The sequence below is a fragment of the Accipiter gentilis genome, chromosome 31 (assembly GCF_929443795.1).
Source record: "Accipiter gentilis chromosome 31, bAccGen1.1, whole genome shotgun sequence".
In the NCBI taxonomy this organism is placed as follows: Eukaryota; Metazoa; Chordata; class Aves; order Accipitriformes; family Accipitridae; genus Astur; species Astur gentilis.
Genome location: NC_064910.1, coordinates 11916466 through 11988554, shown reverse-complemented (window position 1 = coordinate 11988554; position 72089 = coordinate 11916466). Strand labels below are relative to the sequence as shown.

General features: G+C 40.3%; 1 protein-coding gene across 1 annotated transcript; it reads left to right on the top strand.

The window, feature by feature from the left end:
* The first annotated feature begins 24112 nt into the window (after positions 1 to 24112).
* CRLF2 (cytokine receptor like factor 2) lies at positions 24113 to 39549 on the top strand. Its single transcript, XM_049834355.1, has 8 exons — positions 24113 to 24227; positions 30992 to 31103; positions 31871 to 32043; positions 33217 to 33356; positions 34084 to 34246; positions 36814 to 36928; positions 37958 to 38042; positions 38924 to 39549. Exons 1-8 carry the CDS (start codon positions 24113 to 24115, stop codon positions 39194 to 39196), a joined length of 1176 nt encoding a protein of 391 aa, XP_049690312.1. The 3' UTR covers positions 39197 to 39549.
* The last annotated feature ends 32540 nt before the right edge of the window (positions 39550 to 72089 follow it).

Here is a 72089-nt window from a genome sequence, read left to right as displayed (position 1 = left end):
CCTGAGTATATGGAATTTCTTTATTCCATTGAAACACTGGGAAGTGCACACAACCCTGGCTGTTCAGCACAGCAAGGTAGAGACTGATTTCAGAATCTGGTGTCATCCATAGAAGGAGGGAGAGGTAGACGCCACCTGAGTATCACATCAGGATGAAGGTATATTTTCCTTGGCTCAAAAAGCCAATATAATGGTGCAAGCAGGACCTATTTCATAACAAATTTGAAGCTCCTGAAAGAAACATTATTTCAATATTACAAAAATCACATAGGACACAAGATTAAAAGGTATTAGTTTTTGTTGGCTGGCTGGGGTTGGTTGTCTCGGGTTTTGTTTTGTTTCTGTTTTGTTTCATTTTTTTGCCAAAGCCAGATGATACTTGATATAAAGCAGCAATTTGATCTGTTGGATCATAACACAAACATCCTGTCAAGACAAACTGATGGTCTATCTATTTTTTTCCTATGTAGTGTGTGGCTGTGCTTTTTATCTATTCATTTATTGGTTTCAAGAATGCTTGGAATTAATAAAAAGGTAATAAAGAGCAAACCAGAAAATATAATAATGACATTCTAAAAATTCAGGGTGTATCAGTGGCTCATCAGTGCAGGTATGGTTGTCCAACCTAAAAAGAATACAAAAATCTAGAAAGTGAAAGACAACAGCAGTGAAAGGTATGAACTAGCTTGCACCTGAGAAGGAACGAGGTGGTGGAGGGTCCTTCAGCCTGGAACAGGGGTAGTTAAGGGAAAGGATGGTTATACTGGCTATAAACTAAACAAATCAGATACATCTCTTCCAACAACATGCATTGTTAAGCTGTGAAAATCTTTGCCAAGTAGTGCTGTGGATGCTGATGGTCAACATGGGTTCAAAAGGGGATTAAAAAAAATCTCTTGATTCATGAGGAACTGTCTAGCACAGCTCTGTGACTCAGGAGGCCCCTGTGCTAGACAGACGGACAGGGAGAGGCTGCATGCTACACTTGGCCCCTTCCTACCTCCTTCCCTTGGCCCATCACGGTCTGCCACCTGGAGGAGTGGTTGGGTTGGCAGTGCCAGGTGCCCTCCCCACCCACCTTAGGACCTCATCCTTGGCGCGGAGTCCTCCGGATGGGCTACAGAGATGCCGAGGGGCTGCCCTGTCTGCCTGGGGAGGAGTGGGCTTTTGGGAGGCCAAGCCATGCTCTCCCTGGGAGGGAATACAGAGGAGGTTTAGAGCTGAGCTCCTGCTCTTCTTTCTTGTGCACCTCTTGCCAAGAGGAAGAAAATAAATATTCTTTGAAGTGTAGATAAGCACATCAACTTTGATAGGGGTATGAGCAGGTGTGGCCCATATCTTCTTCCTGGAATCTGTTCACTAAAAGGCTATAGGAAGTTCCGAAAAATGGTGAACAAGGTTAGAATATAGCTTAGCACAGTAACAATGTCCTACAGAACAGCCACCACATTTTGGGCTGGGGCACATGACCCTTCTGAGGGCTCTTTTTAAGGGCCATACTGGCAGGACTATTACCGCTGGATTGTGGGTGCAGGCACAGCACCAGCTACGGCAGTTCCCATCTCTGCATGAGGACACGTGCCATGCAGAAGTGTGTCATCTACAACTGGTGGGCACGTTTCATGTTTTGACTCCTTCCTCCATCTTCCTGCTCCCACCTTGGAAAGAAAAATGTTTGTCCAAAAATGCTGCCTGAACATGGATGTGGAGCAGAGAGAATCCATTTGTTCAAAACTTTAAACTTGCTCAGTGTGTTCTGCTATCTCTGCTTTGCTGCTTGATAAAGGAGATAATGAAATTGGAGATAAGAAAAAAAAGAAAAAAGGCCTATCTTGATCTTTTTTGTTTTTTCCCTGTAAGTACTGTGTATTAGGTGTCACTAAATTTTGTTCCTCTTGCTTAATGTGGCATTGACTTCAGCAGAAATTACGAATCGCTTTTGTTATTTGTCCAGTTTATAATCCCTACTAATCTGAATTTATTCATCCCTAATTTAAGTTTGTATTTCAACACAGAACTGGGACAGAGGGTGAGCCTCACCGACAATTTATTTCCCTAGGGGAGAGGGATGACAGAGACGGGCTGCAGCAGCTGCCAGCCCACAGCTTTCCTTACAGCATAAGGTGGGCTTCTTCCTTCAGTGAAAAAGCAAGGAAAAATCTTGTCTTTCCTAGTTCCATGGTTGATTGATAGATGGGGAGAAAGACTGAAAACTTCCACTTTGCAGGCTTGCTCTGAAGGCAGCAATTTACACCAGGGGAAAGCAAGATAAAACCGAGACATTCCATTATAACATTGTTTTCCACTCATGCAGAAAAGTGGTGAAGCAATGCATGCATTACAAGGCACTGAGCATTCAGGCTAACCCTTACTTAGCTGTGAGTGAAAGTGTCCCAGTTTGGTCCTCTTGTCACATAAGTGAACCAAGCAAGCTTCTGCTCTGAAAGCTACTCAGTTAAAACAACATAAATGGGTGTATATGGGAGAGGGGCAGTGCAAAGGAGGAGGAGTGGAGGTGGGAAGCCTGTATTTATTACTTCCCAATCACCTAAAGAAAGAATTTGCTCCCTTTAGAAGTGCTTTCCATCTGCAATGCAAATTGATAGAGATGTGACGTACCAACTTCTTGTGAGTCTATGATCCCAGGAAGCCCTTTTTACTTAGACTCTCCAAGATTAGTTTTATGACGATTCCATATCACTGAAGCAACTTCTATTGTAAGCATGCAACTGAGATTGGGCAAGGGGTTGGCTCAAACGTTATTTCACTGTGGTTATCCATGGATTGCTGAAATTCTCTGTAGCTGAATGGACTTCAGGAAAGAAAAGCATGGAACATAGCTACCTAGCTATGAAATGTCAATGTAGTATAAAAACTACTTTGTTTACATTCATGTGCACAGTGGCTCTGTCATACCCAAACACCACGTCACAGGAGGAAATTGTCAGGGAAGCAGATACAACTTTTCAGCATGATTTTCCATACCAGTACCACATTTTAAACTGAAATAAAGAGAAAAGGTCATCTTGAAAAGTTGTTCTTTAACAAAAGCAGAACCCTCCTTTCCAGCCCCCAAACAATATGATCTTTCCATAAGCCCTCCCAGCCTCTACTTGCCCTTTCCAGATTGCCTTCTAAAAAATACTAAGGAAAAAAAGACCCTAAATACACGTTCTTCCCCTTTAGATCTAACTTGATAAAAACTGCCACCCTCCATTCCCCATATGCCTGCTGGTCATGGCCATCACAAAGTTAATACTGTTACCAGAAATGAGCTCAACTTAACTCAAAACATGTGTTTGCCTGTACAACAGCATTTGAGAAAACTTTGCTTATATTTCCCCATCTTCAACTTTTTTATTGTTTGTTTTCTTGAAAACAACATTTGAAATTCAATTACATGTACTGCAATTCTGCAAAGGGCCCCTGCTTCCTTTTTAAAAGAACTCATGGAGAAAACAAAATGGGGGATGTCAAGAAAAAAAACCAAGATGCTGCTGGTGCAAGAGACTGTCTGTAGAGGCTGGCTTTCCCCTTCTTCCTTTAAGCAGACTTACCTATTTAACAATATTATCTTGTGCATACCTCACTTCCAGTTAGTCTTGTACTGAAGGGTCTTCTCAGCCGTCAGTAGTAACTGCAGCTGGATCACATCGTAACAAAGCAAGAAGATGTCCTGGCTGAAGAGTGCCACCCCAGCCCCAAAATGATTGATATTTGTGGAAAGATAAACAAAAATCCAAACTCTACCTAGACACAGTAACCTAAGATATCACACTGCTTTGACCACACAGTCCGCTTTTAGAGTATTTTTGTGTGATTGCTCTTCTAGATACAGGGCATCTTCAGTGTAATTAGTTGTTAAAAGGCACAAGAACATTTTGTTGTTATTAGCTCAGATAGCAAAAGATGAACAACATGAACCACATTCCCTGATGCAAAATCCTCTTCCATAAGGGCAGAGGGTTACCAGATCTCCAGAGTCTAGAACCACATCTCTGTCCCCTTTACTGTAGGATCATCTGCAGAGTATATAAATAAGTCTTTTAACTCTCTCCTCCACATATGAGCAGCTGTCCCTTCAAGACCTGCTTTAAAGCTTCAGTACTATTGGGGGCACAAATAACATAACAGTAACAGAACAACTACCTTCCGAAATTTGAGTTTCTGATACAATTTTCCAGAAATATAGGTAGATTGGGGCCCGAGGGAGCAGAAACATCTTTAGATAGTTGTATGATGGGCATCCATTTGGTCAGTGCAAGGGAACATAATTAAATATCCACTTATCTCCCTGCTTTCTTTGCCACAACGAAGTCTTCCACAGTTGCAAAGAGCCCAGGCTCTCCCCAGGCCATCATGTCCCATTCTGATATAGTGGACTACAGTAATGGCAGGAAGGATAGAAAGCTCTCAGGAAGCGTCCAGCACTGTCTGTTGAGTATTGAGACAGCATTAATTTTAGGGAGACCCCAAAATTTCAGATGGATGAACATGACATGGGAGCTCTTAGTAAGGCGTGGTGGGTAGATGTGAGGAGTTTCCACTATACTAGAAATTCACCTCCAGTCAACATGGGAAAGAAAACAAAGAAATGAAATCTTATTATATAAAGTACATGGAAAAAAAAGAAAAAAAAGAAGAAATAATTAAAACAATAAGCATAAAAAGCAAATACTGAATTCCAGTGTAGACTTTTTTTTTTTTTTTTTAAAAAAGTAGTATTCCTATCACTTTTTATGACAATGGAAAGAAAAAATATGTATAAGAAAAAAATTGTGCTGTTGAATTTTCATCACATTTTTTGTCTTCTGAAAAAGCTGAATTTTGCTATCATGGGCTGAAACAAACAAGCAAATAGTTCAGGTTACAGTTGGTTGGGTTTTTTTGTTCCAAACTCTGGCCAGAAGACTGAATGAGTGAATTTAACTTTCATATACAATTTTATGTTCATAATCTTTTACATATATGGGTTTACTTGAGAATAGATGAAAGAAGTTGTAACGTACCACAATACTGACATGAATCAACACAATTCTGCATCAAAAGGTAGTATGTAAAAGAGAAGTCTGGGTTTTGTGAAACCTCAAGACACTGAAAAAAGTAAGTTTCACTAAGCATTGCAATTTTTGCTACTTTCTCTATTACTTGAGATAGTACTTTTTAACAATTGAGAACTAATTAAAATATATGACCATAAATAAATACACAGCACCAAGTAGAACTCTTCATCAAGCAAGAGACAGATGTTTATGTGCAATACTTGCGTATTTTTATGAAGGCAGCACTGATGGGTAAACATAGATACCTGAACTTCTCCAACCAAATGGCAAAATGAAAAACTATATACTGTATATATACACTTACCAGAATGGCACTTTACAAGTGTTCAGAAGATCTACCTGAAATCAGATCTTTCATATTTAAAACAGTTCTGTCTTTGTGAAAGCACACCAACACAAAATATTGTCAAAAAAGAAAAAAACCACACTTTTATATTTCATTTGTCATTTTTTCTACATGAAAAGTAAGAAAAATGGCAGTTACCCATGGAAAAAAATAATTTCTGTCATATTCCCATTTTTAACAGGAGCATTTTAATATTAGAAAAGTTTTGTTAGGTCTATGCAGGAATATGCAGTGACACAAGGTTTGTCAGGAAAAACATTGTCTTTTATGAAAGCAACTCACAGACCTGGAAAAAGCTGTTAAGCACACAAACCGTTTACAAGTCTGAAGTGGATGCAGCAATACTAAGGCTGAACAGAGGCTGCAAACAATTGCTATGGGCTTAATGCAAGTATGTTCATCAGAAAGTAGTAGTGAAAAGAAATGTACCGCAGGAGGAACTGATAAGGTCTTAGACCTTGTCATAGAGGGAACTGATGTCAAAAATGAACTTGAATGAATAAAACAGATTGACCGTTGAAGAAACTCAAAATACATGACTACTCTTTTCTGAAACCATAGTAAACCAGGCTGACTCGTTGTTTCCTTTAATTTGCATACAGATGAAATTAGGATTTAGCCTAATCAGACCCCATGTGTTTTCCTTGGGGGACAGGGGAGGGAGAGGATGGGAAAGAAGAGAGGAAGGTGAAGCTGGTGGGGGGAGGTGTTTTGTTTTTCTTTGTTTTGTTTTGTTTTTAAAAAGAGAACTAGATTGCTTCCACATCTTTGGGAGCCCACCAGCATTCCAAATATAATTATGCAACATGAATCTCAAGTGCTGATATGCTGGAGTATATGCTGTCAACACCTGGGGCAGAAAGGAGGACAGTTTGGGCAATATACTTCAGGCCTCCTCTGCTGAGCTTTCTGTGGGGGCTAAAGAATTGATCCCAAATCCTTCCACTTTGTTAGATATTCTAGAGAGTTAGTTTTTGCCAACATAGTCTCTTGGTTTTACAAACATGAAAAATATAAGCTTCTAATAGCTCAAATAATTCAGCTATAATCAGGACCTCCAGGCAATTTCCTAAATACGTGACTTATCCTACGACTTGCACACAAGTGAAAGGAATGATACATCCTCAATAGGAAAAAACAATTTGTGAGACTGGGTCTGGAAGAGATATCTTGCTAGTTCTGTGGTCTTCATTGGGGAGTTCTTTAAAGAGAACTAAATTATTGATTTTTATCACTTTAAATAGTTATAAATGTTTATAAAATATCTAGTTTATAATTTGAAACAGTTATAAAATAATTCTTTTATAAAATATGATAATAAATAGGCTATAAATTTATCAAATAGGTTGGTCTGGATCTTCTCTTTATATTGATATCCTTCTTTAAGAATTATCAATACCTAATTAGCATTGGGACTACAGACAAAGCCACCACCAGGAACAATTAAATACAGTCTTTTGCTTTTCAGGTTGAAAAAATGCATATTATGGCTTCATTTGCAGCAAATACTATGACAGAATTGAAGTTTTACATGTGCCTGCCATTTTGAGACTTAGAAATCACTGGTGAGTCCATCCAGATGAGCCAGTGGTCAAAGCATTCTGAAAGACTCTGGATGATCTGGGAGTTATCACCACTGTCCGGGTGATGTTGTGGCATAAAAATGCAGCCTGGCAATCTAAGGCTGCCAAGCATCCAAAGGTGGAAATCGTCAGGCATTGCTCTGGCTAAAATTTCAGTTTCAGTTGGCTCTTCCTTCCTTCTCTGCCCTACAGTACGTGGGACTACTTAATCTGCCAGTGGGGCAACCAAAGATCAGTAGAAGATGAGGAACTTTCCACAGGTAACTCTGCTTCCACAAGATTTGCACACAAAACTTGAGGAGTGCCACAGTAATCAAAATGACCATTCATATGCTTAGCTAGGCACGTGTCTGACTTTATTGAGCTTATTTAATTTTCTAAATCACTTTGGGGCATAAGCTGGTATAAATGCAAGAAATTCATATAATGAAACTAGAATTTGATGCCTAGGAAAAATGCCAAGATTCATAACCATTCCCCCAGCTAAATTCTACTTTGCCTGATTTTCTGAATTAAGTGGTGGTAATTATGTGCCTAATATGCATTCCTAGTTAACATGCTTGTCTCTATAAATTCAGTAATTGCTTATTCAAACAAGGCAACAGGCATGTAACACATAATTGGCATGCACAATTACCTCATTTGCATCAGCAGTCACTATAATTTCATGTCACACTTATTATGCATGAAATCATGAGTGTATTTTAGAAGACATTTGAAACCCAAAAGCAAAACAGAGACACAAGTTTCTAAATCAAGAATCTTTTCCTCTCACCTTTAAAAATATTTTACTTCTATGGTGCTATTTTTCATTGTTGTGCATTTGTTCGTGTGTATTTATTTATTTTTGCTTTCCTTAGCTCACTGTCCCGTAATCAGGTCTGTAGAAGATTGTGAACAACTAGTCCCAGGAGAGGGATAGGGCTCCTGTGTCCGCCTGTGTCATCTAAATGGTGCTTACGTTCTTCCATGTATGTTCAAAGAAGCCTAACATTTTCAATAAGCAAAGGCTGACGTGTTTTCATCCAGGCATGGCTACCTTCTGAAAAGGAAAGTTTTCTCTAAATGTAGTTGATATTATTGATGACTATGTAATTGTCCCTCCCAATTATTGACATTCTTATTGCTATTTTTTTTATTAAAACCCATTTGAATATGTTATTGCAATTATGATTTAATTTTTCATTTAATGAAATTGGAACTTTGGAGAAATTACCATTTTCACCTCTGTTTACAGTTAGTGATTTAAATACTTTAATAATTTCAAGAGATAGGTTTAAATAATGGTTTTCATATGAATTTTGTTTGCTACTTGAATAAATATATTAATTTTTTTAAAAAAAAACCACAACCCCCTTATTGATGGAGCAAGTTAAAGGAAGCTATGCTCCATTTTTAATTGTGGAACATAATACAGGGGGAAAGCAGAGCAGAAGAGTAATTTAACAAGGTGAAACGCAGGTAACTGTAGCCTTAGTAGTGTCTCTAGGATGGAAGAGCTGGAGCTGATTCAGCTTTTTCAATGCCTGTGCCTGGCTGTGTCACGCTTCTCAGCTCAGCTCTGCATGAACTTAAACGTTCATTTTTTAAATTTAGCTGATTTTCAACTTTGTCAGTTAGTCATGCATTCAAAGCCATTTTATTTCCCTGTATTCCCCGGAGTATCCCCACTTGAGATCCATGAAGCTGCTACTCATTAGTCCAACATCTTATCTTAACTAGTGACAGCAGAGCATTAACTTAAGTAGATGCTATTTTCTCTTAAGAAGTCCGTGCAGGACTTTATCCCCACCCCGTTCATCCCCGTCCTCGCACTGGAAGGTGCGTGTCCTCCCACGGAGGGGGCTGTTGGGAGCCTGAGTGTGGAGCTGGAGCTCTCGCCCTCCCAGAGCGGCTCCTGGCCCCACGCTGGATGGGGTCCCCGGGAGCACTGGGAGCGGAGACTGGTGCCAGCCGACAGCGATGCCGCCCTGGGACCCCCCCGAGAGGCTGGGGCTGACGCAGTCAGTAAGTCAGGACACTCGCCAGCTAGTGCTTAACGTCGGGTTAAACCGAAGGCAAAAATGTCAGATTTGGGTTCAATCTGTGGTGTAGTGTATGGAGTCGATCAGCTGAAGGCACCTCTGCGTAGACAGAAACCCCACCTGCTATGCAAGTTCTCTCATTTTCTGTGTGTGTATGATTTATGTGTAGTAAAACAACCCCAACGAGCGGGAGTGAACAAGGAAAGCAGGCTGACTCCTAGGTTAGTCTTCCAGGACGGCAGAGGGTATTGATTATGCAATATTTTGAGGGGTCCACTGAAGCCGCTTTTAAAATCTGATTTCATTGGATCTAGAAATATGAACAATAAGTGTCTGACTCATCCCAGGGTAAAATAATAAAATATATATGAGGGTATATATGTTCATATGCATGTATAGCAGTAATTTGTTATGGAATATGAATATGCATGTATTTATTTATCTATTTATATAGAACCTATCCCTACAGATGCATGCGTGCACACATGCACGTGCATGCACATACACACAGACATATGCTCAAGAGCGTAAAACCACCAGGAAAGCATCAAAGGTCTTTGCAGTTAGGGTGATACATAATGCACCTTCTTTCCTGCTCGTCTGTGACAGAGCTGCAGAGCGCAATACGGAAGCTGCCCACTACTGGGTAGCAGCTTTGGCGTATTTTATTTCCCACAGTGATTCATGTTTAGAGAGTGATTTGTTCTGTCACCAGCTGACTTTCGTACTGCTCTGTGCTGCAGGTGCTCAGCACTAAACAGGTGATTGCTGACAAAAATGGAGCTTCCTAGTGCCATACACAGGAGGTCAGGATGGATTACAGTGCTGAAAGTGTAAACTGCGGTGTCTTCCAGTTTATTATGACAGCAAGTTCTAGCCTAGGTTTTAGGAAGCTGGCTAACAATCTCAGCATGAGCGATCCTATCACCTCAAAGAGAAAAGCCAATTAACAGCGGAATATGTATTTACCAACATGGGACTCACATCTTCATTGTATGATCTTCAGGGCTATGCATGGCCGGAGGAGTCAGATGCAGCTGCACACTCATACTGAACGGCTGTTGTCCCAGTCTGGAGAGAGCTGTAAATTCCTGCATTTCATCCCATTAAATGGTCTTTAGTGCTTGATTTTCCTCTGTGTTAAGTAAGTTCCAAAGTGAGTAATGGAGCACTGTGAGCTGGGACACCAGCTAAATGGGGAGAAAACAAGAAAATATATCTACTTCGCAGATAAAAAAGATGGAAAGAATAATATCAATAGCATTACAGGGTTACGTCACAAATGTGAATAATGTAGAAAGATATGACTTAAAAGGAGGAGCAGTGAGAAAACTTTCAGATATAAAGGCACGTTCTTCTTGCTGCTCTAAGTGCTATTATGGAGCACTTTTGCATAATTTTTAATGAATTTTATCTAGTTTTACTAACCGCATCCATTATTCTTTTGAGCAAAAACATTTTGACTGAAAAATTCAACACTATATATCTGTCACTTTAGTGTCTGGGAAATTGAAGTTCCTGTTCTTTGATTTCAAGTTCAAAAGCCAGAGTTCTTCATTTTATATGCTTTATGCATTTAGAGAATAAGCATTGTTGTCATGGTGTAACCCCAGCCAGCAGCTCAGCCCCACGCAGCCACTCACTCACTTCCCCCCACCCAGTGGGAGAGAATTGGAAGGAAAAAGGTAAAACTCGTGGGTTGAGATAAGAACAGTTTAATAGAACAGAAAGGAAGAAACTAATAATGATAATAATAACAATAGTAAAGTTACAGTAATAATAATAAAAGAATTGGAGTATACAAAACAAGTGATGCACAATGCAATTGCTCACCACTCGCAGACCAATGCCCAGTTAGTTCCCGAGCAGCGACACCCCCCGCCCCCAGGCCAGCTCCCCCCAGTTTCTATACTGGGCATGACATCACACGGTCTGGAATACCCCTTTGGCCAGTTTGGCTCAGCTGTCCTGGCCGTGTCCCCTCCCAAATACTTGTGCCCCTCCAGCCTTCTCGCTGGCTGGGCAGGAGAAGCTGAAAAATCCTTGACTTAGTATAGACATTACCAGGCAACAAATGAAAACATCATGTTGTGTTATCACCATTCTTCTCATACTGAATCCAAAACATATCACTATACAGCTACCAGAAAGAAAATTAACTCTATCCCAGCTGAAACCAGGACAATTGTTTATCCCAGTTGATTCTCACTTGGCTCCATTTGGGCATCCAAGTACTCTGATAATATAATCTGACTCAGAGTCCAGAATATATTATTTTAGTATTAAAAGCGGTGCAGTGGGTTTTAGGGCTGCTGATCATGTGCATGCTCTGTCTCCTTATATACGAGTCAAATGAAGCACTGGTCACAATGCTGACCCATAACCAGAAGAAGCTGCTGATATGGAAGGGAGTGAATCATGGAGCAATTTCACCGTGCAGGACAAAAAGGCCAGCAGTGCTCTCTGTCTGCTGCTAACACCCTGGCAATTTCATTTCTGGTGAGCCGTGTCAACAACATCAGATGGAAAAAGCAGAAGAAAGCTTAAATCCTCACATCCTGCCTTTATTTTCATGTGTTTAGGTCACCTGGCACCCATCTTTGCTCATGCTTATTACTGCAGTGAGACAGGTACATGTGGAAGAGCAAATCTAAAAACTCAAGGAACAGGTTTGGCAGCGACACAGACCAAACCCAGATGATACCATCGGCTTGTCCTTCATCTTGTGCTGACTGCAAGAAACAAGTAACTTTATTCTGTGCGTTTGCAGTGGAAAAACTGCCTTGTCCCTGATACAATGTGGAAAGATGTGTGCCCAGTTTGGGATCCCTTTAAGCATCCCGTTTTTTACATATAGGGGACTGTGAGAGACTGAAAGAGTTAATGTCTCAGACATTGTGGTGGGGCAAGTTCTGCTTAAGGACTAACTCTGCCCAGCAAGGAACCCATGCTGAAAAGGAGCCGATCAGCACCCATTGGCAACAGGAGGGGGAGCGTGTGCTGGAGGGTGCACAGCTCCCGGGTCTGAGGTGCTGAGCAGGGCAGCTCACCATGCAGGGAAGGGGAAGTTACTCCCCAAATGACCCCAAACCCAAAGGCTCGCAAACCACTTATGACACCTAATTAGCCTAATGAGTTGCCTGAAGGAGGGGCAAGGATGATAAAAGGACACAAACTGAACCCCTGGGTGCGCAAGTCCACCAGAACCGGACCCCACGGCTGACTGAACCAACGCTGGACCCAGGACCAGTGAAATCTTACTCTTCTCTCTCCTTTTCCCTTTTCCATAATCCCTACACTTCTTCCCTTTAGACACAAACCGTTGACCAAGTCTGGGACTAAGAGCGGATCCAGCTGCCCCTGGGATCCTCTCGGAGAAGGAGTCTAGAAAGCAAGGGGGTCTGCTCTGAACCTCGGGACTCAACGGGAGGGCTCTCCTTATTGTCTTCCCTGAACTGATCCCCAGATAAGCAAGGCCTGTAGTATATGTTTGGTGATGCACGGCTAGCACATGTTACGCAGTTTCCTGACATGGTTTCATGCCAATTTTTGTTGTGAGCATACCAGTTTTTGTGGTAGGCATGCCAATTCTTGTTCTGAGTGAATAAAAGGTGAGTTTTGTGAGCTAAAGGATCCCTGGTCTCATTTCACCTTGATCCGGACCTGGGAATCAGCAAGTCTGAGCCACGTCCTGAGAAATCGGGACATGACAGGGACACAATTTCTTGGGGAAGTTATAAAAAGTGGTCATTTTACGTGTTTCTTTTGTGAACATTAGCAAGTCTTACTCTTGATATTTTAGTTAGTTTGGATCAAACCTGGCTGGCCTGTGAACCAAATTTTCAGTTCTCATTTATTAAAATCCCTCTGAGACCCATCAGAGTCCAAACCTGCTTCCATTTAGCTTGCCAAATGCTGGAGGCTTGCCCGGCTCTTGCTCCTCATTGGAAGACATGATTTCTCTTGATCCCTGCAATGACAGCTCTCACACCAGCCTGCTCCTACAGAAGACCCTCTGCTCCCCCTCGGACCGCCTCAAGCAACGCTTCAGAGAGCTGGGCGCTTGCTAGGGTGCCTCGTCTGCTCGTTTTGAGAATCACAGCAGGCTTTCGTGAAAAGTACTTGCTGTTAGTCAGATCGAAATCACCCTTCATTAAATGCAGGTTAGGTTAAAGTGGAAATATGTCTGTTCTGGAGGGTACATTCAAAATAGCTGATGCTTATAAAAGAATTGGGACAAGAAGTAAAGAAAATAAAAGATACGATCTTCCTAGAGCAAGCACAAAACTTAAAGGCCTTGTTTCGCTCTCTTTTTAGGTGACATACTGTAGGTGCCTTCGTGGCCTGTGAGATCAGGGATCTCTGCTCCCTGATTGCTGCTCATTGCAGATAACAATCTTCAGAGCAAACCCTTTCCTGATAAAACTCATTAACTTTTACAGCTAATCTATAGCTCTTCTTAGTGTCCTCCAAAGTTTTAGTATGGTTCAATTCCCCTTCCCAAAGCTTACACTCTAGCAAAACCTCCTAGTCTTCCAAATCCTGGAAAATTAAGGACTGTTGCTAACTGTAGCAAATGTTACTTGTGCAGTGCGGGTGTTATTTGCACAAAAGGATCTGTTTGTATTTCCTTGATTCAATGAGGGGTACAAATCCACCACTGCGACCGAGGTGTATTTTTCTCCTGGTAGCAACATCATCATAAGGAGATTCTGTTCCCTGCATGTTTCCCCTTCACGGTCCCCTGCTCTTGTATTCTGATTCCTGCACTGCCCTGTAACTGACCTAAATTCTTTGTTGATTTTAATCTTAATTTAAATTAACTCAATACTTAACTTCAAGATCAAGGGAACACTGTTCAAAATATCTTTGATGTTAATCAGATTTTGTGCAAGAGTTAAAATCAAGAGCACTAAAATATATTCAGACGATGATTGCAGTCTGCAATATTTTTAGGACAGTGTCAACAACAATGGTGGAATGTGGGAGTTTTCAGGAGTAACAAGTTCAGTTGGTTCATGAGAGATTTAATCTATTATGAAAATTAGAATGAAGTGTTCAGTGCATCACAAGTCCCCAGGACTCAATTCCAAGTACCAGCTTTGCAGATCTTTCTGTGATTGAGTTTAGGCATGGTAAAGGTGAAAAATGCTGATTCTCTCTCAAACTCCTTGTGGAAAAAGAAATGTAGTGATTTGAGAAAGAAAATAAAAATTCTCAAAAAGAAAGTACCAACACAGATCAGTTCCACTTCTGAAAATAAAATCCTATGTTCCTGGAAGTCCTTGCTCAGTAGTTGCAGAAGAATGAAATTGTTGGTATGCTGTAATTTCTGGACAGTTTATTCTTGTGAAGAGTTAATCTTACCTAAAGAAACAATAAAAGCCAATGCAATAAACTGCCTGACGCACGAAATGAGTGTGGTACCTGCATCTTTCAGAACAAGTACCTGAGACAAGGATTAAAATGCTTTCCAAAGATAAGAATCTGCAGTCATCTCAGTACATCCTGAGATTACTGACTACTCAGTCTAGTATTATTTCACACTGATCAGTTGATTTTTTTTTTTTTTAAATATGTTTGGTTCCAGATACCACAAAAGTTTGCTGTTAACAGTTGAGCACAGACAGTAAGTGTGGCAAGCATTTAGCCTGTTTCAACACACCCTCCACTGGCAACCTGCTGAAACACCAACAGCATTTCATAACAGCGATGGGCGAAATCTGGTGGGGTTCTTTTTTTCAAGGTAAGACAGTGCATGTTGTAACCAGAGCCCAATTTCTTGAACTGCTAGCTGGAAGGTTATAAGCACTGGTTTTGCTACTGCTGTAGCTTGCACCACTGCAGCCATAGAAGGTGCAGCAGGAAGGGTCTGTCACTTGGCCTTTTCTAATGAAAAGCCCAAGCAACTGTATGCAACAAAACAGGTCATTAACCTAATTTGACTCACAATGTCAAATGTGGCACTCGGCAGCAGAAAAATCCAACAACTGCATGTTGTCATAATGCATGAAAACAACTGCATTCATAACAAGTTAAAAGTAGTATGGAAAAAGTAATTCTTAATGTTCTTATCTTACTTTCAGTATCTTCTATACAATTGCACATACAGATACTTCTCCGGAAGAGCTCTTAAACTGAATCTTTATCTCCTCCCCATCGATATCAGCAGCAATGGAGGGAGGAGGGGGAGGGAAGCCAGCTGGAAATTCCAGGGTGCGTTTCATGGAGTTTCCCTACCACTTGGGACTCACCATTATGCACAGGAACCTGCAACACCTTACGAGAACACCAGCATGAAATCAGAACTTGCCCGACGCACATCTCGTCCCTGTCTTCTTAGTGCCCTAGCAATGACCTGCATATTGCAGGCAAAATTCTCTTAGCTGTCAACCTGCTTTCTTAGCAGGCTCCTCTCTTCCACAGAACCTCTGGGGTTGAGTATCCATTCTCTACAAACATAGATGCAAATCAAGACCAAATCTTATCCTTTCCCTCCCTTACTCTCGCTAACGTCTTAACTTCCATTGAAGTTGAGTTTCACACGAGCTCGCTAAATGAGAACTGAATGCCATTACAGGCTCCAGAAGCTGAAACAGTGACAGTGATAGTTATGAATCTCTGCAATAAATAGGTCAATGCACAGTTTCCTCGAGTGTGGGACATAAAAATTTATTTTCAGACAAATGCTGTTTCTCTCATGACTTGAAACGCAGGCCGAGATTTCAGTAGGGCAGCCCCAGCTGGTGAGTAACTTACAGGAGTGGCTATGATCCAGCCATGAAATGGTTATTTAACCCCCAGGTCTTCTCCATTCAGCCTGTGATTTCTACGAGGTGTTTCACCGCTTTACCTTGCACATTTTGTGGGATGTATCCCAAAGTAGTTCAACCTCTGAAAGATGAAATAATGCCCCGGTGTATTCCTGGCATGGTCTCCTGCCCACTGCACGCAGCCAGCGAGGACTGAGGGAGAAAGGAGACGTGCAGGATGAAATAGCTGTTCTGTGGGAGAAGGAAAGATTGTATTGGCGTTTGTATTGGCTCCATTACTTGCTTTTTCTTTTTAGCACTGGAAACACCGGAGGTTAGTTTGAGGATGCTTATTTTCTCCTCTGTTGTTCGGTTGGGTTGTTTTTTAAATGTGGGGAAGGTACATAGAGAGCAGGATATACTCACTTCAGTAAAACATGTTTTCTTTTGGGTTGCAAATGAATATTTAGGTTTCCTCTTCTCCCATGTAATCTGCCATCATTTCCTACCTATTATTGCTTATGTATTCCTTAACAAATCAGACCTTTGTCCCATATATATGTGTTCACCGTCAGTTCAGTTTGCATTTCTCTCAGCTTCTCCACCATTTTAGGAAACAGGAATAAAGCTCCTTTCCTGCAATGCAAGATTTTTCCAGGATGACAGGAGCTCTGCCTTTTACCAGGAAAGAGCAAGGGAACCTGTGTTGGATGTTTTCCAAAGGAACGTGCTAGACGATTGGAAATTTCAAAAATAGGTCAAAATATTAAATGGTGGGAGATGGAAGAAGCAGACTTCTTCAAAGAAGAGTAACTGAAAGTCACAGACTTTATTTTTAGCCTCTAATCTTTCCTAGTGTTACAGGACCCTAATGCTATAATTATTTAATTACATAGTCTTATTAATTGTATTATTATTAACGTATATTAGTAGAATCTTAAGGATCTTAACCTTACATAATCTTAAGGATTATGTAATCAAAAGATTATCACAAATGCACTTGCACACAACAACTCTTCCATCTTCTATAAATTGCTTTATAGACTATATGGTAAAATTCACTTTGCCATCTTTTCAGTTTAGATGTGGGACTAGGGCAGTATTTTGACTTGCACTTGAAGGACCCCACACATGATGTCAACATAAGTAGATGGGAAAAGAGAAAGAGAACAGAAGTGTAAGTGACTGCCAGGTTTCCATTTGATGTAAAATACTCTAAAAATTGAGAATGTCCCAAAAAGAGAAATGGGCTCAGTTGCGTCCTTGAATTTATAATCCTATCATTCTCTTCCCCAGAAAATAAAAGCATAATACTAAGAACAAAAATGTAGAACTTATTACAAGAGTTTTTAATGACACACATGGCAAAGATGAAATTTAACAAAGTGATATGGTAAAAAATTAAACATGCACTATTGACTGGAAAAATGAAAAAACTTTCTAAATGAAACAGGTAACACCTTCTAGTATGTGAATTGTTGTATAATACACATTAAAAATGTTTTCTTTTGCTTATAATGTCTTAGTACTTTAGAAATTGAACAGTTAATTCTTAATTTTTATGTTATATAGGATGTTTGTTTGGTTTTTTTTTTAAAGATGCTTAACTTCAGCCAAAATACTTCTTTCTTTTTTTTTTTTTTTTTTTTTGAGGTTCAGACTTGACATTGTGAAACATTTATTTACTGAGAGGGTGGTCGAACACTGGAACAGGTTTCCTAGAGACGTGGTTGATGCTCCAAGCCTGTCAGTGTTTAAGAGGCATTTGGATAATGAACTTAATAATATGTTTTAACTTTTGGTCAGCCCTGACTGTGGTCAGGCAGTTGGACTAGATGACTGTTGGAAGTCCCTTCCAACTGACATCTATTCTATTCTATTCTATTTTCTATTCTATTCTATTCTATTCATTTCGATTCTATTCTAGGTTTTTAAAGACTAAGTTTTTTTTAATTTGCTGACATTGAAATATTTCTGCTGCTACGTTTCTTTGCAATGGCCAAGCATACTTATTCTTTTAGGTAAGGTCTTGAAATTTATGTGGGATCCGTTAATGTCAGTAACAGACTATCAAAGTGAAGAACTTCCAATATGTAGACAAATGCCCTGCACAGCATGTGACTATCCTTATCAGGACACCCTCTTCTTTATTTCTGTAGCACCCATATTCATTTAGCATATACCTTCCATATTCTTTAGCACATCAAGCAGGGTCCTACACATAAAAGACTCCTTCATGATCCAGGTGTGATCCATTCAAAAAGCAGCTTCTTTCTGCTGTCTGGACTCATGTCTCTGTGGTTAAGTTGTATGCAGTATACAAACAAAAGGAGTTGAATAAAGGGTTTAGCTTATACACCACTCTATTCTGACTTTGGGATACTTCACCTTGCACCTCTAATAGTGACCTTCTGAAATAATTTTCTGTGAGACAGCTGTACCTACTGATGCAGTATATATGGAATCTGGTTTAATGTTATCCTTCCCTTGGCATAGGTATTGTCACTGGTGGCAGTTGAGTACCAGGCAGGTATAGGACAGTGCTGAATGAGAAAGGCACTGGTACAAACGACTGCAGATCAGGCTTTTACACACTGCTCTCTGCAGCATTTTTGGTGAGTTCACAGTTTTGAATGCTTGCTTATTATGGCTACTACTAGCTGACAGGCAATGCTTGAGAATGAATGAAAGCTTGAAGTTTCCAATAAGTTCAGAAAATAAGTATTGTTGGGCAGATTGTAATGATATCATGCAAGCAACTGTAAAGCAGCAGGAAACTTTCAGTCCTCTTTAGTGATAAAACTCTGTAGTGCGATCATGTATGGGATCTGTAATTAAGCTTACTTGCATTTTAAAGCTAGAAAAGCAATGTTCTTGCACACATACACAAGTTAATCATTGCTTCATCTAGAACAATCTCTACTTTCCTACTTAAGGGCAAAATCCTGAAACAGAGACATCAGCCTGCCAATTTGAGATAGTCAGATTTGAATTTGACTCTCCATACGCATTGCTTGGATGTAACTGTTGCAGATCCATCCAGAGAAAGAGTCTGTTAACTTTCTTTGCTGTTACAGCGTGTTGCAGGCTCATGTTCATCTTGTTGTACATTGGGACACCAAGGTCCTCCTCTGCAGAGCTGCTTTCCAGCCAGTCAACCCCCAGCATGTACTGGAGCCCAGCGTTATACCTCCTCAGTTACAGGACTTTGCATTTCCTCTTGCTGAGTTTCATGACCTTCCTCTCCACCCAACTCTCGAGACTGTTGAGGTCCCTCTGAATGGCTGCACAACCATGTGATGTATCAGCCACTCCTCCCAGTTTTTTATTGTCTGCAAATTTGCTGGGAATGCACTTTGTCCCAGCGTCCAGGTCATTAATGAAGATGTTAATCTGTATTGGCCACAGTATCGCCCCCCGGGATACACACCTAAGTTGCTGGCCTCCAACTGGACTTTGTGCCATGAATCACAACACTCTGGGCCTAGTAGTTCAGCCAATTTTCAAGCCACCTCAACCCTTATCTAACCGGTACTTTGTCAACTTGTCTGTGAGGATCTTGTGGGAGACCACGCCAAAAGCCAAAGTAAAGCCAAAGTAAACAGTATCCACTGCTTTCCCTCATCTGCCAAGATAGTCGCCTCGTTGTACGATGCTATCAGGTTGGCTGAGCGTGATTTAATGTATTTGGAAATGGTTTCCAGGATTAGTTGCTCTATCACCTTCCCAGGGATTGAGGTGAGGCCGATCAGCCTGTATTTCCCCGATCCTCCTTCCTTTCCTTTTTGAAGATAAGAGTGATTTTTATTTCTTCCAGTTCTCAGGAATCTCTCCCATCTGCCAGCTCTGTCAGCACTCATGGGTGCATCCTATGAGGCCCATTGGATTTATGGATGTCCAGTTTGTTAAAGTGCTCGCTAACCTGGTCCTTCCCTGCCAAGGGTGAGTTTTCTTTGCTCCAGACTTTCCTTCTGGTCTCAGGGGCCTGGGATTTCTGAAGGCTGGTCTTGCTAGTAAAGACTGAAGCAATGCAAACATTGAGTACCTCAGCATTTTCTGTGTCATTTCTCATCAAGTTCCCCTGTCTCCTTCAGCAGCAGGCCCATGTTTTCCTTAGTCTCCCTTTTACTGTTTATGTACTTGTAGATCATTTCTTGTTGCCCTTCACACCCCTTAACAGACTCAACTCCAGGTTGGCCTTGACTTTTCTAACCCTGCCCCTGCAAGATCAAAAAGCTTCTTCACACTGGTAGCTCATCTGCTCCTGCTTCCACCTCCTGTACGCTTCCTTTTCATGTCTGATTTCAGGTAGGAGCTCCTTGCTCATCCATGCAGATCTCCTGCCACCTTTGCTTGGTTTTTTTCCCTCCCTTGCTTTCCTGTCATTCAGAAAGAAGGCTGGGACAGGCCAAGCCGTGGTGATGCAAGGAAAGATGAACAAGTGACACTTTTCAAAGTGACTGCACAAGAGCATGAATTTTAAGAATGGCAGGGACCCTTGAGGATTGATCCTCTAAGCTTTGCCCACAGATAGAAGATGGGTCCAAAAAGTACAGTAGAGGTCTTTACACATACACTTTGCAGCATATCACAAAAGCAAATCTGGTTCTCCTGTCAGAAAAACGGGCTGCACTGACTCAAGTTGACTAAGGTGATTTGTCATGGAGTGATGGGACTCACTATTTTCTATAAATGTTTTCTATAAATGTCATTGTTCCCTTTATCCCACCCACTCAAGGCACACTGAAATCACTTCCTGTTAATGCTAAAAATTATAAGGGATCTTTGCTGCAAAAAAGAGATAATCTCAACTATTTTGAGGGGCTTTTTGTAGAGTCTGTTACCAAGGCCATGAGTAAGTAAATGACATTAAATGGAAGTTACTCACAGGCTATTGACTGTTCAGGTTCTAAGGGAAGCAAAAATAAACTGAGACAATTTGCTTTGCTGAGCTATGTGGTGATCAAAGACTCATTTTACACCGCTGATGAAATAGTAGAAAGGGGAATAAGAAGAGAGGAAGGAAGCTGATGAAAGTCAGTGAGTGTGCTGGAGGTTGCAGCTGGCAAGCGAAGCCACCTCTGAGAGCTGCTGGCATGGGTGGAGGAGATGGCAGAGGGCCAAGGGCTGTTTGTGCGGTTTGATCCAAAGTGCAAAATGAAGTCAAAAGGGCTTCTTTTGATTTACTTGCTTTACTTGCATCCTCCTGGTCCTCTGGGTCTCTTGTTGAGAGTTTTCTCTACTGGCAGTTAAAATCACAAGCCCTGGCTGGTAATTTTCAGCTCACTCTCACTCTTTGCTTTCCCTGTTCCGGCATGAAGTTGCAGTATTAGGATGGATCGTGTTTTCTCAGGCCAGACGTGCCAACGCTGCGCTGCGTGTGAGCCCTGAAGAGGGGGCACGCTGTGACAATGCCCCATCCTTGACCTCACGGGAGCGATGACCCAGAGGATGTGGGCAAGTTAATCAATTACGCCCTTGCAGACAGGCAGAAAAAGACACGGGGGAGAACAGATCCCGTGGCTCACAGGCGGCTTTCCAGTTCATGGACTGGGATCGTCCATATTTGAAAAAATCAAACCAGGTAATCAGAGCTGGCTTCCAGAAAGCAGAACCTGAGGCAGGTGGTTGGGCCAGTGTCTGCCTGCATGGGGAGGAGGTGGGAGGTGCCCAGGCCCTACATCTCTCAAGTCCCAAATCTGATGTTTCTCTCAGCAGCAGCAAAAATAGCTTGACAGCGCATCAGCTTCATGCAAGCAATTGGTTTGACGGCAACAGTCATAGTTGTTTTTTATTCCCCAGGACCTCAGTCCCAGGTCTGGTTTCTAAAGTAGTAAAAGGAGTAATTTTGTTTGACTTCAGGAGGCCCTCAGTATTTTAAAAGGAAGTAGAGACTGGTGGGAGGGACAATTACTCGGGGTACCAAAATACCTGGTAGGAGGAAACAGTCAGTGAAAATGCACTGTTGTCACTTGGGAATTAGACCTTGTTTGAGATGTAGTGTCTCAAAATCAGAATAATTATAAGCCAGAAGGTATTTTATACCTCTTCTTTGCATGTTGTCTCCCCACACCGCTTTCCCCAAAAGAATGAACTGTCGTAGCAGGTCCGTTGTCCAGTGTGTTTTTCCTGTATGAAGAGCAGACAGAGACAAATTCAGCTCCTTCACACTCATGACACATGTTCTGGAAGGAAAATGCATTTTTAACTCAAACGGCAACACGTAGGAGTTGCCATGTCCTGGGGAACCAGAGAATTTTGGATCTCTGCCTTCATTTGTTTATCTCACTGGCTTCTGCAATGCTGACTGTGGAAACCGTGAGCGATTTCAGCTTTCCATTTACTATCACCTACGACCTATGACCTAGTTTAGTATTTCAGTTCTGTGTTGCTTGTTATTTTAGTTCCAGGAATTAATGCCTCCCTGGAGGAACTTGATCAAAGCAGGGACTAGACGGTTAACAGAGTACTGTATGTGTGTCAGACAGTCATGCTGGGGTTTCCAAGAGTCACTGCCTAGGACATGCAATGGGTAAGCCAGTGAAAGTAGCCAACCCAAGAAAAGTGAATAGCCAGATCAAAACTAGTAGCACATCACCTCGCTGGAGACTTTGATGATGTGACAGAGCTGATAAGGATCTCATCTGACAAACAGTACTGTTGGGTTAAAAAGGACAGTGAACATGTTAGGGAAAGCTCCGAGAGGATTGAAAATAAGCCTAAACAGAAATCGTGGCAGCACTTCTGGGCATATTCCCAGCCACGGTCCAGCTCCTTACTTAGTACCATGTGCAGCAGACAAACTTCTACTTTCCCTACTTGAGAAACTGGAGGCAAAAAGTAGTCTAGGGGATGAGGTCTCCAGAAGGCAGTACGGTGAGTGTGCCCAGGCGACTTTGCAAGCATCGTGACTGAGTCAGTCATCTACCCAAGCATCCCCCTGCATGAGAAAAAGTTTCCTGTACTTTTTCTGATGCAAGCACAGAAAAAACTTGAGACCACCTAGGAAACAGAGATAGGAATTGAGGTCTAGCATTTATATTTTTACCTATTGATTTCATGGAGCACCTTATTTTTGTGTGATGCTTAATGAAGGGAGAGACTGGATTTGAAGGGAGTCGGCGTGCTTGCCTGTTTCACATGTCCCTAGAAAAGTAAACTGTAAACCTTTACCAGGACACGAAGGGAGGCTCCAGAAGGCCCAGAGAAGAGACCACTTTGTCACTCAGGGCTGTCTTCCTAAGCTCTTGTTGGACAAGGGCAGCAGGCTAGGGCCACACTGACCTGTCAGTTCACATTAGGACCATCTTTGTGAAGCGAATCTTCCAATCGCCCCCATGCTTTTGTTCACACCGTGGAGCACTGGGTTCCTCTGGGGTGAGCCTAGCCTAGAAGATGTGCTCTTGGAGGGCATCTAGCAGAATCTGACTGCTAACAGACATTCGGCCCATGGGGCTGGATTGGTGCTAGTCTAGGGAAGACTCCCCGCTGTCCCCATGCACACTGTGTGGCTCTTGAGTCCTCAGCACCAACTGCTTCACCCCACTGTTTCACTGCTCTTGCTTGCTGCACTACTACGTGGATGTAGTCTAAGCCTAGTTTACTGCAGACCTACAGGTAATAGTCTCTTTAGACATGATGATTGCGATTATTATGAGATTTTAAGTTCTGCTGTTCCTAAAATATGTTTCATCTCAGGCAAAACACTGTTCTGTTTCCCACTTTCTGTGTATCATTTTAGGTATATGGATATATAAGGTATAAGTATATTGTATATATATAATGTTATGTATGTGGATATATTTGGAAGCTATAGCAGCATATATGTGTCCAGGTGACACAGGAGGAAAGCCATCCTCGTGCTACCGCTCGTGTAATAGCTTCCCTACCCCTAGCAGCTCAGCTCGCTCTGTCACAAAAAGGCCCACAACTTCTGCCTCTGATTTGGGGTCAGAAGTGGCTCAAGCCAGCTGAGGTGCACCAGGTATGTGGCATGGCAGTATAAACATCTGCTAGCAGGAACAGTTCCTGATTTGTAAGTGGGGAGGCAGGCTGTTTGTACCTCTCCTAGCTTCAGGTCACTGAGCGCTGTGAGGTCAGTGTCTTCATCCATGATAGGATGTAGTCACAGCTATGCACAGCTACCTGGCCCTCATTTGGGTATTCTGAGAAGTTAAGTTTATTTTTTTTAACAGAGTATGAAGAAGGTGTGCATTCTGAAGTCCTGCACTTCTGATTTGTTTATAGCTAGAGATATGTCAATCTTTTTTTCCTGTAGTCATTTCCTCCAGTTCACTCCAGCCTCTGGTATAAAGTGATCAAATAGTAAAGTCCAGAGATTACGATGACTCATCTCTTCACAGTCTGTTGTGTCATTCCAACAATGAGACTCATCTTTCAAGTGTGTTCAGTGATCTTCACACTGGGCAACCTGGTGGCTTCTCAGTCACAATCTCCTGGTAAGTTCAAATCCCCAGATATTTATTGAAGAAATTGATATATTAGTTAGCAATGTTTCTGTGTGTACTATACCTCCTGTGTTACAGTATTCAGTACTTCTTTTTGGTGAAAAAATCAACTAAACAGAAATTGATATCCAGCAGAGATGAAAGTAGTTTCTTAAGAAAAAAACAACAATAATGATGATGATAACAGGTTTCTATGAAAGTTTTCTAATTAAAAATCAAAGCAGAACTTTCTAAGCTTGTATCTGTTCTTTAAGCAGGACTACTTACTGTCTAAGGCATAGGTTTTAAGAGAATAGCCTGCATCCAAAAAAGACTAGCTTTCACATTGAACAAAGATGGATAAAACAGATTTCAGGTAAGACTTCAGCGCTTAGTATTTTGGAAGAATGAACACAATGGGAAAATATCCAGCAATATCTTGTGCCTGAGAAAGCATCAAGGTAAAAATACTATTAAACAGCAAAATTAATAAAGACATTAAAGACTGGTGATTTGGCTAGCTAAATATAAGAACATCTCTATTTCATGTGTTTGCCTGCAATGCCATTACTTATAGCTTGCCAAAAATAAATGGATTATTACAGAAATCAAGCATAACGCCCAACACATAGACTGATAATCTAATCTTCATTCTTGTTAATTTATCACAAGTTCCCTGTAATTATTTTTATAAGGAGGAAGAAATACTTTAAAGTTATGCTCTATTCTTACCAAGCTGTAAATCAGCTCTCTGTTCTGCAGTACTTACGGTAAGTACCATTTTCAGCAATGCATAACCACCTGATTCTCTTGTGTTAATTGCCCCCGTCAGTCCCTGGCTGTCTTGTGAGGGGACATGATTCTTCCCTGTCCTGAGATAGCAACCACCTATAGCCATGCTGTACTGATGGCATGACTCTGTGGAACAAAAGTTGAAAATTACCATTGTGGTGCTTATTTGATGCAAAGTGTTATGATGCCTAGCAATGGTTGGCAATCTTCTGAAAAAAACCACCCACTCAGTTTGATGGGTTGTAAGAATTATGCTGTAAGGATTATGCCTTGTCTCAAAAGGTCTATAAAAAACCTTCTCTCTTGCTGTCTTGTTCCTTTTCTTGAAAAGAGGTTTTCTATTTAGTGTCTGTCTTGTGCATTCAATTCAGCAGTCTTGTGCGCAAGGAGTTGCACTTTCGCCTACATGTGTTCCTATCAGTGAAATGAAACTGTTCTCATAGATCAATAGTATTAAGGGTAACTAAAGACTGTAGGCTCAGATCTGGGTCTTGTTCTCCAGTAGTTTCTACACAGTGTGCTGCAATGTGTGGAAGTTCAACATGTGGTTACTTATCAGGTTTCATCAGTGTCAGGAAATCAAAAGTGGTTCTTCTTTGTTATGCTTCAATGAGGTTGCAACTGTTCCAGTACATGCATGTTCCATTCTGTTATCTTTGCAGATTGACATTCTGACTCTCCTTTTTCTCTTTTTTGATCTGTTCCATGACATTCAGCCTTTTTACAATGTTCCCCCTCAATAGTATTTTTTCTCAGTAATAAACAGAACAGTGGCTTGGAGGTGGAATGTGCTTGCTCATATTTTTGTTCATGGTTGTATCTGCATAACTTATTTCTCAAGGAAATTTCTTTTTTTTCCTCTGTAAATGTTCTTTCTCCACACACCATAGTGGCATTTTCCACACTTCTCTGTCCTGACAAGAGCTAGGTGCCCAGCAATGCCTGTGAGGTTGAAGTCTTGTGTGGAGCCCTACCAGTCCACCTCTGGTGTTACTGAAGAGGTAGACTTGGTTAATTCTCTCCGAAGCTTATGCTCCAGGGTACTGGTATGTGTCCTACAACACTGCAATATACTGCATACCTAGCTAGACCCGCAGGCCATCCTCAGACAGAGAGTTCCTGCCACCCTCCTTTAACCCAGGGACCGCCTACTAATAGTAGTTTTGACCTTTCCATCTACCCATTATCATAATATGAAGAATAATGATAAATGTGTTACTTTGGTCTATTGTGTGCTTCTAGGGTCATGAATAGAAGAATGCTTTAAATAATCACAATTGCTGTGGAAGAGCTGGCACATTAGCTGAGAACGGATCCATGGTGTTACAGGTGGATTCATAAAAATTCCATCATAAAGAGAGATAAATGGTCCCCTCTATTCTCTTTCTATCTCTTTCCATTAACAAAAGATATGAATGATTCTGTCTTCAGAAGTATAGGTGTTTAGGTGCTTCAAAAAGAAAAAAAAAAAAGGGGGGGGGGACGACACACTAAACACCTCTTCAGCTAAAGGCAAAGGAAACATCATTAGAAGGAAATACCTTATATCAGATAACCTGTATATATCCTCAGAGGATTTGATGTCAATTTAATCTAAACTTTAAAAACCTCACTTAGGCTATGCATGTTTTCATGTTGAAATGTGAATTATGTAATATATACATTCTAAAATTTGAAAAGGTGCACACAAATGTTTGCTGAACATTTACACAAAACAATGATACTACATTCAAAAAGGCTACAAAACTGATGAAATCAGAAAGCACAGTGTAAACTTACCCTGACTAGAGCTCTAGAAATAACAGTCTTTAATAATAAAAGATTGCTAAAGACTTTTCTGTCTAACAGAGATAGTTAATTATGTTAAGACTGATTTCTTATGAAGTTCTTAAAAACTAGAGCACAGGAAAGAATATGTATATATCACCAGATAGTTTATTGCAACTTCTGTTCCATTTCTATTAAATTGTTCTATTTATTGTTAAAGTATTTAATAATGTAACACCTTCCATTTTAGTACATAAATAACTGCAGTTGCTGGAGTTTATATTTAAATCTTAAAATCCCAGAGTTTCAATTCATAATATGTAGGGTTTTTTTCAGAAAAAGGTTCTGATCCTAGAAAGAATTATATGTGTTAAGTCGATGTGCTCTGAGTAATCCTACTGAAGTCAAGTGGACTACTCAGTGTGCAAAGTTAAGTCCATTGATAAATCACTCCAGGACTGGAGCCAAACTGATATTCTTCTTTGTCATCCAAAAAAATATGCATTGCCAAACCCAAGGTTTAATGTGCATCTCTAAATTGCAGCCTCTAATAAGTAGTATAGAACTATAATAATATAACGGAAAAATAGAGACTGATGAGTGTTGTCCAAGGTTCAGAGTGAATTGGTGAATTTTGTTGCCTTCCAACAGGCCAGTCAGATCAGGCTCTCAGGTTTTACTTAGTGTTCACTCTTTAGTGTGTAGAAATCCCGTGTGGTCCCTCTGCTTTCCTTATTGTCCATCACTGGAGCCAACCACACCTTGAGTAACCCACTGTGAGTTTGAAGAGATTGAACAAATTTTATTTCTCTACTGGCAGTGTCAGGGTTGTGGGATACACAGTCACAGGTTCAAGGAGCTTCCCAAGCACACAACACCTATTTAAGAGGCAAGGTCAATCTAAATATTGGCACCATAGTTTTTCTGAGGTGTATACAAAAAATTTACATGAGCAAATTCTGTGCGCTCTCTCTCACAATTCATGAACCAGTGCTATCTGTGTTATTTCCACCAATTTCCCTCTAAACATAATTAAAAAAAAAAGTTATTTATACTGCGCAGTAAGAGAAAATTCATTCAGAAAGACTAAGCAGTACAATATTATTTTACCACTCTGAACTTGGAGGGATACAACTCATAGCATTGCAGTGTTTTCCTCTTGAAGGTATGTAAAACAAGCTTTTCCTCTCCTTTCTTCTCTTCTTTTAATGGTGTTGCCTATGTATGTTATAAACTCCCTTTTTCGTCTTCCTTCCTTTCTTCTATACCTGTGCAGCCCTTGTGACCAAATTGACTGACCACCTCAGAGCGATTAGAGCCATTTTTCATAGCAAATTCTTTAAGTTCCCCCAAAACCTTTACCGATCATTTGATACCTACTTCACTGGTGAAAAGTTACCTTTTTGCTTTACGATTCCCTTCAGATGTTGGATACTAGCAGCTCTACAGTACTGAGCAACCTGAGACCAGTCTCATACATAAGCCCAACACCATTTGCTTAACAGTGGAAATCAAGGCAAGCAGATCTTTCACATCCTGGGCCAACTGCTGCAACCTCACCGCTGGAGAGCAATGGGATAAACGCTGGGTGTTGACCCCACCCTCCAAAAACTGGAAAAATCACTGTTGCATTTTTCAGTGGGGCTGCCCAGGTGCCCAAGTCCAAGTGAGGGTTTTGAGGTGGCTCCCTTTGTCTGGTAAGGGTCCCGGCACAGCCTGCATTATTTGGCTGCACCCAGGATAGGACTCAAATACCCACTCTTTGTTATGTCCCACTGGTGAGATTGCATGCCTCTCTGCTTAGCGCATAGCCTATTTGAAATCTTCTTGTCAAGCGCAGGAAGACGTGTGTGCACAGCTCTTTGCAGAGATGTTAAGCCACCTTCTGAGATTAAACGGAAGAATTTTGTTCATGTTTGACTTAAAATTTGATTCAAAAACATGCCCTACAAACAGCATTTTGCCATCTGTCATTGTGCCAAACTATTGTGCACATAGAAACAGCATCGTAAATTTATTTTAAAATAAATTATGCTTGAAAATATGTGATTAAGAAAGCAAGTGCTCCTCCTGTTTTTATTTTCATAATTGAAGCATGGACATTAGCAGTTCTTCCTCAAAGCAAAAATATGTGCAATCAGACTAATTATCAAAAAGTCGAAAGTAGTACCTATTATGTTGCTTCTGCAGGGAATTGAAAGGATTCATTCTACACTCATAAAACAATCTCAGGACAGTACAGTATTCTCCATTCACTAACATTTATGTTATTTTTTATAATGTTGATTTTTGTTTAAAGATGGAGAACATGTAGTTATACACTCAAATATGCATTAAACATACATTTAACAATCTTTATAGAAAATCTAAGTCCAAGTAGTCATATGGATTTCAGTTACACTAAGCATAACTCTATATACTGCACAGCCCAGCCAAGCGAGAATTTCGTCCATAAAAATTCAAATGTGTCAGTGTAACTGCAGACCAAGAATCCACTGTTAGGCACTTTGCCATCATATTTCTTAGTGGCTTTAGTTAAAGACAAGATCATCTCTTAGACCTGCTGAGGGGACTTACAAAGGGCTTGAGGAGATAAGAAACAAGGCCTAGGTAGTCTCTTGTAACAGAGGTTGAACTTGCTGGATAAATTCCATTTTATGATAGCTTTTGAGGTTTTGAAGTTCTGGTTTTGCTTCAGCTTTTAATAGTACTGACTTCTCTATTCTTCAGAAAAACACATGAGATTTTCAGTTTGCGGAAACAGTACAGAACAAGCCTGCAGGCATTAGTTAGGAGATGGAGGAGTTAGTTTCAAGTCTTTCTCTTGAGTAAGAACAGAATATTTTTTTTACCAGAGCTCCATGAATCACATAGCAGGGACCTGCAGCTACATCTACCCAGTGTCCCTTGGATTTCTGTCATAACTCTCTCTTGAATGATTTTGACAAAACAAGATGTTACAACACAACTACATCTCTATAAAAATGTTTTGACTAACTCTAATTACAGAAGTCATGGAATGCCTAGACGCTGAGATATAGCCATGAAAATAGGCAAAACAGTTACTTGAACCCATGTGCCTTTCTCACATTCTTAGTGCTGTTTACAGAGCAAAAGATACCAACCTTGAGCGTAGTTAGGCCTGATTCTCATGAACACTCAGGATCCCTGTGTGTGCTAAATAGCTCATAAGAAATGTTTGAAAATTTTTCCACTTTAAACCCTTTCAAACATCCAGAGTGACATAAAATGTAGAAAGCAATCAAAGCTAAAATCCTCTATTCTCCTGCTAGGCAGGAATATTCCAGCAAAAGTTTTCAGTGGTAGACACTTCATGTCTGGGGACAGCAGTCTGCAAATTTTACCCTCAAGTGGTTTCTTGCTGACATTCAAGATACATTTTCTTCCTTTTTGTTGGTTCATGTAAATATAATTTCTGACCTTACAGAATGTAAAATAAATAATTCGTCCTTCTCCTTGATATAAAATAGATTTCTAATCTTTCTGCCTTCTTAATTTCTCCATTTTTCAATGACAGATTTATCTTCACTGATTGTGGAATCTTGACGGACACAGAATTAAAAAACTTGTGTCCCTAGCAAAAGCTATAACAAGGAGAAGGTCAGGAGAGGAAATAACACCTGTGTGGAGTCAGAGGACATTAAATGATCTTGCTTGTCTGTAAGGTGGAATTGGCCAGAACCACATAGGTTAAATATGCAGTACACCTACTTGTGCTGATCTGCTCTGGGTTCCCCTGGGTCTTGACCTGGTCTCGACCTGTGGTGTTAGTCCCTTGTTTCTTACAGTAAACATTTGACAGTTTATACACAGGCTCCATGTGGCATTAGCTCCCAAACTGTTTTCCTTAGCAAGAAAACCTTAGCAGGTATTATGGGGGAAAGTTAGCCTCAAGGTATAGGCCATATGCATTGCATACATGTGAACTAGTCTATACCTTTTGGCCCAGGGACCGTGGGGTGCTCTCTGGTGTTACTGTGCATGCTTTCATTTTGCTATTTTGAAATTCCAATTTCAACCTCTCTAGGTTACTTTACTCTGTTTCCTTGCATATTAGATATTCTTATGTCTTTTTATTTTATGATCGTCTGACCCTATTGCATACATATCTTTGAAATACTAATTGCCTATCAATTTCAAGGGATGATTTTCATACTCACTGCTGAAATCATATTCTCTGTCAATGTTCTGAGCAGGTTGGAAAGATGTGATCAGGACCACAATAATCAATTTCAATAACGAGAAGATGCAGATCACATGGGCAGCAAGAGAACTGTTTCCTGGCGAGAATGTGTCATTTTCTTACACGTGAGTATTGACAATGCCTTGTCTTCTTAAAGGATTTACCCTGGGAGGCTGAAATATCTAAGTCCATTTGAGTCTTCTGTGAACTGTGCCTGAAAATGCTTTTAACATTTGTTAATCATCCAGCATGAAACCTGTTTGTATTCACAACCTGCTACAGAAGTGTACAAATCAATAAGCCTGCTGAATAGTCAGTCACAACAGACATACGAAAGATTTGTCCCTCTTCTGTCGTTGTGCTAAATGCTACTGCTAATTACACTATTGAAAGTGTTTTTTCCACATATGTGTTTATATTTTCCTTGTTAACTGACATCATTCTTTACTAACAGAAGTTTAATGTTTTGGTTAAAGACAATCATACCACTTGATCTTCCCTTTTCTTTCTGGGCGGTGTATGTGAAAGAACTTTTAGCAGTACAATCTTGGAAACAGGTTCATGAAAACACCTGTTTGAGCAAATCATTCTCTTATTAGAAAACAACAACAACATGAGGGAAACTTGATAATTACAGACAGCATCAAAACTCAGGGCTGGAAAGTCAATGAGGTTTAAGTAATGAATTCCCTCACGCCACTATGAAATTCTCTGCTTCAAGAAATTCTGTACACAGACTTCCCTTGGTAGGAGCAATTGAAAGAGAGTTAAAAAAAAAAAAAAAAAAAGAAAAAGAAAGAAAGGAAAAAGAAAGAAAGAACAGTAATAAAAAGGAATTAACTTGGGTTAACTGGTAAGAATGTTCCATTCACCTATATTACTTCATCTATAGATTTGATGAAGGCAAGCACAAGGTTTGGAAGCCATGTCCCACCTATTTATTGGATCAGGATTATAATTCTGGATGTCTTTTTAAGACAGAAGGACCCACCCTTGCCATCTCTATCAGGAACAACAATGGAAATGAAGAGTTTTTTTCTAAAAGCCTAAAATCTGATTTTTTTAGTAAGTATGTAAGATCACAACTGCTATGGTAGCCCTGGTGTCTTCACTGATTTTATAGTTGTCCTTATTTTAAGAAGAAATCAGTTATATTGCTGTATAAAATGTTCTTAGTGTGTGTGCCAAAACCAAACTGTAGTTATTTCATGTTGATTGTCATCCCTTGCTGTCATCAGCAGTTACACAGGTCTGTGTGCTAAGTGAGATTACATGGGGCAGTCAGATTTGTCCCAAACCACAGTTTCAAAATCAGAATGAAAATACTAAAATATATGGGTGTGCTTAGCCTAGTGCAGGCCTGCTCAGTATTCATATCAGGACAATGAATACAAGTCGATAGTTTCTTGTCTTAGTGCTGGCTGTGTGATCTTTCTTGTATTTTCAACCCTTCATTCTTTTGCCATTTTCCATGGGATGCAAGGCAGCAAACTACTTGTCAAAGAGGCTGTCATAAAACCATCATCAGATGTCAATAGAAATCAGTTGAGTGGCTCTGCTACAGTCTGACAGCGTAAAAGAGACATTCTCCTACTAGTAGAGAGACAATATTCTAGTTTTTACTAAATCACTCCTGCCCCCAAATACATATTTCACATCTAGTGTGACATTAGTTTATAAAAATCTTCTGAAATCTCACATGGTTACAGCATTTAAAGTGGAGGGATTTTGTCTGATAAAAATCACGCAGAAAATATACAACACAGAATTATATGAAAAAAATACAGTGAGGGGTAGATTCAGTTGTGCACAGGTAGGCACTCAGTGCTTTTTGCAGATGCCCCACCATATTCCACATAGCCTCTAGCAGCTGCACAAGTGTGTCTTGTAGATTTTATAGTACTAAATTTGTCAGTCCCTTCCAACAAAGAAGCCTCTTTCTTTCTCTTGATTGCAGGGAGTATGAGGAGACTAGAGTCCTTCCTTAAGTACTTGCAATAGGTTCCTGACATAAGATAGTATCTACCTTTGAATGTGACACCTCAAATGGAGAGCAGTGTCGTAGTGTCAAGCTCCATTTTGATGTTTAATAGGGAGGTTAGCTACAAAAGTGTGTCCTCCAAGAAGAAAGCCCACCTTATAGAGAAACATTGAGACAAGGAACGGATAACAATAATTTTAACTGCAAACTACTTCTTTCTGAGAGACTATAGCATAATTTGTCTCCCTTCTTCTTAGTAAAGCCCAATCGACCAGAAAATGTGACCTTCTTCTGGAAAGAGGACACCGTTACTGTAAGCTGTAATAAACCAGAGGGAGCTGTGAAGTGCTTGAGACTTGAGCTTCAATACAAAAGCAAGTTTGACAAAGAGTGGCAAGTGAGTTGGACATGACATTTTTAATTAACATTGGAAGGAGCTGGAAGTAACATCTCCATAGAATGTAAAATAGAGTTGTTTTCAAATTGTTCTTCCATGTTCTCTATGGTTTCAAATATAGCTGGTAGCAGAAAGCAGATTTTTAGGATCCTGGATCCCTGCCATGCCAGAAATCATTTGCTTTTTGAGTTATATCTAGCTGCCACCCAAAAAGCTGAGGACAACCTAAGGGAAGGGTCATGCATTCAGAATAGAACAGTTTTGGAAGATAAAAGCCGAAAGCGGAGTAGAGAAAAGAAGAGAGAAAAAGGGAGAAAAAAACATGAAATAGAATGAAAGAAAACAGATGACACAGGATTTTTATTTATTCTAAAGTTAGCTAACTATTTCTAAAAATTAATTGACTTAAACCTTTCCAGTCTCAAAAAGAATTTGTAAATATTTGTGGATCAAAGTGTCTTTGCACATTGTAAATATGCAACTGTAACATACTGCACTATGTAATGATTGTTATCACCTTCAACTCAATATCAGAAAATGAGGAATAGATATGAACAGTGATTCTCGGTCAAGAAACAGAATTCCTCGAAACTCAGAGAAGTTAAAATTCAGTTCTGAGGTTTTGGGTTGGCCTATCCCTTGTCCTAGTTCTGACCATGACCGAATGTAGCATTCTGAAGCAGTGTCTTGAAAAACACAATTAATGATGATACGCCTTCCTTCTCAGTCCAGAACTTCTAAGTGTTGCAGTGTTGGAGAGCAAGGCTTTGATCCAAGGAAATGCTATTCTTTCCGGGTCAGAATGAAGAGGCTAGTACCCTACTGCAACGTAGTTAATTACAGCAGTGACTGGGAAGCAGAAACATTTTGGATGAATGGCACATTATTAGGTAACAGCTCTTCTGCATTCATATATTGGCTAAGTACAAATGGGGAAGGGGTGACTGCAAAAGAGGCTGGGATTATGCAGCAAATTAATGTTGCACTGTTGTGCTCCGTATTCTGCTATCAAAGAAAGTTCGTGTGGGTATCTAATTGCCCGTGTTTAACTCCTGTCCACTTTGTTCCTGATGGCCCATAACACTATCTATTTATGCAATAATCAGCAAAGTTAAGAGTTTCCTTATTATTTGTGTTACAATAGCATCTAGGGTCCACGGGGCGGGTGTCCACATATGATATGTGGACACCAAACCTGAACCCTAAGAAAATCCTTGATGCCTCATTTTTGAAGGCAGTTTGTTTTGAAAGTACATCCAGTTGAAGTACAGGACCAGAGGTCATAGCAGTCTGATGCTCATATGTGCTGGATTGATCAAAACAGGGAGGATGGGAGAAAAGACATGAAAGGGAAGCAAAGGCAGTGTTGGCACTGCTTTCCCACCAGACAACAGACGTATTCAACTGAGTATGATTGACTTCAATTAGATATTTGATGGAAACAGCATTTCTACTGGTTATCAAAAACAAAACCCAGATTTGCTTAGTAGAGAAAAGACTGAACACCATCCCAACACATTTGTGTCATACCAGCTAAGCACAAAATGACACCCACTAGGCTTTATCAGAACTATGAGACACCCAGATATCCAGTTGTCGTGGTTTAACCCCAGCCAGCAACTCAGCACCACGCAGCCTCTCAGTCACTCCCCCCCACCCAGTGGGATGGGGGAGAAAATTGGGAAAAGAAGTAAAACTCGCGGGTTGAGATAAGAATGGTTTAATAGAACAGAAAAGAAGAAACTAATAACGATAATGATAACACTAATAAAATGACAATAGTAATAATAAAAGGATTGGAATGTACAAATGATGTGCAGTGCCATTGCTCACCACCTGCCGATTGACACCCAGTTAGTCCCCGAGCGGCGATCCCCCACCCCCACTCCCCCCAGTTTATACACTGGGCATGACATCCCATGGTCTGGAATACCCCTTTGGCCAGTTTGGGTCAGCTGCCCTGGCTGTGTCCTGTGCCAACTTCTTGTGCCCCTCCAGCCTTCTCGCTGGCTGGGCAGGAGAAGCTGAAAAATCCTTGACTTTAGACTAACACTACTGAGCAACAACTGAAAACATCAGTGTTATCAACATTCTTTGCATACTAAACTCAAAACACAGCACCGTACCAGCTACTAGGCAGACAATTAACTCTATCCCAGCTGAAACCAGGACAGCAGTGTACCCAGGTCTGAGTTCTCTAAAATGCAATGGGCTATTAGCTCACCTGAAGAAAATCTGTGTACACAAAGCTGGGATGAAATCCTGGAGCGTAGGTACGTGTAGCCTGTGCACTAGTAGTTGCCACAGTGCTGACCTTCAGGGAAGCCTCCTCCACCATGCAAAGTGTCAGCCTGCAAGCACGTCCTCAGGTGTGGCTGGCAAATGTCCTTAAGAAAACACAGAGGACAAGGTCTCCCTGTGCACCTCTGAGAGGTGAGCACGTAACAGCCCTGCCCGGACCATTTGACCGGAGGCTGCCAGCAGGTAACTGCAAGGACGGACAGCACGGACGAGACAGGCTGATGGTTCAGTCGCTCGGGGTGCCCCTGGATCAGAAGTGACATCTGCGCAGCCCCTTCACCGGGGCAAGCACTTCACTTCAGGACTTTAATGAGTTATTATTGACTCCAAATCCAACATCAGAGGAAGCCATGAACAAAGCTGTGCTCAAGGATTTTCGTAGACTCTGAATACCTTACTTGGGGATCACAGTTTTTCTTGTGGCTTTCTGGCAAGCTGAACAACGCAGGCGGGTGGAACAGGCTGGACAGGCTGTATGAACAATCATTTAGTTTTTATAGTATTTATGAGCAGAGCAGAAGGTCAGTAGAAGGAGGTAGAGTCTTGAGACGGTGTTACAAAAGCTGCAGGAAAAACACTGAGAATGCTGAAAAGTGCACAAATGCAGTAGTTTTATATACCTGTGTGTTAGATGATATCCTGCCACTAGTTCCTTTCTGGGTCCCAACACTTGTGCTTTGCTGGCTTTTTGTTTGCCGCGGTGGGGGACATGTTGTTTGTTTGTTTGTTTGTTTTATCTTGGGAAATAAGACATTTAGGCCACATGTAAAATTGCACTTACGGCTTTGGTGATTGTAAGGAGGTGCACATGATATAGATCTTAGCATGAAGTTGCTGTGTCACTGTCAATGCAATGTGATGAAGATGAGAAGAAATACGCGATTCATTCATAACACCTCTACTCTTTGCCTGTACGCCTGCTCCTTACCAGGTCAATTTAGATAAACGAAAGCACAATTTTCTTTTGTTGCAAGGTTTGGGGAAGGATGGCTTTTCTTTTCAGTTTCAATTGAACAATTGAACTTGTCTTGTTTGTTCTTAAATATTTTCTGTTTTGTTTTGTTTTTAAGAAAACCAGTGTTCTAGCATGATTAGGAATATTTACTGTTAAAGCAAAAAATTTTTTTTCACATACTTTTTTTGTGTTTGTTCCTAGATTCATGTGATGATGATATAAAATCTCAGTCAAACACAGTAATTGTTTTAAGTTGTTTGCTGGCAGTACTTCTAGTGATACTTACCTTCTTGATTCTTCTGTGTAAATGGCAGAGGTAAATATGATTTTATTGGTGGCTACTAAATAACCATGTCATGAAAACAGAGCTATCGTTCAGGATCAAGTCTCTTAGCACTCAAAATTCTTATCTGATAAATGAAGTCATTGTGAAGATGTAGAAGTTAGTAGCTTAATTAATATTTGAGGGATAATACATCCTGGCCTTCCAAACACCAAGGCCTTTAATTTTCAAAACCAGAACAATTCTGGTAAAAGGCAATGTTTCAGGATAAAATTCTGTCTCTTCCACTAAATGTCTTCTCTTTTTTTTTTCAGAAATCTAGTTAAATCCTGAGAAACCAATTATTTTGATTATTTCTTCTGCACTGACATTCTTTTGTGCAACTTTCATCAGACTCTGTTTGCAGTAGGCTGAATTAAGCTTAAGTGCATTCAACTTTAATAAGACTATATCAATATTTGGATTTGCAATTGAATGACTGTTCATGTTTAGAATCTGCAATTTGAAAAAACCACAAATGGCCAACAAACAAACAAAACCTGCGAAGGCCCCAAATTTTGGCTTTTTTTCATAGAAAAAAAAAAGAAGCCAAAAATGCAGTATTTTCAGAGCTGAAAGTATATGTGATTCTGATAACCTTTTTCAATCATAAGTTGAGTTTTTTCTCCTATACTTCTGTATTTCAAGTTTACATTTGTGTTCACTAAATCAGCCAATACAGCTGGTTTCTGCACCACCTGTCTAGGGGAATGTGGCCAGGGAATGTAAAACTACTGCATGGAGCTGAATGGCACTTGCTGACTATCTGGAAGTTTGTAGAGAGTCCAGATTTTACTAGGATGGGGTTGGTTGAAAATCCAGCAGAAAAATCACTCTTAGCCTGGTGACATTGTTATGCTGTTATAACTGCTTTTTGAATTTAGAACACATTTAAAAGAAATCCAGCCTAGAGTACTGTAATGTAAAATATAGTAGTGGCTACAGAATGGTGCTGAAGTAGATTTTTGTATGAATGACTACACTACAACAAAACCGATTTGTATTTTTGTTTCCTCTTTGCAGGCTTCAAAAGTCAGTCATGCCTGCTATCCCAGATCCAAAATGCATGTTTGCTGATCTCTTCAATGAGCATAATGGAAACTTCCAGGTAAACATTCCCTTCCTAGAAAGGCTGTAAACTCTGCAGTGTTCAGAATAATTTGAAGGTACCTACTGATGCTTACCCTGCACAGACATTACCACAAGCACTTTCTGATCCAAGAGAAAAGCTCTTCCCCTTATGCAACATCACCAAGAGGATTCACATTCAGACATGACACGGCTGTCAAGTTAATAGACCACAGGTTTTGCTTTTGTTTTCTTACTGCTTCTTGAATCCCTGACATCGCATACGGGATGCATTTTTCTGTATTAATTGGGCTGTCTTTATCTTAATTACTACTAAGTTTCCTCTGAGTGGAGACAGGTCAAACATTTGCATTTTCAAACCCAATGATAATATCAAAGAGCAGAAATAACGTTTCAGTGACAAACTGAAAACTTTCTATATGCAAGATAGCTTTAAACCAAGACTGAAGAAGAAAGATAGAAATGCAAATTAATACTGAAGCTTTAATACAGAAATGCTGTGCTGCCTAAATCTCCATGTAAACTTACTCTCAATTTAGATAAAGTCAGGGCTTGGGTCAAAAAATGCATGAGTCTATCAAGGAGGGAACACCAGGTAATTTACACATACAAGGTTTTCTAAAGGCCTTGATTAAATACAAAGATGTATTTAATGTGATCTCAATAGTAAGTAGGAGTTTGTACGCATTTGTGGAATCCTGTGTGTTTTTCTGCCATGCTACCTTTCTTCCATCCTGCTATCTTATGTCCTGCTTGTCTATATTGCTTCCTTTTCATCTTCTCCATTGTGGCTTATCCTGGAAAGATGCCATTAATAAAGGAAAATCAGTGTCTGCACAGCCAAGTTTCTTTTGATTGATATCTCAGTCCCTGCCAACATTAACATTTTCATTTTCCTAGGAATGGATAGACAAAACTGACCATGCAGTGGTGCAAGCCAAGCTAGAATATGAAGAGCAAGAGTGCATCATTGAGGCAGAAAGCCAGCAAGAAGATGAGAAGAACAGTGACAAACAGGGGCCTCAGGAAAAAATCTTCACTTTTTCAGGAGCGGCTGAAAATAATGACCCCAAAGCAGCTCAGATTGCCTGCCTGATGCCAACAGCCAACACTATAGCTTCTTTTGCTGGCTTCCAGATTTTAATGAATGATGACGTCTATGTGATGTTATAAAATCTGCATAATGCAAAAGGTGTTAGGAAATTACATAAAAGATCCTGATGGGGAGTGGCTGGATAGAAAAGGTTGTCATGAGTAGATTCACATCAGGAAAGTCACTAGGCTGTGTTCTCTGGTTTCAGATCTGTACTTTCCCATTACTTACAATCACTTGGGCAGGCTCAGTGTTTGAAACGCATCCTGGTGATTTATAGAGTTAGGATTTGTTGTTCTAATTGTGGTTTATGTCTAAGACTAAACTGAGCCCCATTTTCCTGCTATGGGCGGGAGAGAACAAGAGCTCTTCCATGATACGTGTTCGCAGAGCCGAGACAGTCCTTCCACTATGCAGTATGTAAGGCAGTGCAAACTACCTTACTACTCGGGAAGAAGTTATTCTTCCCGAATGAAAAGAGAAAGAGAAAGGGACTTTTCTGCTAATGGTCTTTGTCTCACAAAGACCAGACCATATACTGCTTATTTTCACAGTGGTAGGATATTGCTTTGCAAGCCCTCCTTAGACTGGAAGTCCTTGCTTTTGTAAGCTGCTTCTCCTACCGTGAAACTGTGCTTCATGGCACGCATCAAAGGTTTTATAAAGAGAAAGAATAAGCTCCACGTCTAAGAACAGAAGAGTGAGGATGTACAGTATTGAGTCACATTTTATCCTACAAGTGGTGCTGTGTAGGCAGCTTCCTCCAGAACAGCAGAGCTCCATGGGCCTCCTCTGAGGTCAGGTCCTCAGTATCTTACAGTCTTTGTATGACTAAGCAACTCCTTCTAGAAAGCTGAGGTTCATTTTGAACAATGTTTATATTTAACTGAGTCGCATCTATTTCAAACTGGTTTTCAGTGCAATCAGCAGCTATAGACCCAAATTAGGAATTCTTATTCATATTGCATATACTAGCCTCTTGTTCTCAAACTATGTTCGGAAGTTTTCTAAAAATACCATCTTTTAAAATATCTTTAATTTTAAATTTAAAATGCAATATTCTATGCACTTAGACCTCAGGACAAAAATCTTGACTGTTCTGAGTCTGCCTGTATCACTTAGATTACATGCTATTTGAAAGCAAATTTTGTAAAAAAGTCTAAGTGCTAAAAGCATCTGTGATATGGGTAAGGTCTTGTAGATATACTGTGATTACATGTCGAGTTAGCTCCAGTTATTTACTTGGATATCAGTCAGTCATTAAATGACTTTATCAGTTGACTAAGCTTTGCAAATTGCATACTTTCACTGACTAATTTATAGTGTAACTTGGAAATTGCACATATCAGAAAATTACAGTGATTAGCAAAACAGTTTTAATTCAGTGCTTAAAGAATTTGAACTCCAGATCTCTTTGGGAATAGCAAACAGTAATATGGATCATCAGGTCTCAAAATCTCTTTCTAGGTGACTCAGTTCGCTGTACAAGGAAAAACCCAGGAATTTTCTGGCCAATAACTGGGAAACTTAACTGGAAGGATAGTTCAGGCACATTCCCCAAGTTTTTCTTACTTTTCCTCAGCTTTGATTGTACACTAACAAGATTAACATGCTAACAAAGGGTTTCTCATAATCCCGAAAACATTTCTGCCTTTGCCTATCTAAAACAGATGTGTGCAAGTTTTGGGGGGCCTTTTTGTACACCCCATATTTCTGGAAATTTTTTATAAAGGTAGCTATGCAGAGTTTCAATGGCACTGTAGGAATACAATGGATTTTAAACTAATGCAAGCTGCATATAATTTGATGAGCAGAATCTAGCTCAGCTCAGCTGTTCTCATCTGATATAAATTGGCGTTATTGCATGAGAACCAAAGAAGTTACAGTGCTTTACAACAGACAATAACCTGTTCCAGTAATGATTCAAACAATGAAGTGGGAAGTAAAGCCCAGAACGTATTGCTTAGTTACTTCATGTTTGAACCACGCATACATATAGTTGTGTACAGAGCTAGTTAGCTACCTTAATTAAACCACGTTCTGTTGAGCAAATACTTTTCTGTCTGAATTCAAAATGGTTTAGTATATTTTCCTGAAATTTTACAGTGGCAAAAAAAAAAGAATAAAGTCATGTTGAAGTGTGCTGTTTAAGCAGCGTTCCTGAACTGCAAAGTTATAGTAATTTAAGATTTTAGTACAAACTATAATATCTTTTATTATATTTTATAGACATAAAGGTTCTTTTTGTGTATGTATGCAACCATATTCACATTGTCTATAACAGACTAGAAATGAAACAAATCAAACACCCACGTATCTCAAATATTTATTTTAAGAATGTCCCCTTATGAAGAAAATAAACCATAGGGAATTATTGAAATTCATTTGTTCCCCCAAAAAACTTCCATTCTTGGGGAACTCTAGAAAAATATCTACAGAATGATGAAGAAAATGACTTAAGCAACAGGAAAGGTCCTCCCCCAAATACTGACGATGATTCTACCAAACACGGTACAGCAAGACACACACAACGCTCACTGCTTGTGGGTGCTGGGGGAACCCAAGCACGTCCCTGAGCTCTGCTCTCCTGGCGCCTGCTGTAGCCCACCTCTGATGAGATGTAGGCGCTGGTGGCCCTCAGCCACCCCAGGCAGTGCTCCCCCAGGAGAAGCAGACCTGGTGCCCATGGCAGCCTCTGCCCTAGCTCCTGGCATGAAGAGCTGGGAGCCAGCGCTCGTGGGCACACTGTGGCTTCGGCTGGACCAATGCTCAGTGAAAGATCGATGAGAAGGTCAGTCAGGGTATGAGAAGCTGGACCCAGATAAACCGTGTCTGAAGGGAGGAACAAAATGTCTTTATGAAAATATGATTGTAGGCTTTCTACACCAAATCTAAGAGGGTTTGGGTGGATCTGGCACTTCAGAGAGGAATATTAGCAAGCCAGATAAGTTTGAGAACACAGTTTCCTTTCAGTTATGCCGTATAACCAATCACCCTGTCTTCATATCAGGATTGGTTTCTCCTTTCTCACATATTGACTGAAATGATACCTTTAGCTTACGCAGGCTGTAGACTTGCAAGGGCATTACTTTGGTCCCAAGCCATTCGGGAGAGACAGCTGCCTCCAACAAAACTCTTAATCTTCTAAGACTGTGACAAAAATGCTGCATATTACCTTGCTGTTCAAATAAGAAGCATTTTCTTTACATTATAAAAATGAAGCTTTCTCATGCGTCTTTGCCTGTTAGCCTCATACTCAATTTGCAGGAGAGTGCTGGGCAGCTCTGTGGTAAAATTCAAGAGCCTTTGCTCCACATAGTGTACTGAATAGAATAGCAGGCTGGCCTGCTGCTTTCACCTACTGTCACGAAGAGTGACAAGTTGGAAAGAGAGTAACGTGAGGCTTCCCTAATCTCCCATCTGCCATTTTCCATCATTTTGTCATCACTTTTTCTTCTGTCCACTCTCTCTCCTCTCCTCTCCTCTCCTCTCCTCTCCTCTGTTCCCTTCTCATTTCCCAGATGGTCACACAGCTGTGCAGCCCATCTCTCAGAGCAGGCTTGCAGTGATTCATGCAAGCCCAGCTACAAATGAGCAAATTAAACAGCCAGACAGGAAAAGGCCTGTTCAACTCCCCACAGTGAGTAGAAGGGTACATGGCAACTTTCACATCTTCCTTCTTATTTACTCAAAAGTTGTCATGTTCTTCAAAAGCATGAGTCCCTCAGATGCTACATCTTGTTCCTAATTATAACCCACAGAAAGGGAGAAACTGCATATCATATGGTAGTCCAGACTAATTGAACTGTATTTTCTCAACGGCAGAACAAACAGGCTGTATATTTATTCCTCATGCAATTTATGTGCTAGCTATACCAGTGCTGAGCCAATTTACGTTGATAGATTGAACAGTTCTACTGTTGGCTTTGCTTTTGATGTCTGATTCTCAGTGAGAGGAAGAATAGGAGGAAATCACATCTTTTTTTAAAACAAGTAACAGGACTTATTGAAGCCAGCCTTGCAACTTCTGCTTCCCCCCCTCCTTTTTTTTCTTCTGTTTGGATTTTTTTAAATTACATTAGAGTTTTTCAATTTATTCGGAAATATATTTTTCACAATTATCAAATACACAATTTTGAGCTGAAAATGGTTGCTTCTTTTGCAACGAACTTAAAATTTTCTTAGCGTGTACTCATAAAAGCTTTCAAAACTCTCCTTCCTTTTTTTTGTGGCTTACTTTTTTATAGTCACTAAACTCAGCCATGCAAAACATAGTTTATTTTGCTTTTTCTTTTTCCTAAATATGACGTGAGCTGCAAGGGTGGAAATGGAGGGTCACGCTCACTGAATGCTTGAAAGACTGGACTAGATACAATATTTTTTTATGGTTTTTTAAAGCCACGCAGGTCTAAACTTGTCAAAATACCAAGGGCAAACAGTCAGCATTTTCCATGGGAAGAGAAAACATGACCCTAACTGACCTTTTGTCACTGAGTATCTAAGTGGACATCTATGACTGATGAATCTAGTGGCCAAAAGAGCACTATTATGCTATAAGAGAAGAAATGCAATAGTAACTTATCCCCTCCTGGAGATTTCTCATAACCCTTATGGTTAGTGTCACCTGCAGGGTTTGCTCCTGCTCAGTTTCTTGCAACTGCTGGCACAAGGTTTTGTGGATGGGAAACAGCAGGTGTCCACTCATGCTGAGCAATAACTGGTCCCTGCCTGCATCCACGCCTGCCCCATGGCAAGCTTGGAGAGGAGTCCCAAACTTGCACCATGGGAAGCCGGAGCTGTTTGGGGTTCCTCTCTCCTCCTCATCTCGGTGAGGCAGGGCCAGGGAAGCAGGTAGATGCAGAGCCCTGCAGAGGATGCTCTATCACAGTCTGCAGACAGAGCCTGCATCTCTTTCCTAGTGAAATAACACCATTTCTTTCTCAAATTGAAATCCCTGGGATTAGTGATAGAATTCATGTCTACCTGCTCTGTGGCTGGAGCTTCTGGTTTCTCAGTCTTCGAGGATAAGTGTGAGAAAGAAACAATGTGCACCATATTAAAAAAAATCTCCCTGTATATATCCAGGCAGGCTGAAAATGTTATCAGAAGAGGGATCAAAGCAATATCTTTACCTTTCTGAATTAGATAATATTATAATTATACAGAATAGAAGAGGAACAAATAGTTTCTCATGGCTCTGTTTTGCTTTCTTCCTCTCTCTTCTCCTTGTATCAATTATGCCCAAGGATCACCATTTTTTGATAAATGTTTTCCTTCTGTTAAAAAGTAACCTCCATCACTGTGTTCTTGGAAGGTTATTAAAGGGAAGAATATAATCAGTTTCAGCTTTTTTAATAAGAAAACAAGATGGGTTGATAAATTGTAGGCAATAGGTCTTGTAAGGTCGAGAGACAGACTGAGCTATATCTTAACATTAGCTCTCTCCATGGCTAGGTAATCATATAAATAAGAGGAAACATTCCAGCACAGTCCCCTTAAAGGATGAGATATCTCTAATATACTTGCAGAAGCTCTGATATCCATACAAGGCATATGACTCCCTTAGAAAGCATACTTAACTGGGGAAGAGCTTAAAGTCACCAGTAGTAAGACGGAGAGGGACATGTATTACCTATGCTGCTGCATCTTGGCACAAAGAGCTCTGCTTTGTCCAGTGGCTCTTTAGTGTGATGAGGTCTATGGAAAAAGGATCAGCCCCCTATTTGGTGGGCATCTACGTCTCGGCTGCAGAACCATATAACCTCTTACCCGTCTGAGCCAGCCAGTCTGGAAGAGTTTTATTTTTGTGAAAGAGCCGAGCTTCAAAAGAAGGGTGAGAACAGCATACACAAATGCACCATGGTTTGTAACGGGCATAGGAGGTGGTTCTTTCTAAAAAGAAGAGGAGTAAGAGCCTGACTTCTACAGGTCCTGTGAGTCCTCTAACTGCCGAGCTATAAGATTAAGGAGGGAAAGGGCGAGGGGAGAGTCATTCCCTCCCCCTGGTAAGACAAAGGGAAAATTTCAATTTTGCATGCACAAGGAGGCCAAAATTTCAAAGCTATGTTTGGTCAACGATAACAGTAAATAATGCTTTTCACCTGCAATTCTTAAAGGGTGGATTTTCAAACATTAATTCTACCACCACTTAAATGCATTCATAGAGGCAGTGGGACACCACAGCCGCTTACCAAGTCACACAGGCAGTGCCCAGCATCTCTTGGATATTCAAGTGAAACACAGACCAGGACAGCAGAACCAGGCACACGGGTCTGCTAGGCAAACAACCACATTTCCAGTGCATTAAATTGTCATAGACCAGATGAAACTAATAGATACAGACAAAAGTCTGCCTCTATTTTACAGTAAATCTTGCCATGAGCAATGAATGGTGTTACCACTATAAAATGGATGTGTTTGGGGATTTCTCTCTCTTTATGTAGCCAAGACCTCAGTCTTCATTTCCATCCAAAAGATTCTTCATTCAGAAGTTGTGAAGCTGAATCAGGCTTACTGTGGATCTACTACCTGCTCCACCTCTGAGTATTTTACCTTTGTGTATTGAGTTTGCCCAGGGCTTTTTACATAATAAAAAAGGAGCGAACAACCCAAATAGCCTGGCTTCAGCTTTGCGTATGAGTCAGTAGAAAGGCACAATACAGCAAAGCCACTGGAAACAGATGTTTTTGTTTCCTATCATATTCTGCAGATGTTGTTCATAAAAAAACCTAAAGCTGAGTTGGGGGGCTTCTTGTGCAATTTTTCCCCCATTCATTCCAAAATATTTGAAATTCAGTACAAAGAGCAGCAGTAAACAAAGGGTCTAGCAGATGGTTGAGAGCAGAGTTATCGCTCATGGTATCTCAGTGCGTGCAAATGTCTCATGTTTCTTGCATGCTGTTTTGCAGAAGGTGTTAGATCACAATCAACAACACAAAAGATTTGAATACCCAGGTACTGGAGAAGATCTCCACATCAGAAAACTCTCAGCAGGTTACCACCCCCCAGACTGAAACAGGTAGCACGACTAATATGGTGTAGATTAAAAACAAGAGGTAAAAGAAGCAGTCAGAAGAGAGTCTGTATTTCCTCTTAATTTTGATTAAACCCACAACTGTGAAGTTATTCCACATCTTTGGTCAAAATCAATCAAATCAGAATTGTTTTCAAAGTTTACATCCTGGCTGAGGTGTTGCTTCTGCTACCATCAGACTCAGCGGGAGGACTGTCCTCAGCAGTAAACTCAAGAGAATGGGGAGAAAGTAGGAGCATCTAAGTATCATAGCTTTAAGAGACAAAGCTCAGACAACTGAATGATGTGTTTCAACAGTATGATTTTACCTCAAATGTTATATATCAGCCTTTTACAGTACCTTTTGGTTTGATGTGGAAGTGTATTTAAAGAAACCAAGCAAAATATTTTGCAATACACCCATAAAGCTACCTCAGTATTAACAGGCTCTGTTGTATGTCAAGAAGGAATTTGGCAGCATTTCCTCATATTCTGTTGGGCAGTTGGCAGAATGTGATATCTGTTGAATGCTGAAAGAAAATCCAGTTGGTGTTTGTTCTGTTGCAAGATATTATGATGTGGCTCTTTGAAGCTGAGAAACCAAAGAAGTTGAAAGACAGAGAACTTATGCAACCTTTTGTTCCAGTGCTGCTTGTGCAGCAAGAGGGAAACTCATAGAAAAATTAAATGACTCTTTTAAGAAAAGGAAGAGTAATCTGACTGGAAGGACACTTCTGAAAGTGATGACTAAAAATCTTGCTTATATAAGCCTCTATGTGATTTTGTACTGCAAGTACATTAACTGTACCACAGAGTCAGAAAATTTATAGCTAGTGCGATATAGACATCCTCCATTAGCTGTTAAAATTTAAATTTTATTCCAGACTTCCAGGTATTGTTTAGGAAAGACGTGTAGACAGTCATTCCTAGAGAATAACAGAACCTGAAAAAAAGACGGAAGTCAGAGGGTACCTTCTTCTGCCTTTCTTTCTCCTTCTGCAAAAAGGCAAAGAATCTTTCGTTTTCAAACTTACAGCCTTACTTAGCTAGAGGAGAAATCACAGATCCACACAGATTCACAGAAGCGCTGAGGCTGGAAAGCATCTCTGGAGGTCATGTCGTCCAACTGCCTGCTCAGAGCAGGGTCGGCCACATCTGCTTGCTCAGGACTATGTCCAGGTGGATTTTGAGTATCTCAAAGGATGGAGACTCCAAACCCCCTCTGAGTAACTTGTTCCTGTGTTCGACTACCCACACAGTAAGAAGTGCTTTCTTGTGTTCAGATTGAATTCCATCTTTTTTGGTTTGTGCCCATTGCCTCTTGTCCTGTCACCGGGCAGCACTGAGCAGACCCTAACTCTGTCTTCTTTACTGCCCCCGTTTGCGTATTTATACACATGGATAAGATTCTCCCTGAGCCTTCTCCTCTCCCAGCTGAACAGTCCCATCTCTCTCAGTCCTTCTTTGCATGAAAGGCACTCCAGTCCCTTAATTATTTTTGTGGCCCTGCACTCGACTCGTTCCGGTGTGGCCATGTGTCTCTTGTACTGGACCCAGTATTGGACTCAGCACTCCAGATGTGCCTCACCAGTGCTGAGGAAAGGTGAAGGATCACCTACCTGTACATGCCGGCAAAACTCTGCTTAGTGCAGCCCAGGATGCCATTGGCCATCTTTGCTGCAAGGGTACATTGCTGGCTCATGGTCAACTTGCCTACTAGCTTTGCCTTCCCTGCCAAGCTGCTTTCCAGCTGCTGCTTTTCCAAGCCTGTGCTGGTGCCTGGGGTTGTTCCTCCCCATCTGCAGGACTTTGCACTTCTCTTTGCCGAAATTAATGAAGTTCCTGTCACCCTGTTTGTCCAGCATTTCAAGATTACTCTCTAAAGATAAGCAAATTATTTTGCACAGATGACACTTCTGTGTAAATACAAGATACATGGTTGATCGACAATTTTGACCTTCACTGGTGTAAGAAATAGTACATTGTGGAGGGTGGCAGTTGATAACACCCATTTCTATTACAATAGCATAATAAATTATTGTTTGTCGTGTTTAGTAAAGTAGTATTTAAGAGAAAACTGAGTGTGGGACACTGTTGTGCTAGAAACCATGCAAAGAGTGCACAGAATTATAGGGAACATCTGCAAAAAGCAGAACTGAAAAAGAAGCAGGGAGGGAGGGAGGTGAGGAAGGAATAACACACATGCTGTAGTAAACTTAGCTCTCAAACAGTAGAAAACAAACCCTTTTGATGCCTTCATATGATTTTACTCTCAGAGCTCTAAAAGAAGCAAGAGTTGAAGATGGAACACAAATGCTCTGACGCCATTCACACATTCTGTCAGCATTTACATAGGCATTTGCAGCTCAGTCTTTGAAGACAAGGAAGAAACTTTGCAAACAAAGTCAGCCTGAAGGGCAAAATGATTTAGCAAATCTAATAAAAATATGTCCTCTAAGATACAGATAAACTATTGGACCACACACCAACGCAGAAAGCATCTTAGTAGTATCAGATGTATTTCTGTCCTTGTAGTACTTTGACAATACAGTCAGCTGCCTCCGGGTATTTTGGAAAAATATCATTATCACAACGTCCTACGTTATTTTGCATAGAATTTCAGTTTATTGCTTCAGTACATTAACTTTTTAAGTGCAAGAAGTCTTAAGGTGTCTTACAGACTAGATAATATGAGCATGCACATCATACCAAGGAAGGCTATAAGAACTGCTAGTCAGCTGAAGACAAAGAATACTCTCACTGGTCAGAAGAACTGACACTGCAGGTTACAAAGTTTGATGAAGATAAAGAGATAGTTTGATTTCTGTAGGATACCAGTGAACACTACAAATTGCGTAAAACATCAATTCAGTAACCAACATGCACATCCCATATTCTCAAAATAGAATATTGTTTTCTCTCTGTTTATATGATGAGAATAGCTTGAAGCAGTCTGTATTTCTTCCACCAAACCCAACCTGAAAAATCACTCAGGACAGTTTCCCTCAGAACATCATCCAAACAGGTTGTTCTCCCTGGTGCAACAATCCCATCAAGTGCAATGAAATCTTCAGGGATAAAATCTTTCATGCTGTTTATGTTTACAGTCCAGTGGGACGTGTACACAAGAGTACTCCCTTCAACTTCTGCCTGGCTTAATACTATATACAGGCTATATAATCATGCGAAATGAGGTTTCAAGTACAAAAGGCATCACAATGCTTTCTCTAGACAAATACTGAAAAAGTAAGGCCAGAATAACCTTTCAGGTGTTTACAAATAAGAGAAAATGAGCTCTCTGTTTTATCTAATGTTACCACTAACTTTTTCAAAAAGTAAGAACTATGTTTGCTTGCTATTCTTCCCCTGTATTGTATTCCAGGATAATATTTTTTGCTTCTGGATCCCTAGTACTTAACTTCTTTTTCAAAGTCTCCAGTAAAGATGTCTCAGTGATATCATCATAGTATCTGGAAACAGAATGGTTAGTCTAAGAAATTGAAAAAGTGTATAAAACTAAATTCACACTGCCTATTCTAAATTCAGATTAAAGCATGAGTGTTAACAGACTACCCCTTCAGCCTACTTGGAATATTTTTCACCTATCTGTGTAAAGTATATACTAGTAGCAGCAGAAGAGGCTAGCAAATTTTTTTTGTTTGATTCAGCATGGTAATTCCTATATTCCTGTTTGGTTTTAAACACTAGAGTCTGAAGGTAGTTTTCCATACGCTGTGGTAGAGGCATATGGTTCAACTACCCCTGTGGACATCCACCACTCTCACGGGACCTCATACAATGAGCAACCAGCTTTCTTGCTCATTAAAAACTGCCGTCATTTGAGCACAAGTTTAAAAAAATCTGGTTGAGAAAAACTACATAAAGATTCTCTGGCATTCTCTTACTCATACTGGTGAGCCCATGCACGGTCAAGGGAGAGAGAGGCAGCTTCCTGAAGTAGTGACAAAAGGTAGCAATTGTTGCTTGAATTAGACCCTACTGTTTCCTCCCTGGAGAGGTTAAGGACCGGCGAAATACAGCAAACCCCACTTTTCTGCTGAGCTGATATTGTAACTTTTAGCTGCGGAGAGAGGGCAGCTGTCATAGCCTCCCTCCTCTGCTTTCAGGATTAGTGCTGCTGCTGTAAAGCAGGCTTTCTTTCAGAAACCCTTTGCAGAGTCTTGCTGGATGGCGGTGGTCAGAGCAGGTGTGGTTCACACCATCAGATGTGGCCTCAGAGCCAGTCACCCTCCACCCCCTTCGTAGTCGGTACAGAAAACCCAGCACATTTAGGGAACTATTCATTTACTCCTAAAGAAAACATAAAAAGTAGGTCAGGTGAATTATACCCCAGAGCTCTCCCTCTCCCTGTTGACATTCATGTAGGCTCAGGACAATTAACTCAGAGGTGAGCGTGCATGCTGTAACCATCTCAACTGAGGTGGGATGAGTGCTACCTGAGGTCCCTTTTTATGTAGTATCCTTTCTCAGTGACCCCTGGGTGTGTCAGAGAATACATACACCTCCAGAATCAACAACAAAATGCCAGACAAAGGAAGTTTCTTCTTAATGCCAGGTGAGCAGTGCAAGTCGGATTGAGCACCAAGCTGCAGGTAGCTAAATGTAAGTATCTGAATGCAGGGGCTGGATTTTATTGGACACACATAGGTATCTGGCATCAACTGAGATGCCCGTAGAGTTGTGCCTGGTCTCCAGCTGTCACACCAGACTTTGCAGTTCTTCAGCAGGGAGGAAATAATCTGCCTAAACTCTAATGATAAATGTCAGTAACAGCCCATGAGCTGCAGTATGATGGCTCTTTGGGTAGAACTTTGTGCCTTGGTGTCTAGGAACAATGTCCTTGAAAACGGTGACATCCTTAGCAGTCTCTCCAAGAGCAAACTGGTATGAAAACATGGCATTTAGCTTGCTGAGTTGACCAAGTTTTAGCTGTTTCTCATCCACTCAAGGAAATAATCTAGCGTCTCCCTGTGGAAAGCAACAGGTATCTCTAGAATCTGAGATATCTGAGTCAGTTTGGATAACTTCTGGGGGTTCCTGTTTCTCCCCATTGACTAGAGTGCAGCTAAGACAGCCAGGTCAGACTAGTCCACTAACTTTTACATGGGTGAGTTTGAAAGAGATAAATCCTGCCCAAATGTCCAAGAATGTGGTTGTTGCGTTTTGCTTTTTCTACAGGAAGGACAGGAACCCTACACAAACACGTTAAATACATATTGAAAATGGTCCCATATAAACTAACAGGTTGTCAGGGGCTTTTAAGAAATACGTACAATGAATGTCTATAGCTGTTGCACAAATCTTACAAAAGAGAGATTCCTGTATACAACAGCTATTCATTAAAGAGCCTTTCAAAGCATGCCTACGCTCATAGGCAAACCAGCAAAGAAAGCGTATGGAAATGTCAAATTTCCCCAGGTCTGTCATCAGATTTGTCCATTAGAAACAAAACTTCTTCCCAGCAGTCACATGAAAGAAGTTCCTAAGTAATCATTCACACATAGTGTACGTTTTTTCTCCATCCCATCTTCAAAGCATCCCCTGGTGGTCCATTTATAGGTATGAGATAGTCTTTCTCCTCCTCCCACATGAAAGTCAGTCCTGAATCTCAACCAATAGCTTCCATGTGAACATGGGATCTGCCCAGGGGGTACTAGCAGAAATCTAAAACAAGGTTTGATGTTCCAATAAGATAATATGAGACCACATGGACAATTGCCCCTATGAAATATTAAATGCAGATTCTTTTGATCTCAAGAAATAAGATAGTATTATAATTTAATACAATTCTCTGAAAGATGAAAATAAATAATAGTAAATGAAAACATACCAAATATGAATATTTTTAATGTGGGTAGAGACATTCCATATTATTTTTACTTGTATTCTTTTGAGGCATGACTTTTCTGGTCTGGGTTATTCAAAAAATATTTTTATCTGAATAATTTATTCTTTCAAAGTTTTTATAACCATTCAGAAATTCTTAAAAGCTGAATATCTACTTTTATGAGTCTGCCTCCATATTTGGCCATCTAAAACCAGGTCCATGACATCAGAGCTGGAATATCTTTCAAACTTATTAAAAAAGTTGCTGGCCAAAAAATAAGATCAATAAGTCTATAAAACGTTCAATGTAACTCATGTGACAGATCTCACTCTTACAGAAGCATATCCTGGTTATATTCACATAACCAGGTGGCATACTCATACATTGATTATATGACTTCACTTACTTTATCATGTTGCTGTGACAGAGGAACCGATATATTTTATTATGTTGAGGGCATTGCGCATTTTCCCAAACCCAGCTTTAAACATAGGAATCGAGAACATGCCATCAATGGACAGGTCTTCACAGAGTATTTATTTAAGCAAACATCTGTCACTGATATTATTTCATGGTTTGCGGTAACTATACAAAATATGATCGAAAATTCTTCTTCAGTTTCTAATGGAGCTCTGGTAATGTTTAGAGTGGGTTTATAGTGCAGGAGGTATGCAACAGATAGGATGTTAGCTAAAATTCACATCACTACACAGTTTAAAACTCACTAGCTGTTTATAGTTTGGCAAACTTCAACTATAGAGTTGAAAAACCCCATGCCATAGGGCTGCTTGAAGGAAGGTTTTGTTTCTGTTATGCTTTTTGTTTTTAAGGATTTTGAGTAACAGAGGTTACTTTGCTGTTCGGCATAAATGGTATAGCTACTTCTGAGAATGATGCTATATAAAACATTCTTTAGATCACATTACAAACAAAAGAGGAAAATGGAAAATTGTGCCTTGGAAATGTTCTGGCTTCTCCATAATTTGGTATAAAGACCATATTCATATAAGGACCGTGCCTTGTGCTGTGTAAATTCGCCCAAATCTGGCCAAGTTATAAACTTGTGAAAAATCACACACCTCCTACCTCTCTGAAACCTCATACACACTTTGTAAAGTCTTGCCAGTCTCACAACTAAATGGGATGCTGCTCGACCATGCGGCTGCCACTCTTTGGGCAGCAAAGCCTTCTCGGCCAGCTTTGGTCACGGGTGCCGCACACACGGTCTGAGCCCACACCACGTTCTTCCCTCCCTGTGGCATGTCACGAGAGGGCTGCACTTGGAAGTGGACTAGGAAATGAGAGGGGTGGGAAGGTGGGATGGAGGAGTGATGGGTAGAGGTTTGAAAGACATGTGGTGAAAAAGAAGATGTCAGGAGCTGAACAGAGCTGAGAGATGGAAAATCCATCCCTGAAGATGGAAAATCGTTAAGAAGGAGCATTAAGAGCAGGTAATGAGAGTAAGCAAGAAGTGGTGAGACAAGACACCGGAGGGGAAAAAAATGAAGAAAGGAAGACCTGGAGCTAGGGAGGAGCAGGAACACAGAATATATTTTATCCATTAGGACATATTTCCCTTAGGACCTGGGTAGAGGAGAGCTGGGTACAGCTGTATCCAATGAAGGAATGATGAAGCTACTACATAGCTGCCCTGTGATCAAGAACATATAGTACATGTGTATAGGAAAAGGGGAAAATAAGAGTGCCACAGCTTTCCTACTGTTCTTCCAATACAATACCCCTTAACCATTCCACCTGTGTAAAATCAGCAGCTTTTGAATCTCAACATTTCCGCTTTGGTAAGAGGCTCCAAAGTCACTGGTCAAATGTGTTCCTCCACCCCCCTCTAGTGGGAGGTCCACACAGAAAGTGTTTCCTCCCTTTTCCAATTTCCACCATACTTTGAAGAATACAGGGCTGCTTTGCACACCCAACAACCCCAGTTCTTCTTCAGTGAGTTTGCTTGTGTGGGGACACATGCATACACGGGCGCTGTTTTTCCGTGGTTTCCCCCCACCCCCACGTACTCTGTGTTCAAATTAATTAGTTCTAAGCCACAAGGCTACATTGAAAGAATCTTTAAACTGCAAAATTGCCCAGTAGTCCAACATTAGAAAAATGTCCAAATAAAGTTAAGTTTAATCCATCACTATACAAACACGTGTTATGCCTGAGGATTGAAATTAAAGATCATAAGACTCCCGCTTCATTAAAAATATAGGATGAACAGTGCTTAGGCATGAATCAGTTTTGTGTCATGACTGAAGATCACTTGATGCTTTGGAGATGGGCACTGCATGAGGCAGATGAACAAAAAGGATTGTGATAAAAGTCACCGAATGTTCCTGGAAAACCAGATTCTATCCTGGTTTTGTCAGAGTTTTTCTATGAAAATCATATAAATTCTCTATTCTCACATTGGACATAACAACTTGTGATCCTGCAATCTTTCCTGAAGAATTACTGAGCTTTTGCAGCAGTCCCTGGGATAAATTGGAGCACTACTCTGAGCATACAAACTGCTATATGCTCTGACAAATCAGACCTCAGGCATCTCAAATTACCACCCCAAATTAGCCGGCACTTTTGACAATTCCCTATCTGTAAAATGGGGAGAATGATACCACAGGGACATTAAGAAGATAAATTCATTAATTTCTGTTAATAAGTAGGATACTATGAAAAAAAAGCACCAGGGAAAAGCCCATTAGGAAATGAATAATTATGTATTCAGTGCAAGGTTTGGATGGTGTGCAGAAAATTAGGCATGGGGACATATATTTAATGATGAGACGAAAAAGAAATACTGGATGGTTGCTCATTTTGTGAGCACAGGCTGTCTTGTGCACTGAATGAGGCAGGGGTCCTGTGGGTGGCCATGGCTGTGTAATTAAAGACTGCATCATAATGCATGCACACATGCCACTGTAATTCTCTTATTTCTCTCTTTGAGTCATGACTTTGTAATTGTAACGTTACTTTACTAAGTATATTGTGGGGTAATAAACATATATTTAGAATATGAAATAAATTGCCTAATGTTACAGGTGGGGAATTGCTAGTTCCCAGCTTAAGAAATGCCAGGGTTTCCCTAATTTCTTTATCCAGTATAACCTGGCAAGTTTGTGGGAGAGCTGGAAGGACTACCACTTAGGACACCACTGAAAATGCTATGACCTTGCATGAACATTAATCCTTTTCTTGTATCAGTATTGTTTGCTTTGTGAGTGAAATAAAGAGCAGGTCGGCCTGTATGTAACTGTGGAGTCCAAGAAATACTTATCCTCCTCAGAAGCTCAGCAAGGTGAGCAGAGCTGGCACGCAGAAAGTGCTGCTGCAGGCATTGAGCATACTCTACAGAAAAACAAAGGTAGAATTCTTTGAGGCTGGATTTCGTATGAGCCTTATTTTCATAAGCATGTGCACATGGTTACTCAGAGATTAAAGGAGCCAACCTCTTAAGAAGTTTGGAAGGTGATTTCCAGAGTTTTATAGCCTAAGCATATATGAATTAATTTTCTTCTCCCCGCCCCCCCCCCCCCCCCCCCGCCAATAATTATTATTTCTTAGGTATAGTAACATTTTCTTTAGAATTTCAAATCATTTTCACAGACTAGAAGGGGGAAAGATAGTTCTATTTTCTCTTCAAATCTTTGAAAAAATTTTTTACAGCAATTCTCATGCTGGACTCCCTCCGTCAGACTGAATTTCTGAGTGAAGAGGTGTGAAAGCCTGGGCAGCAGGCTGTAAGAAAAAGGTTATCAAAGTTCTAGGTGGCCGAAAGCATGAGCTTCCAGGGAAAGTTAGTAGAAGTCTGTAACTGTGTTACTGCCAGAGCCACTTTGATATGACTGTTGTGAAACATCACAAAAGCTTTCAGACATATTTTATGATGAACATCAGACGGATCTGAGGTCTTAGTAAATGTGGCTATTCTGCCAGTATCTCAGTAGTTGATTGCTTTGCCAAGCTATGTTATAATTACATCTCTCTGCTACATTAACTATTTTTCAAAATTTGCCTTAAAGTTGTCAAAGAAGTTGGTTCAAAGATCACTATAATCAGTAAAAAGGAGATAAAATTGGTTTCCCTGCAGATAGTATCAGTTGGCACTGATCTGCTCAACCACAGGGGCTGAAGCTCATCAGCTGTTCCTGCATCAAGCTGGCAATGTCTGGGTGGCATCTGGCTATTTACTTTCGCAGTAGTTGGAAGAGACAAGACTAAGGTCAGAAGGTCATCTTACCTTCTTCTGCAGAAAGGCCAGATTAGGTTGTCAGACGAATCATAGTATATTTTTCAGCTGAATAAAAATTTCAGTTAGAAGGTAGTGTACAAGAGCTTCATTGTGCAAGTGGGCTCACAGTAGATTTTCAGCCCAAAATGCTGTGGACCAATGGTTTGATTCTTCCTTTTTTTTTTTTTTTTTTTTCTTTGTTATTTCTGAGGTGCTGCCTGCTGTCAATCTGCATAATACTCACTCCAAAATGCAGTGGAGACAACTTTGCTAATATGAGTAAGTATCTAAACATGAGGTAGTCACCTCCCAGGTGTAACAAAAGCCCTTTAGAGAGTGAAGTTGGTTAAACACTTCTGAGAGTGCTTCTTGAGGTCTACTCACACCTTTAGGCACCTGAAGCAATTGGGAAATCCAGTTGTTAAAATGTCCCTTGTATGTATGCTGTTCTGGAATTGTTTATACCTGAATTTCTCAAGGTGCTGAAAATGCAACTGATTTCTCAGCTAACCTAATATAGTCCTTTCTAGAAAAATTATTTGGCATGAGTTCTGTTTTTTCTTTGGAGGAAATGAATATTCTTTTGTGTACAAATGAATGTGTGTATGACTGTACTTTTGAATATGTGTGTGTGTGTGTATACACGTTATATATAAAAAGCTTAATTTCATCTAGTAACTTATTGGTTAGTCATCAAGCTTAATAAAGATCATGCAGTCCATGCTGAAGAACAGCCTTTATTACTTTGGATATTAGTAGCCAAGTTAAGTACCTCTGGCAATTTGGACGGCATTAGACTTCGTCAAAATAAATTCAAGACTATATAAGTCTGACAAAGGCCAGTGTTGGCTGAAATGTGGAAAGGTTGCAACATGGAATGACAGACATGCTGATTTTCCAACATAAAATGAACATTTTTTTATTGAGCTTCCTGATTAAGCAAGTTAGCACCAAAGCAAATTGCCAAGTAGTATGCAGGGGAGGACTTTGGTTTTGGTTTTAAGTTTATTTTTGTTATTGCTTTATATTTGGTAAAATAGGGACTTCTGCTTTATATGAGGTTTCACCCTGTAAACAAGCCCATTTAACAATTCTCAGCTGAGTGGCGTATTTCCCTTGAATGATCTCCATTTCTAATGTGACATGGTGTAGGTGATTATTTTTCTTTTTGTCAGGAGGCTGTGTAGTGACGGTCACCGGTGCTTAGTCATAAAATGCTAATTCAGCAAATGTCAAATAGGACAAAACTTTTGCTGTGTGTACAAGGCCACATAATTAGCTGAACTGCTGCATTAAGTGTAACTGAATCACAGGAACAGGCTAAAACTGATGGTTGTGATGGATGATGTGACAAAAGAATCTAACTAAATAAGGGGTCTGTTCAGGAAAAAATAGGCTCCAGTGCTACTGATGTTTATTAGGCTCGGATTGGCGTCTCCGATCTCAGTAAAAACCACTGTTGCGGAGGAGGGAAGGAGGACAAAATTGGGTTCTATTACTTTAAGGTGAGGGAAAATGAGTTAGCAATCCTAACGGATATAGTTGTCAGCATGGGAACCCCAGTTTGATGGGAGAATGGTGAGAAGATGCTTGAGACCCTGCTGCACTTACAAACATGGTGAGTTACACTGCCTCTGAGAGATAAAGACCGGTGGTGGCCTTCTGTCGCTGCCCATGAAGAACCGATCAGAGATGCTTTAAAATGTCTCCTATGGACCCCTTGGTGTGTGTTGCATCAGAACGGGAATGGCAGGGGATGAGAAAATGATGAGTGAACGAATGGGACCTTTTGTCCCATTTGTCAGATGTGGCCTTGTAGCCTCCCCTGCCCTTGCTCGTGCAGCGCTTGGTGTGTTAGACCAGAATTCCGGAAGGACGGCTAGAAGGCAAGGTGTGCCATCTAGGGCAGAGATAGTGGTGCCTGCTGCGGAGGAGAAATGGGACATTTAAGTCCCAGTAGTCAACCAGGAGCTTAACATTTCCATATCAATCCCTCTAACGGTTCAAACTGGCCCCTCTGAATCTCTGTTTCAGTGTTACAATTTGCTATTAAATTGACGCCACCTGAGGCTCGGTCAGCTACTCTCTTCATTCTAGAGTGGGTTTCTCAGTGCTCGGGACATTGTGTTGTCACTTGGAGATAATTTTTTAGTTCCTACAAGAACTGTCTCATGATTTTGTTACATCTGTGAACACTGGTAGTCATCAAACATTGCATTTATGCTTAAATAAATGCAGCAGAGGTGGTTTTAATGTCTTCTGTATATTTCTGAACAGGGAAGAGAGAGATGAATAACTCCTTGATAGGGCACTAATGAAGTTAAAATTTCAGTAGTTATATTCTAATATTGAAATGTTAATAGCGAATTTGTTTTTCTCAAAAGTATAGAATTAAAAAAAAAAGAAGGCTGTATTACAGCATTGGTTCTTAAACTAAAACAGAAGATATATAAATTCAGAAAATACCTATTTTCTCAAAATTACTATTAGCCCAAAGCTCAACCTTTTTTCTCCTCCATATTGTTTGCTCTTTCAGGCTTCTCTTCTAGATTTGGGGCACGAAAGTTGCCTATTTTGCTGGCTTGGAGATATTTAGCAACATGGGACATTAGGAAAAGCTTCTTCGCCGAGAGGATCACTTGAACAGGTTCCCCAGGGAAATGGTCACGGCACCAAGCCCATCAGAGTTCAAGGAGTGTCTGGACGATGCTCTTAGTCATGTGGTTTAGTTTTAGGTAGTGCTGCGATGAGCAGGGAGTTGGACTCAATGATCCTTATGGGTCCCTTCCAACTCAAGATATCCTATGATTGTATGATTCTATAAACTTGCATGAATTCCACAACGATACAACAAATATATACTCTCTTTCCAGCACAAAGAAAGAGGAAAAGTGTTTGATACCGTCTTAGAGGCCAGCAGGTTAGAAAACAGTGAATTCCTATTTGGGACTACCTTATGGCAGAGTGAGAGAGCAACTACACTGTGAAACTCAGGACAACCACCTCATCCCTATTGCAGAGTCATGAGTTTGGTAAGGAAAGCAGTCAGGAATGGTGCATGTATCTCTTGGGAAGAGCTCAATGACCTTTTTTATTCAGGAAGCTCAAGAAAGAGCAGCAAGTAATCTTACAAACACACCAGATAACTAGACAACTGCCTAAGGCTGAAGTTATAACTTTACAGAAGAAATCACTGGTGACAAGTTTTCTGAGGTTCGAATCATCTCCACTATCTAGGGAAACTATATCATCCCACGCTACTATTAGTATTCAAAGTATCTCATTTGGGATTTATGTTTACTGAATCTGTAGTATATCTTGTGTATCCTACAAGAAACATTCCATATTTCTAAATATCTGTTCCTCTTCTGCCTCTTCCTTACAGTTTGCTTTGACAGAACCATTCCTTTAATATCAGGATATCCCATATCATATTTTCGTGACTAACAGGAGAGAGAAGGATGAAAATTTCCTTGCACATTTGAGCAGCATCTTTACCAGAAGTTATTCAATGGACTGATAGCTGATTTTGTTTGTTTGTTTGTTTTCTTTTCTATTCTGCACAAAGTGATTTCGTTACATGAGAGCTTGGGAGACCTGTAAGGATATCGCTATCCACTACAATGGTAATTTCTCTCCAGCACACACGTACTTCTGAGCATAACCACCAGAGACAGAAAAAGGAGCTTCTTTCTCTACAGCTATTCCAGAAAATTGCATTGCTGATAGGAAATGCATTGATCCTAAATGGAGACAGCTTTTATTGGCATATTATTGCATACTATTTTCTCTGTGTAAAACAAATGGAAAATAAATAGTCTTACTCCAGTTCCATCTCAGTATCCTTTGTAAGGTCTTCTTCCAAAGTCATCTTCTGCTTAAATCTTCCTATTCCCTCCTTTTATTTTATTCCTTTCTTTAAAAAAATAATGCTTTTCCTCTTAAGTTATTGGTATAGTTGAATAGGGGTTCTTCAGTGAGAGTTTCAATATGTTTATTTTTATTTTTAAATTCTTATTTGAAAATATTAGAAAGGAGGGGTTTTTTCTCTCCAAGGGTGTCACCAGAAATTTCTTGGTAAGAATTTGTTATTTTTCACAAAGTTAATATACATGAGAAAGAAACTTCTTGTTTCAGCAATTTTCAAATAGCTTGGCTAAATTAGTAGCTTTTACTTTTTACTAATCTGATTTTTTTTCTCTTAGCAAACATCTAAGAAACCAATTTCCTCATGTCATTCTGCTCCAGTTCATAGTTTGAATAAAGTTTGATCAATCAATCAATCCACAGCTCTTCAACTGAGCTGTATGAAAGAACCGATCACAAGGCTAGAGAAAGCTGTGAAAATGCTCTTCTTTGAACATCAGTATAATGCAGTGTTCACATGCTTGGTCATACTTGACCACTCTTCCAGGTGACACTCATGCCCACCATTTAAAGACCCACCTATCTCTTATATTTAAAAGTCAATGTTGAAATAGAAAAAGAAATTTAAGAAACACATTTCCTGTTATGGTAACCATTCTTTCCACTTGAAAAGATCTTTCTTCCTTCCCACTACTTAAGGCCTTTCATTATTTTAAACCTGCACCAGGTATTGGGAGAACTAGTTTGTCGAAGTATCTAATTTCCAATGTTACTATTGTGTCACGGTTAGTCTTAATTGTCACTGAGAACAAAATGGTTGTGGTCCTCGTGAAAGATTTTATTTTTTATAATATGGCAAATAAGAGTTCACCAGTGTCTCTTCAGAAGGCTGCAACAGATAGAGGAGGAACTTTACATGCTACCATGTTTTCCTGTAAGGTTTATATTTAGGCACCTTATTGCATTTTTAACTCAATTGAATTTGTAGGCTTTCTTACACTTTTTTCCATTCTAGTTAAATTTCCTTAAAAGTGCAGCCATCTAACCTTTCTGGATTATCATTGTTTGTTTTATATTAAGAAGCACCATTAAATTTACATGTTTAAAGTACTATTACTTTTAAAGAAAAAGTTGACCTTATGCGGGTAATCATATGACCTGTGCGAATTGAACTACCCTCACGTTCCCTCCCAGATCTGTGCTTTATTGCTTTTGTATGAAAATTACTAAAGCCAAGGATTCCACAAGTAGAGCAAATAACAGTGGTAAAAATGTGCATTATTCTTATTAAATCTGAGACTTCCATTCCCTACCACAGAAACACCAGGACTTCTATAAAAAGCAGAAAAATGCAACTCCTCATTTTATCTCCAAAATCTTTAAAGAATTATTTATTCTTTTACTTCAAATGATGTTTTTTCACAAACAGAATATCCTGACAGATACACTTTCAGTTTTTCCAAACTTGTTCGTTTATTTTGCAGCTTCGGAATCTGACAGATACCTTTCTTGCTTGGAAGGGAAAGAATTTTTTCCTTAAACCATCAACTTTCTCAGAAGTTTCTAAAATTTTATTATCAGATTTCTTTTCAGGTTCTTAATAAGATTGCCCTGTGTAATCCAAAAAGTCTCTATTTTCTGTTTGTAACTGAAGCAGGTACAAAACATGAAGACAGCCTCTTCCCCTGGCCTCCAGCTTTGAAAATTTGAGATCCACAGAATTGCTCAAATAATATGCTGTCTCTTTTGAACAATATACTAGTGTTTTACTATCTCTAATTAAAACGATTGCCAAACCAGGCATTTTCTCTGAAGCCCTCTTGTTACAGAGCTGCCTGTTCTTTTCTTTGTCACATTCTTTGTTTTAACTGTACCTTAAAGTTTGTTCCATTTTACTAATTTGTAGGAGGTCCAATACCTTCTCACTTCCAGTAATTTCTTATAATTGTTGGACTCTCTAAACTTATTCTAATTCCAGGATTCTGACAGATACTGTCTCTTCTTCATTCTTGTTCTCTTTTTAAAAGATGGAAAACTTGGGTAATAAAGATTTCTCTCATTATTGCTTGCCGGAAGCCCACAACTTTTTAAAATCTATTTCATCTTTAGCATTTTCTTTTAGAAATTTCTAAGATGCCTTTGTATAATTCTTGTACTTTTACGAGGTCACAGGATATAATTCTGCTCAGTCTCCATCTGTACTGTTTGCTTTTTGATTACCAGCATATTAACGCCAAGTGTAAGTGAAGATGGCAGCTGATTGTTGAGGAGAATTTGGGAGGGAGGATATCCATATATTCTGTATTGTGGCAGTGAACAGTACGTGTGAGTTCTAATTTCAGAGTTCCTTGTTTTCCAAATCCTGTTCAGATCTCACGTTTCTAACACTTTACTAGCTCTTTGTGTCACTTCCTTTGTCCAGTTCTCAAGTCCCTTGACCTACAAGGGAGAGTTTATGGCATTTCAGCAGTCTCCTGCTCCCTGAATTTATTAAGATACCTTAAAAACAATAAAAAAGAACAGAATTGATTCTGCCGATGGCTCATAGGAAAACTATTAGTTTTCATTCCTCTTTAGATGACCTTTAATCTGCCTCTTCATTCTTCAGACTATCTCCTAAAACAGAAGTGACTTTTAGCTAATAACGTGACTTTCATTTTCTCAGTTAGCTCTTGTAGAGAACAATGTGCTCTGTGTGTATGTTGTTCCTACTTATTTTTTATCCCCAGCTTGCAAATGGGTTTCTTTTACAGCATATTACCTGGTATATCTACCTGTATTGCTTGTAAAACCTTCTTTTTCTTGACAGGGCCATTTGGACCTTTAACTTTTATAGATACAATTTTTATTGACTCACAAATCCACAGTTTATCAGCCCATATTCTCTTAACCTTTTTTGTTTCTACAATGTAATTCCAACCCTGTCAGACTAAGACCTGCCGATAGAGTGTTAAGCTGTAATACTGAGTGTATAATGTAAAACTGACTTTCATTTTTTACAATGAAGAGATAATAAATGTCCTGGTTATTTCTCAGTCTCCCAATATATATGGGTTACATTTTTAATCTTCTTTCATCATTTTATACAACCTACCTCTAAAATTAACTTTCTTAGCCATAGTCCCAGACAGCTAAATATGTCTCCTCACATTATTCCTCAGCCCTTGCTGCTTCCTCAGTTCAAATGCCCATCCATGTGGATGCCCAAATAATCCTTTCCACAACCCTCTTTTCCTTTTCCCCTAACCGTGGAAACTCTCCCTCCCCTTGTGACGGTGAGGAACCCCCATCCCTTCTTCACCTTCAGGGTGAAGTCCCACCTGGAGGGTTTCAGTCTGCTGCAGGGTGAAGATGTAGCATCATGTTAAGATACTGGTGTTTGGGCAGAACTGGGAGGGGGATTACTCCTTGCTTCAGGCCATCCCCCTCCTCCTTTCCTGTGTTAATCTATAGCTATCTTTTCTTTCTTCTTGGGTTTAGAATTATGCTTTTTGTTACCCACTTTCTTCATATTTCTGTTACCAACAGCAGTTCTTTTACTGGTTTACATGTCATTGTTCAGTTATACCTAAATTCCCTCAACAAACCACAGCTTCATGATTTTTATTTACCACTTTCCCTTTCGTTGCTCTGCGATGACTTCTTTGATTTAGATTTTTAAAATTCCACTTTTCTAAAATGGTGAAGTTTTTCCCTTTCTGACAAATTTGGCTCATCATTTTCCAGACCATTTCCACCAACTTCAGTTTCTGTAGGACTGCATTCCTTTCTTTTCTCTCCTTTTTGATGTGCTTCTGATCTTGATACGTAAAATGCATTACAATGTGAACTGCATTGAAATGAAAGTGTCCTTTGTCTTTCACTTATCATTTTAAGATGGGTGGTAGTCTTGTTCAGTTCCTTTATTTTCCTCATAGTAAGCTATGGTCATGAAGCACCCGTGCCTCATGTCCTCCCAGACTAAGACTTTCCAAGCCTTTTCAGAATCTGCTATTTTGAGCAAACTTACTATGGGTTTCTTTGAAAAGGACTGTGGAAGGAGGCAGTTTGGAGACCCCTGTGAGCACCAGCCTTACTGTTGCTTTTGTTTTCAGATGCAGAAGATGGCAGATGGTTACTTAAAACAGTTAACAGAATCTCTCTTTCCTCTGTGCCTTGTGGGAAACAGCTAATTTCTAGATTATTTCTTCCTTTACGTTCTAAATCCACTTGATTTATTTTCCAGATTTATACCTAATTATAGTTTTGCAGTTTTTATTCAGTATCTGTAGATTACTAATCCTATTCCCAGTTCCTTCTAATTGATTTTAAACCTATCAAATCCTGATTGCACTGGCAATTTAGGTATCAGATTACTGAAGTTAAGCCAGAGAGGAATGGGTAGTGCATTTTCTCTGGGATACCCATTTTAAGCAGTTGCAGGTTGTGCATTTTTCTTCAGCTTTCAGTCACAATATATTTGGTTAAGTGGTATGAAGATAAAAACCCTTATTTTTGTATAATTCTGGCAGTATTTTTTATTTTGTGTAGATCAGTAAGTAAAGTTTTTAAAAACAGGCTGTCTTCTTCATTACACTGCCCATGATTTTGTTTACCACTCAGCAATAAACCAGAAAGAGAAGTGATGGAGGGAGACCACAGGACAGACAACACAGCTTGTTTTATAAATGTCAAGACACACAAATATCTTGATAACTGAATGCAGTTGTAGTTTGACCAACTGCATTCAGTACAGTCAAACAGAAAAAATTATTTTATACAAGTGTCCTGGAAATGGATGTGTTCATTAATTACTACAAAATTGCTTGGTGGCATATGAGAAATACCTACAACTGTCTCATCCAAATTCCATATTTTCCAGGTTGGCTATTTAAAGTTCCAGCCAGTACAATAATTTCTGCCTCTTCTATTCTTTCTGCACAACTGGAAAATATTTCTCTTTCCCTCAGCCCCAGCGCAAGGTAGAATTCATCTGACTGAATGAAAAGCTCTTTGGCTGTCCTACTAAACTCCTTGTAAAGCTGATGGAGGGAAACAGGAATTTCTAGGACACGATTCATCACCTCCTAATGCAGATAGCTATAGTGAGGTAGGTGAATGATGATTGAAGAAACCTATATCTCTCTATTAATTGTAAGGAAGGAATATGATGTCCAGACCAGACATAAGCTGCAAGAAGAATCCCCCACATCTCAGCTCTACTTATATCTACAATAAATAACATTAACTACTTGTAGATGTGCATGTTCTCGAAACTGAAAAAGATCATTACAATCGCATAGTCTGATATCCTGCCTAACCCAGACTTGGTATTTTACGCAATAATCCTTTCACTGAGCCAAACAACTTGTGACCCAATGAAAAAAATCCATTTTTTCCTTACTTGCCTTCCTCTTCCTCTAAGATCAAACTTTTAGACCATCTTAAATTTAAAGTCTATGAGCAATGTTAAAAATCTATTTCCTAGAGTCTAGGGCATTTCCATGACACAGTTAGTAGGTTTGCTTTCTGCCCACAGTGTGCCCCCTACCTGAAAATGTGTACTGCCTACTTACTTTATAGCCCTCTTTGTAAAACAACATAGCCCAGTACTCAATGCCCTGAAAATCACTTCATATTTCCAAACTTAGGGGGAAAGTAAGATTGTTCGGGGTTTAGAGTTACTCTATTTTTGGTATTTTATATATATTTCACTATATTGTGGAACTGCTTTTGTTTTGTCTTTTTATTGTAGTGCTAAATTTGGCATTAGGTTTTAATAACTGTGCAGTGCTTTGAGACCATGCTGAAAGGTATTTTATCAATTTAAGTTACTATTCTATTATTACTTTGCCCCAAGGCTCACCTCATTTTCAGCAAAGCCCACTCATTTTTTGTGGAGTCATCACTTTTTCCCTCTATTCATTCACCCTCCCCTTTCCCCAGCCTTTTCTTTCTCATTGAGAAGGGCCGAATGAACAGCTTTTTCTAAAGCATGGCTCCATCTGGTAGGATTATTCTGCTTTGTAACTTGCCTGGTGCCACCCTCCTTAGAAGCCACAGGTATGAGGTATCACATCTGTGTGTACCCTGTCTCGAGGAAATAGGAGTATAAGAGACTCATATAAGTATAAGGTCCACAGCTGGGATTTTACATTGGGTTCAAAAGTACCCAAAATACACATCCAGACCTTGAAGTTTTTCATCCCTGCTTTCATGACTCCCCCAGCTACCAAAGCTAGACTTGGGGAAGGTGGGAGACTGTTTAATCTAGCAGTGAGGGATGAATTTCTTATATGTCATTTGTGTTAAGGGATGGAAAATCTCGCTGAACCACAAATCTCTTAAGTGTTTTCATGGGAGAGACCTTTTCAGGTCCTTGCCTTGAAGCTTTTAGCTAAACTCTCTTAAAGTTCACCTCTGGGCCTATAAATTGTGAGCTCTTCTGTGGTCACTAAGGACACAGCTTTTTAGAGTGAAGATGAAAGTTTCAGAAACAAGGAAACTGTTTTGGCCCTGACAGCATGGCACATATACGGCCCCATGCTATCATTCTGGATGAAAGCTAAAGTCAGTCTTACACTATCAATCTATCTTCAAATAACATATACTGAAGGGCAAATCCAAGACAATGACAAAGATCAGAGGTAGGGGTACAGAGGGTAACAAAGGTACGAAGGATATGAGCTTTTAAAGACCATGGAAAAGAAGAGCGACAGAAACAGAAGCTGGGAGAGAGAAAGTTCAAGTCTGTTACAGAAAGCAAATATTGTGCTTGGGCCCGTCAGCCATCATTATCATCAGTGTAAATATAAAATTGCTTTTCAGCCTACATCAGTAACACTGGGCTAGTTTACGTGGGAAGAGGATCTATCAGATAAGAAAAAGCCACAAATCTGTAATTTCTCAACTAAAATTCTCTGACATCACTGAAGAGTCACAGAATGGTTGAGGTTGGAAGGCAACTCTGGAGGTCATCTGGTCCAACCCCTGTGCTCAAGCAGAGCCACCCAGAGCCAGTTGTCCAGGACCATGTCCAGATGCCTTTTGAATATCTCCAGGGATGGAGACTCCACAACCCCTCTGCGCAGCTTATGCCAGTGCTTGGCCACCCTCACAGTGAAAAAGTCTTTCCTGATGTTCGGATAGAACCTCCTGTGTCTCTTTTTGTGCCCATTGCTTCTGGTCCTGCCACCGGGCACCACTAAAATGAGCCTGGCTGTGTCTTCTTTACACCCTCCCTTTAGGTAGTCACATGTTATGAACCAAACTTTATTGAGGCACTAAGAAAGATGTATAACGACGTGCCCACACAGTGACTCACCTGATCACCAATAGCAAACACAGGATCATGGCTCCGGCAGAGTCTCAGGGACACTTAATGTCCAGGTCATCTCATAGCAACAGTCAATTGTGCAAACGCCTTTTGAATGTGGGTAAGTGTCATGCCACTCTTCGGCTCCACCAATTGTAGTGGGATTTGAGAGTAATCATACCTCACATGGCAGTAGCATACGCTACACGTAATTTCAGATGATGTGTGTGGCATCCTGCCTACATGCCAATGCTGGTCAAGGGGCAGGGTGTGATACCATTAGCCTTCTTTGCAGCAAGGGCACATTGCTGGCTTTATGTTCAACTTGGTGTCCACCAGGACTCCCAGGTGCTTTACTGCAAAGCTGCTTTCCAGCTGGGCAGCCCCCAGCATACACTGGTGCCTGGGGTTGTTCCTCCCTAGGTGCAGGACTTCGCACTTCCACTTGTTGAATTACAGGTTCCTGTCAGCCCTTTTCTCCAGCCTGTTGTGGTCCGTCTGGATGACATCGTGACCCTCTGGCATATCAGCCATTCCTCCCAGTTTTGTGTCAGCAGCAAACTTGCTGAGGGTATGCTGCCCCATCATCCGGATCGTTAATGAAGATGTTAAACAGGATTGAACCCAGTATTGACCCCTGGGGCACACCACTAGTTACTGGCCTCCAGCTAGACTTCAGGATACTGATCACCACCCTCTGGGCTTGGCCATTGACAGTTTTCAATCCACATCACCGCTCATCCAGCCTGTACTTCATCAGCTTCTCTGTGAGGATAAGGGAGACAGTGTTGAAAGCCTTACTGAAGTCAAGGTGAACAATATCCACTGTTCTCTCTACCAAAGGAAGAGAAAGGACTTTCAGAAAGTCTTTGTCTAAGTCTCTGATGGAAGCCAATCCATCAAATAAGCTGTCTTATGGTGTGGAATAAAAAAAAAAGTCATTCATAAATTGTCCGTTATTGCTGCCAAGAGAATAGTTCTGCTGGCCCTTCCTTATAGAGAGGGAGAAAGGTAAACTCTTCCAAGGTAGACTATTTATAGATTGCAAGTGGACACTTAGATTGGTTTACTTACCTTTTACAAGTGCTTTTCTCTCTACAACAACTACAAGGACAGCCTAGAGTACGGTTATATTTTTGGACCTCAGCTAATTTCCTAAAGCTATATTGGCTGAAACCAGGCTAAAATTAAAAGTGCATTTTTCACCACTGCATATCTTAGCATTTTGCTGCCTCAGTGTGTTTGAGTAGAACTGTTTAACATAATTGCTAGTCATTTGGGTAGGATGCTGAGTACTGAGATGGTAATATTTGCAGATGATGCAATTACTTAAATGACCAGGACTGAATTATCTGTCACTAGCCTTTCTTGAAACAAAATATGAGCTATGTAGATCACTGATCTGACTTGGCATTTCCTGTACAGCGTAATCCCTGCCTCATGCCTAAACTGAGCTTTTGTCACTATTGACTAAAATCTGTAAAAAACACCAGCAACAGCAGCAGAAAATTCTCCAGTGGATTTCATGCATTGCTCTCTCTTATGGAATCAAAGTCCCCCTGAACAGGAGACAGAAGTCTGGGGTAATCTGGGGCATTTAGGGTTTGAGAAAAGAAGAATATAGTTGTATTATCAACCTGACTTCTGGTCAAGAGATATAATTTTTTCCAATAGGAAACTTTTGAAAAGTTTCCTGATCTTTGTTGGAATATTGGTCTCTAGCAAAATCCCTTAGCTACATTTTCTCAGCCAAGAAAGCTTTATTCCCAGTTTTCACACATTTTGCTCTGGATTCCCAGCTCAGAGAGAAAGGAAAAGAGGCTCAACAACTAAATTTTGTCCAGGGAAGAAAGATGGCAGTATCTTTCTTGCAGTATCTCAATACCTCTGCGCCCAGTGCCAGCCAGAAAACAGAATTAAAAAGGCACACTGACACTTACCAGTCTTGAAAGTTGTTCCTTTCATTTTTTTTTCTAAAACCTTAACAACACATGAGCTTATGAAGGATCTCTTATTTTATCCACATCAGTTTTCAGCTCTCAAAACAAAATTAGCTGGCAAAGTCAAGAGCTATGCAAACACAGGACATTTTTTCTTCGCTGCAAGTCCAAAATACAGTGGGATGAGAACTAAGACAATACCTCTTACTTATTTTCCACAGCTTAGACAGCTCTATCTTTGGCATGGAACAAGCCCGGAGTAACTTTAATAACAACAAAAGACATAGTGCTGTAACCCAGGTTCATAAGTTTCTTTCTCGTTGCCTTCAACAAAACCACCACTTAAATCAAACTCTCCTTAAGAAATGCTGATCTGCAGAATATTACCAGATGGGTCTCCTGCCTTCTGAAGAAAGGGGGAAATGAGAGAGCCTCATGTTTAACGGCATATGAAAGAAGAAATACAATGTGTAAACTTTCCACTGACGGATATAATAGTGTTCTCACTTTTAAAGAAAAACAGTACTTCCTAGCAGGAGGCCTGCAAGAAATTTAACAATTACTCAAGATTTAGTTGTACAGCATGGCATTTTCAAACATGTGCAGAGTCTGTTATTTTTTGTAATTAAATTAATTTAAATAATAAATAATGTAATTAAAATACATTTGGACTGTGCAATCCCTAGGGCTGGAACTGTGTGCGGAGAATGATGCATATTCAATGTGAAGTTTAATGAGTAAGAAAATGCAGAATCCTGGAAATCTGGTAATGTGCAATATAGTTTTGGCACCCTCCCCCTTCTCCCCCGTTCCTTTTCAGAGTAAAAGAGGGCCCAATTTACAGAATCAGGCTTTAAATCATTCACAAGTCTCTTTTCCTAAAAAGGAAACGTTGCTAGTGTTTAGGGGGTTTTTAGCACAACATGTGGTTACCCAAATGTTTCCCTACAATAGTCCTAGTGAAAAGTGATAGGAAATTGACTCAGTAACCCTGTAATAGCAATGTTTACTTTACCCTCATCAGAATTTTACAGACTATAGGAAATCATTACTTGTCTCTTCGTTACAAGGCTGACCCTGATTAAAAACTCCTGCTGAGGTTTTCAGAAGAGACTAATGCTGTCAGAGCTTTGCTTTTCGGGATCATCACCGTTCCTGGTTTTCTGAGGTCGGATGCTGAGCATTCTCTGAATATCAGTCTCCATTAAGCTCTGTAAAAGAAACCTGAGGGTCCCCAGTCCCTCTCCCTTACTCGCTGAAGACTTTCCGTTTTGACATGGCCTGTCAGATAAACGCAGTTTTACCTCTGTGATCCAGGCTGCTGATCTCACGCAGAAGGACTTGGCTCTTCAGGCATGGTTTTCCCCATGACTGGATCAGGCACAGCGTCCGACCCAGCCACCTCTGCCTTTGGGCAAGGGGCAGAGCCCGTCTGGGAGGCACAGCGGCGGCTGGGGCCAGGAGATGCGAGGACCTACAATGCCTAAGCAGGGGTGCTGCAAGGTACATTCCTCCCAGGTGCCGGGGTTTGTTCTCTTGCGAAAGGACAACAGGAGCCTTATGTGTGGTGTCCTGCCTTCTCTGGTGGCTGGGTCGGGATGGCAAAGCTCACGTGAGTGTGAGCACCCCCATAATGGGACAGCACCCATGATTAAAGGGCAGCTTAAGGGCACTCTAATATTCTGCATGCTTTGGTGGGCTGCTGACTTTCCTGATTTCATAGCCATCCAATATTTAACACTTTCATTGTTGGGTTTTTTGTTGGTGGTGGTTGGGTTTTTTTTTTGTGGGTGTGTGGGTTTTTTCCCACTTTAAAACTCCAGCTCCTGCAGCCAGGTAATCACAGGAGAAGCTGAGTTTCTCTTAAAAATTGTCTGCCAGGGTGATTGATGAAAATTTAAAACACAGAATTGTAAAGATTCAAAAAACAGATGAAAAAACCCACCCCTTTACATCTTTATTGTTGTCTTAAGCACTGATGATCATAAGGCCTGTCTAATGGTTTCAGGAGGCCTGAGTCAGGGGTTTGAAATCATTAGCAATATTGATGCCTCTGAGAAGTGAATGCTTAATACTGTCTTTCTTGTGGCTTGCCAAAATTACTGTTCAGCCTTCTACTTTGCTTATAGACAAAAGAGTCTTTATTTCAAGTGGTAAAGGTCAGGGCTTTGGTGCTGAAGACCCAGGAAAATATCCTGACAGATGAATATGGTGTACACATGTGTGTGCGGCCACTTTCTGTTATATTTAGCTATTATCAGTATTTACATACCAGAGTAATTCAAGGTTTGAAATAAGTGATTACAGAGCAGCCAAGGGATAGCCCTCCAAGTGTTTTGAAAACTCCACCAACAGGAATAGGCTGTTTGCACATGTCCTTTTCCATCCCTGCCATGCCAAATGTTACAAACTTAAGAGGTTCTTAATAAATGGCGAGTGACAAGTTTAAAGTTCTTGCGATTGTTCAGAATAAGCTGGATTCTGTGGCTGTTTCCAGCTTGGGGCATGACACACAAAAGTATTTCGACTTCTAACACTGACTGAGCTCACTGGAACCTTTGGGTACCTATACTGGAGCTGGGCATGTAATGCTTTTCTATATCATACGCACAAGAGCAGGACCCCTTCCCTAAATATTTCAATCAATATTGTATTCATTCCAAAGTTCTCAGTGTATTTTTGATGAAAACTAATATAATGTACAGCTGTAGATGACAGAAGGATATTTTCATCATTTAGTGAAATGTAGCCACTATTCCACAAGCGCCGTTTCTG

Excerpts from the sequence above, each read along its gene's own strand:
- CRLF2 (XM_049834355.1), top strand. The coding sequence starts at position 24,113 with ATGACTCATCTCTTCACAGTCTGTTGTGTCATTCCAACAATGAGACTC. Across the intron at positions 24,228-30,991 it reads TTCTCAGTCACAATCTCCTG|GTTGGAAAGATGTGATCAGG; the intron begins GTAAGTTCAAAT and ends TGTTCTGAGCAG. Across the intron at positions 36,929-37,957 it reads CTTCTGTGTAAATGGCAGAG|GCTTCAAAAGTCAGTCATGC; the intron begins GTAAATATGATT and ends TCCTCTTTGCAG.